Source organism: Castanea sativa, chromosome 8 (genome assembly GCF_040712315.1).
Source record: "Castanea sativa cultivar Marrone di Chiusa Pesio chromosome 8, ASM4071231v1".
Lineage (NCBI taxonomy): Eukaryota > Viridiplantae > Streptophyta > Magnoliopsida > Fagales > Fagaceae > Castanea > Castanea sativa.
The window spans coordinates 29,237,442-29,309,530 of NC_134020.1; the positions used below are offsets into that span (position 1 = coordinate 29,237,442).

Genomic DNA, 72,089 nt, shown 5'->3' on the forward strand with positions numbered 1-72,089 from the left:
CTCGGGGCGAGCCACAATTTTGTACCAATCGGCACTTTAGGAGTGCCGATTAGCACTTTTCATGTGCCGATCAGCACTCCAAGAGTGTCAAATGACCCTCTTGATTGCCGAACCCACGTTTGAATTTTTGTCCAATTTGGACTCCTTTTTTCGAGGATTTTTGAGCTGAGAATTGCACTTAGACTCATTTTTAATCCATATTCTAAAAATTGATTCCCTTTCCTAGATATTCAGGTCTTTAAAGTGATAATAATCTTGTAGGTACGGTTTATCTCAATCCAGGAGTCCTCAGGCCGAGCCACAATTTTGTGCCAATCGACACTTTGGGAGTGTCGATCGGCACCTTTCATGTGTCGACCGGCACTCCAAGAGTGCCAAATGGCCCTCTTGATTGCTGAACCCAAGTTTGAATTTTGGTCCAATTTGGACTCCTTTTTTGAGGTTTTGAGCCAAGAATTGCACTTAGACGCATTTTTAATCTGTATTCTAAAAATTAATCTGTATTCCAATTTGGACTCCTTTGCTGGATATTCAGGTATTTAGAGTGATAATTATCTTGTAGATAAATATTCCAAAAAGTCATGATTATCCACAACTTCTTTTTTATCTGATTATCCACTTTATTCCTATGCAAGCAAGTCTATTTTTAACACTAACTAACAACCAATCAATAAATTATTTAATTAATTTTAATTGTCTAACCAATTAGAATTATTTTAAATTAATCATGCATGGTTGGTTCCACCCAAATAAAATGCATGCAGACTATGCAAACATGATCATGCGATATCTTTCAATCCGATGGTACGATTCGGAAATCAAACACACCGTTACGACCATTAGAACCTTAAGATCATTTTTATGATATGCAATGAATGAATTAATGAATGTAATGTAACTCTAAATTTTGGGTACATGAATGGTCACTCTAGCCATCTTCCTTGATTAAATTATGGGTGCAAAATTAAGTGTCTACAAGTATTAGTGATTTTGAAATATGAACATTCTATTCGAGAATACATATATGTCCACATAAATAGATGTAATTAGTAGGATTTGCAAAACAAATATATTTCAACGGCTCATTGTTTTATGCCATAAATAAAACAATAAAAATTATATGACCCATTGTGAGCGTTTCATTTTATATTCTATCAACAACAATATGTCACTATAATAGTTTTGATACAGCTTTGTACCATACATATTAGGTTTTGATTGCATGAATGATTTCCCTTTGTATGCATAGAACAAGTGCATGGAATCAATTAAGAGATATGTTTAGTATAGCATGCCTCTATCATGGGCCAGTGGGGGAATGTTGGCATTGAGCCATATGATTGCCCCCAAAAGGCGCCCATGTGAGATAGGGGGGAAAAATCCTAACTCTAGGGTTTAGAGCAAATAACTATTTGATTATCTTATCCTAGACAAATAAATAAATAAAAATAGGGTTGAGAAAAAGGGTAACCTCCCTCGTAACCAACCACTCATATAGAAAAAATCTTAACATACTCTCTCTCCCCTTGAAGTGCTCTCCTTATTTTCAAGTTCCATCAAACATTAGGCCTTGATTTGGTCTATGTACAGGGGCAGAGCCACGTACGTTTGCTCATCCAAAAATTTTAAAAAAAAAACCCTCCAGCAATAGGTAAAATTAAAACACACTCAATTTTTTAAAGAGTTGAATACCCTAAAAACAAAGCTTTGCCCCCCCCCCCCCCTCCTCCACCTCCAACACGTCAGCCAAATTTGGCTTATGCAATACATTTTTATCCTTTTTATTCATTCTTCAATATCTCTTTTTTTTTTTCCAAAAAAAAAAAAGATGTATTTTAGTAAATAAAAAAAAGTGTGTAATGTCATTTATAAAGTGAGTTTCTTTTTTACAAAACTTTGCCAAAATCTACCTTCCACACAAATGAATCTCCCTTTATATATATATTCTTTTTTTCCAATAATACTACTATCACACATTTTTATGTACAGTTTGTCACAATTGTCCTACCCCGTAGATTGGGTTGAAAAACAAATGGTGAATTCATGTGATATTAACAGAAACAGTCAATCACAATCTATCACAAAAGAAAATTATGGAAAAATGTGTGATGCGTCATTATTGTTTTTTTTTTTTTTTGAAAATATTCTTTTCCTTTTCTCAACTCTCAATTCATGGTACCATTTCTTCTCTTCTCTAACATTACTTCCCCTTCTCTACTGCATCTTCTTCTTCTTCTCTTTTTTCTCTTTTACAGTGCACTCTCTATAACTCTTGCATCTCATCTTCTTTTTATTTTACTGCCCCTCTAATATTTTCATCCTACTTCTTCTTCTTCTTTTCTTTAGTTTTTTATTTACACTCATCATTTTCCCTCACCATTAGGTCCACCGCTTTTCTCTGGTGTTCACCATCAACTTACCTCGGCCCTCCAAACACAAATTTCTAGCCCCACCCCCTATCTATGTACAATAGTAGGCCCTCAACTATTGTACCTACACATTGACAAGCGAAAGGAGCATGTGGAATAATTCATTGGCGAGACTTTGGAGAACATTGAAAGGAGCCAAGGTTTGTACTCTTTTTGTGTATGGTTCCTCCTTGATTTTTGGCTAAATACCAACTTAATATTCAAAACCTAATTTAATTTGATGCAATATCATGCAAATATTTTTTTTCCTTCAATATGAATGGTGAAAATTAATCTCAGTGAAAAATTCATGAGAGGAAATTTGTAAACATAAAACACAGTGTCAGAAGAATTCCATGTATACAACAACACGCAACATTAAAACAGAGCTCAGAAAGCAACAACACAACAACCAACCCGATGAGAGCCAACAGCTGGAACAAAAACAAAAAGCAAGAGGATAGACCGTGCAATTCAACAAAGTCCCTCACAAATTTTTTTTTTTACTTTTTTTACTTTTCCTCATTTTTTATATTTAATGGTTGAGAAAAGTTATCTTTTACAACTTTAAATTTCAACTATTTTATACCAATTGCACCTGATCTCAATTATTCCAAAGCAAGACGACTGGACCATTATTGATAGTGATTATTACTCGGGGATGAACAAAACCCTTTGAGTCCTAATATAGACATTTCCACATTTTCATAATAAATTTTCATGTTACAGGCTGAGACCATAATACCCAGTTTGTTTGTTTCTCCGGGTGGCACAAACGTTTTGACCATTTTAGGCCTTATCATCTACTGGTGTTCTGCAGATAATAAATGCCACTGCATTACCCATTCCATCGGTTCAAAGAAGTGGATATACATACACTACTTCTACTTATAGGCTTATAGCAAACATTAGTGATAGATTGACGGAGATAAATGGCGGACGCAGAAATTGGAAACAGAGAAAGCAGATGGTCACTTGAAGGAATGACTGCTCTTGTTACTGGTGGCACCAAAGGAATCGGGTTCTTTCTCTGCCTAATACTCTTTTTTTTCTTCCTGCTATTTTTAGCTTGAAATGCATTCCTTCTGAAGATTTCTAAATATAGGTAAATTTGTCGCTAACGAAAAAGGCAAAAAGCTATTGAAAATAAAATTTTAAAAAGAATATTTTACTAATTTTGTTTACATTGCATCTTATTTATGGTAATTTAAATGATTAGTTCATATATAAGCAAGCTTGTTCAGAGTCAAGCTCAATTCCCACCACCAGCATCACTTTTATGGTTTAGGGGTTGGGGGGATCCAGCTCAGATATAATTACACTCTCCAATGTCAAAATCAACTTCATAATATGCAACGCAACTGTTGATCCATACATCCTCATTCCTCAAAAGTGTGTCAAATACAACAGAACTCAAACTATTGCTTTATCATCCACTCATTTTAACTCTTTGAGGCTTGCTTTTCCTTTGCCTTTTGAATCTTTAAAACCTTTTTCACAATCTTTTGCTCTTCAACCAAGAAGGCTCGGATTATCCTACAAAAACAAAGAAATTAACTTAGAACATGTCTATTGAATCTTAAAAAGAATAAAGCCAGCTTGTTATGGCAACATCATTCTCCCTAACAGCACCTCCAAACAGCACACCACCATATGCCCGATTCACAGTCCTACGGTTTCTAGGCAATCTAGACATTTTGTATTCAGCAGGTCTCAAGTGAGGAATTTTCAGAGAGACCAACGTTGAATTAGATTTGACTTAATCACAGGAAAATTTAAATATATATAAAAAATAAAATAAAATAAAAAATAAAAATCCTCAAGAGTTACCTCTCGTCAAGAATATGAGGATCAAGAATTCTTTTAAGTAGAAAAACAGGAAACAATGTTAATAACGACAATCAGTTGCCTTTGAGTAAATCTTGCATGAACATAGGATTAGTGTACTACATGTATACCTTTGAGTAAAAAAAAATTGTAATACATGTAAAGTCAATATACAATACCATTTAATTAAATCTTTACGTTGTGAATGTTGGACCAAAAACTGAACCAAGTTACCAGATTTTTTTTTTATAATAACTATAAAATCCAAACTATTTTGTTAATTAGCAACGTTTCGAAACTATTTAGGAAACTAGTAACTCGAGTCTATTAGACTCGAGTTCCTGTAGCAAATCGAGTTTAAGAGACTCGATTTCTGTGTGCTAGCAGAGCCAGCATGGATTAAAAATCCACGTGGTAATCGACTCTTTAAGACTTGATTTTCATCATCTTCTTCCTCCATTTTGTATTTAAGACCTGGGATCTATCTCTTCCAATAGCCTTTGAGTATCCAAAAAAATAAAAAGCAAAACACACAAAACTTGATTTGCTTCATTTTCTTTGGTTTTCCAAACAAAAGAGTGAATAAAAAAAGGTACCTGGACTTGAGCGTTGTAATTGGAAGGGTTGGACAAGAGCTCCGGAAATAGAAATAGAATCTCCTCCATTATTGAAGCCCAATGATCCATATCAGTGCCACAACTACAAGTGGGTAAAAGAGGGACTAAGGAAGACCCACAACTATGTGTAACACTTGGACTCGGCAACTGAAAAATCATGATTTCGTGTGGGTTTGTGTTTTCAAGGATTTTTTGCTGTGGGTTTGTGTTTTCATTTTTGTGGGTTTGTGTTTTCTAGGATTTTTTGTCGTGGGTAGCGTTTTCAGTTTTGCTGTGGGTTTGTGTTTCCAGATTTCTGGGTTGAGGGAACTCGAATCTTAGAGGCTCAAGTTCCACGTGGATTTTTTTAATCCACCTCAGCTATACACCTCATAGAAGTCGAGTCTTTGAGACTCGATTTGCTACAGTAAAACCGGGTTCCACAGACTCGAATTGTTAGTTTCCTAAATAGTTTGGAAACGTTGCTAATTAATAAAATAGTTTGGCTTTTATAGTTATTTAAAAAAAATCCCAAGTTAACCGTTTTAAGTTCTCTCTCTTATATTTTCTCTATTTATTGTTAATATTGTCATATATTTTAAAAATTATACGAATTGTTAACTAGAAACTTTTTTTTCACATGAAATGTTTTTTTTTTTTTTTTACTTTTGTTTTATGAAATTATGTTATAACTTAGAGCTACATGTTGTGATTAGGTATGCTGTTGTCGAGGAATTAGCAAGTCTAGGGGCTTCCATACACACATGTTCTCGAGATGAGGCCCAGCTCAATGTATGCTTACATGAATGGAAGGCAAAGGGATTTAGAGTCATTGGTTCAGTCTGCGATGTAGCATCATGAGCCCAACGAGAGGAGCTAATCAGCACAGTTACCTCCCTATTTAATGGCAAATTCAACATCCTTGTACGTCCTCTATTCCCTCACCATTTTTGCTTTGCATAGCATTTTATACCATACATAGAAGTTGGTATAGTGTAAAGGATCGATCACCCTATTTTCTAACACCTAACCGTCAAAAGTTTTACTTTAGGAATCTGTATTCTTTTATTCATAAAAAATGTTCTTTTATGTGCTATAACCATTGGCTTCCATATTTAGAAAAGCATGTTCAATTTTTTGAGATCTATGATAAAAACAACTTAATTTGTATTGGAAGAATATTTTTATAGAAAAGAATATGTGCACTTATTTCCTTGATAAGAGGCTATATCGTCATTGCCATATCTGGGATACCCTAATTTAATTTTGGGACCAACTCCCCTCCCATTAAAAAGCCTCCTATTATCTCCTGTTTTTACATTGATGAGAAACATGTGGCTAATAAACTATCGGAAGGTCCAAATCAAACCAACTCAAAATATAATTTCTCACTCTTTCCCAAACCCAAACCCTTCAGTAGCCTCCCTACCAAACCCACCACACATACACCACCACCCTTGGCCATGGACAACAAGGAGCCATAAGAAAAGTGCCGGAGACACCACCAAAGTATGAGAAGTGCTAATGGTGCTGTCAGTCACCCATACACTAACGTTTATTCTGTAACAAATTGCTAAATCACAATACTAGATCTTCTGCTAAAACATTTGAAACTTTGATATTAGAACTAGATGTTATAAGAAAATCTAGATCTAGAATTGAGGGATTTTCTCATCATTATCTATCGAAGTCACTAGGATTTTCTCACTTGGAGAAATTGCTTTAGATACAAAGCTCATGAATTAAAAGTACACAAGTTTCCGCAAAAAGTTCTAATTCTAACATCAAAGTTTTTTTTTATTATTATTTAAAAAAAACCATCTTTTATCTCACGGATCTTCATCTCGTTAGAAAGTTCACTTGGTAATTTTAATTCTTTATTTCTATTCCAAATTCCACACTTTGCATTGTCTGGTCTTTGAGAAAGTGTAAGAAAAGATTGAAAAATTGAAATCTTGAAGCTTTTATTCTTAAATGGAAGTTAATTTTTATCTGGGTAGTTTTTTTTTTTCATGTGTTTACTTAAAACCCAGATGGAGCATCAAATAGGAATAGCCATGTTTTGTAAAATTCATCTACCTAAGTTTTTTCTTTTAAATCTCAAATTTTAAAAACTAAAGCAAGCAAAATATTGGAATTAGATTACATTTTCCTCAGTTTCTCGGTTTCATTCGGTTGCCACTTTGACAACTTCGACACCATTCTGATGGATTCTCGCCGCCTGTTGCCAAGGGTGTTGTTGAATGGGCGGTGATTTTCAAGTTTAGCAAGGACTATGGAGAAGGATTTAGGTTTGAGAAGAAGAGAGAAAAATTATGTTTTGATGTGGCTTCCTTTTGACCCTTAGATTTTTTATTAGCCACGTGTTTCTCATCGGTGTAAAAACAGGAGATAATGGGAGGCTTTTTTATGGAAGGGGAGCCAGTCTCTTTAATTTTAATTATAGTGACACAACTTAACCTAAAAGCTTAAATCGATGAATTTAGATCCAATTGTACTATATTAACTCCTCAAAAAAAAAAAATTTCTGTGAGAATTTCACACACAATTATATATCATTTAGGTAGCATCTAAGCTTTTTAAATAAATTCATTTCATGAAATGAATTATCTTCCTTTTAAATTAAAGGGAGAGGGTTTTTGTTTTTCAAACAGCTAAGAGGTTGCAATTTACTATATTCAATATACTATTTACATTTATTTTTATGGGAAATTCTTAGGTATTCTTGGAACATTGAGAAATTGTGCTCCCTCCCACCATTTATGCTAAACTCCACCATGAATATGAGAGGAATGAGCTCATTCTTCATACTCCAAGATTACTTGAAAAACACTTCATTTTCACGTACAAGCTTTAATTAGTAATTACTATAGCCTTTTTGGGCTGCTGTCCTTATTAATATCTAGTTTCAGATAAAAAACGTGGGAACCAACATGCCAAAACATACCATAGAGTACACAGCTGAAGATTTCTCATTTCTCATGTGTACCAATCTTGAATCTGCTTATCACACGTGCCAACTTGCTTATCCTCTTTTGAAAGCTTCAGGAGTAGGAAGCATTGTTTTCGTTTCTTCAATTGCTGGTGTAGTAGGCCTAACTCTCGGATTATCTATTTATGCTATAGCCAAAGGTAATTCTCTTTTGATATTTGTCTTTTAATTTTATTGCAAGCTTTTAAATGTTAGTTAAATGGTTCGATTAACTTTTGCCAAATATTTATTTGTAGGAGGGCTGAATCAACTAGCAAAAAATTTGGCATGTGACTGGGCAAAGGATAACATAAGAATTAACTCTGTTACACCATGGGTTATTAAAACCCCCCTGACTGAAACTGTAAGATTGCTTTCCTTGTGTATGATAGCACTTGACCACGAAGTTGAACATATTTTTATTTTAGTGGGTCAAAATGAGAAAAACCCAATATAATATATCTGTTTTTATTGAAAGAACAACTAAAAACCCAAAAATTACAATTCGAAAGCAGGATAATTCCCCCTTTCCCTTCGTTCCTAATTCTACCCAATGTGCCCCTAAGCCTGAATAGTTAAAGGCCGGCTCAGTCAGAGAGTTCAAACAAACACTGAAAAAGTAAGCCCCAACAAAAAATATATGTTTGGCAACGTTTTTTTTTTTTTTTTTTGGAAACATGTTTAGTGGCAAAGTTTAACAAAGAGTATTCTTAATTCTACCCAGTGTGCTATCTCCTAAAGCCCAAATAACTTAGGTGTATTTGTTTGAAAGTGAAATAGAGTAGATGAAAAACTTTAGAGAAAAAATGAAAAGGAAAGCTTTTTTGGAGTGTGTTTGGTTGGATGGAAAATAAATAGTGGAACCCAAGTGTTTTCTCTCCGAGCCTACCATAAAGTTTTCTCTCTAAAATTAAGAGGAAACTGAAGAGAAAAAATGGAGCTGCTTAATGAATAAAAATATCCATATATACTTCCACATGGCTTTGTTTGTACATTGCTCTTTTTCATCCTTTATTTATTTATTTTCTGGACGTTTCTTTTCCTTCCTCTTATGTTGCCTCTTTTTTTTTTTTTCTTTTTTTCTTTTTCCCTTTAGACGTTGCCCTTTTTTTTCCTCCCCCTAACGTTGCCTTCTTTCTTTTCTTTCTTTTTTTTTTTTTTCCTTCCTTTGCCTCTTCTTTCCTTTTTTTTTTTTTTTTTTTTTTTTTATGTTGCTCATATTTTTTTTTCTTTTTCTTTCTTTTGTATTTTTTTTGTCACATTTTTTGTTTTAATTGGGCATCATTTTTAACAAGGATACATGAGTAAATTTATACAAATTAACTTTTTTCATCCCTCCACTTTTTCACTTCCAACCAAACAAAAAGAAGGGAAATTAATTTTTCTTTTCTATCCTTCCACTTTCCATCCTTCTACCATTTTTTATCCTCCCACTTTTCTACCCCTCCAACCAAACTGACCCTAAGGCCGATTTGGAAGCAAAGTTTAAGAAAGAGTGTTTGAATCACAATTCCTAGTTTAGAATGTTTAAATACCATATTTTAAAAACACCTCAAGAGGAGTTTTTAGTTTTCAAGTAACAATTTTGAGTAATATTGTTATAATTATTTTGAAAACTATGGGACCTATATGATGTTGAGAACACATAAGACACACATTTTTATTATAAAAAAAAATACATAGTCATACCAAACACTCAATTTTGTTTTTTCACTTTTGAAAATATGCTTTTAAAAACATAATACCAAACACAGTTTTGCATTATATGTACTTTAAACACTTATTTTTACAACATTTTTTAAACCACAGTAATCAACTCAATTTGAAAACCAATACATAAACTCTCTTATCAAACAGGGATTAATGACTCTCTCTTCTTTTCTTATGCTTTCTACCTCCCCCCCTGGGATGAGAAGTGGAGGTATTTATAGGCGCAATTGTCTCGCTCCCAAGAGAACAAAGGATAGTGATAGTGACTTAGTGAGCTCTTGAAAATTCATACATGTCATCATTAGGCTAACAAAGAGCGTATAGGCTAATATCTATGCCCATTTCTATTCAAACAAGTCACTCAACATTCAATGTTGAGTTGTTGTTAGTAAGTGTTAGCATTACTGTGGAGGTGATAGATCTCTTCCCTCTAAAGTTATCTTTTCTTGATTAGTTGGTTCTCTCCTCAGGAAATAGTGATTTATCTTTTCCGGATACTAAGGGCATGTTTAGTACATCAACTTAAACACATGTTTTCAGTTTTTAAACAATATTACATGTATTTCCAAAAAAACTAAAAACTGTTATTTAAACACACGTCAAACAAGCCTAGTACTCGTGTTGAGTTAAGAATTGACCTCGATTAATAAATTCAATTACCCAAGTTGATTAATTAGGTTAAACTACATGCAAATCATAGAGACACAAACAAATCACCAAATAAACAAAAGTGTGCTGAAAATTAAATTTGACACAGTAATTTGTTGAAAAATAGGGAAAACCTCTCACAAGGCAAAAACTCAACCGGGTGATTTTTAAGTCATCACTCTAAAGAATCACTAATCAAGAATCAAGCAGTTACAAGTATAAGGAACTTTACCACTACCCTAAACTATCCCAAAGTACCAACATACAGTTAAACCTTCCTTCCAATCCCCAATTGGACTTGTTCTTATAGAGACTTCTTCCTTTGCACGAATCACAGTACGTGAATAACTTTCTAGCAACCGATGTTTGTTATTAAATATAAAGTTCTTCACTTCCATACACGTCAAAGATTTGGAAGCACTTGGTTAACCCTAAGTCACATAAGAACAAGGTAGCTTCTCTAATTGAGTCTTTGTGTCTTGTGATGACTTTAAAATAAAGATTTTAGTGAACGAAACCCTAGTAATCCAAGTTATCATGGGCCGAAAAACAGATTTGAGAATTCTAGATCTACTAAGCTCGATAGATCGAGAGGAGTCAAGACTAGTATCGAGGTACTTCATTTGTTTTCTATAGATGCTAGTATCGAGACTAGTGTCGAGGTTCACTTTTTCAACTTTTTTCACTTGTTTCGTGATGCAGTCTTCATGTCCTCAATAATAACACTTGTCTCGTTTACTGAACATACTTTATGATATTCTAGAAACCACTTAGAATTACCCAACTATAAGTGTATTTTGTCAAAGGATATGTCAACACATGAAAACTATGACCCTAACAACCCGGATTGAGGGACCCATTGTCTAAAGGCTCTTAAGGACTTTTGACTCAATCTTTAAAATGGCTCGGTCCAAACGAATATCCAAGGGGTTCCAAGGAGGGAACTCGGGCTGGGAAACATGTCCAGCCTAATAAGCAAGATAGTCCATCAAGGTCTGCTAATGGTGGGCCTGTTAGGGAAAATGGGTCCATCCCCCCACATTATAATTGTTAAATATGTTAAGTGATGAGATTTATTGTTACATAAGTTTTGCTAGCCTAAATTTAACACTTAGGAAGAAAGTATACATTTTCAAATACTTTGTAATAAATCTTGTTGGGTTACACGTGTAAGTAAAATCCCACATTGAACAAAAATGAGAAAAATGTGTAGTTAATATAGCATAATTGAGCACATACACATTGGGGGCTAGGCCTTTTGGGTTAAAGTCTCTCTATATGTTATATTAATTACTCAAGTAGTATCTCCAAAGTGTTTATCTCTGCCAACAAGTGGTATCAGAGCCCACGATGGCGTGGGGAAAATTTTGCAAGTTTTTAAGGTTCTTTTCGCAATTGGAGCAGGAACGGGGTATGTGTACTTCATGCCCTTTTTGCAAATGGAGCAGGGCAGGTCCCTTTCACAGTTGGAGCAAGGATGATATATTGCAACAAGCAAGCCCATAAAGCCCACAAAAATGATCTTGGAAAAGGCCCAACAAATGGGTATTATTGCCAATAGTGCTAGACAATGATGAAGTGTGAGGTTCCCATGAAAGATAAAAGACATTCAGGGTTGACATGTAGAGGCCCATGGATGATGCACTAGTAAAGGGAAGAAAAAAAAACTTATGGGGAGCAAGTAGGACTTGTTCATGGCCCACGGAGAGGTCTTGAAGCCTACAAAAAGGTAGAGACTCACATGTAAGGGGGAGATTGTTGGGTTACACGTGTAAGTGAAGTTCCACATTAAATAATGATGAGAAGAATGAGTAGTTAATATAACATAATTGAGCACATACCCATTGGAGATTAGACCTTTTGAATTAAAGTGTCTCTCTATATTTTATATGAATTACTCAAGGAGTCTCCCAAGGCGCATATCTCCCCAACAAATCTCACCACACTGAAGTAGAAAATACAAATAAGTTCTTAATAATAATTTATCCTTATTTGTAACTTTGCTAATTTGTATCCAAATTGGTGAATACCTCATGCAGAATATCTATGTACGTATGTAGTATGTATGATACTTAAATTACTTTCACAAAGCGAAAGGTTTTTTTTATAATAATAATAATAATAATAATAATAATAATAATTTGAATCATATATGTCTTTGTTAAAAACATCAAGAAATGGCCATTGAGAGACAAGGCTCTTGATTTAAAAGAAAAAAAGTTTAATTATTATTATTATTAAATGCCTCTAAACATGCTTTTAAGATGGCAAAATGCGATATTTTGTAGAAAACATATGTGAATGCTCTAAACATGCAAAATGGCAAGTATTTTAATCACTACACTCACATATGTTAATAGGATAGCCATATTTAAATTCTATTAGAATCAAGGAAGTGAATCTCATACCGTACCGGCCGGGACGGCCGAAAAATAGTGTATCGGTCACCAAAACGGTACAGTTAACCCTCCATATCGTACTGGATTTTATTCTGGCCTGTTTCAACATGTACCGGCCTTTTCCGGCTGCTTTTGCTATTTCGGCCGATCAATGTAAACCGGACTGGTACACATCTCACCTCATTTCTTCTCTCTCATCTCTCACTACAGTGTCTTGCTCGTCGACCATGGTTGTTTCTTCTTGGTCGGCCTTTGCTGTGTCTTATTGGTCGACCACCGTTGTTGTTTCTTCGTTAGCTGCAGATTGTCTTCTTCGTGATCTGCAAGTGCTGCTGCTGCTTCTTCTTCTCTTTCTTTTATCAAGCTTTAACTTTTAAACTTTTGTATCCTTTTTTTTTTAAAATAGGAACTTTTGTTTCCTAACCTTGTCTTGGTTCCAGCACCTTTAAATGACATTTCTTACTTTTTTATGTCACTTTGCTTCTTGTGTTTGCTTGTGTCAGCCAGATAAGTAAGTACTAGGTGCGAAGAGGTTTTTTTAGTACAAAATTTTCTTTTAACTCATCTTTTTATGGCTCTAGAGTGTACACCAGTACGTGTAATATTTTATTCTTTAATGCATGTTTAATTTGGTGACTTTTTAAATTATATCCATTATTATGTTTTATTTGTTAGATTAATGGGTCAAATTATACAGTTTTAAAAAAATAAATATGATGAATACAGTATGCAGAAGTAATAATTAAGGATTTATTTACATTAAAAAAAGTAATTAAGGATTTATATTTTTAAAAACTCTTAATAATTATTATGATCTTCTAATTGAATATATATGCTATATAGCGATAATTCCGAAACAAGTACACCGGTATTAATTGGTATCGAAATATATCATTCCTTTAACTAAACCAAAACAGTCTGCGGTACGAAATTGACTCCTTTGGTCAGAATTAGTATGCCTCTTCCATTAATTAACAACACATATACAAGAGATTACAGACTAATGGGCACTAATACATGACATCCTCAGTATACAAATATTTGTAACAAATACTAATTGAAATTTATTCATGTACTAAGAACTGTGAACAATTTACCAGATTTAACCTTAATTAGTACGGTACTCTAGTATCTTGCATATAGTGGTCAATTTTTTGAGTTAGGCATGCCAACAAAAAACTCAAAAAGTATAGGAAAGAAGCAAATAATAATAATAATAATAATAATAATAATTCAAGACTAACCTGACAAAATCATTTTAATGGTTAAAAGATTAAAATTCACTATTTTCTAACAATTAAATATTTTGAGAAAATCAGTAATTTTTCATGAAGTAATGGGAGATCATTAATAATTTTTTATTTGTATATTATCTTCTTTGCAGTTTCTGAGCAATGAAAAGCTTTTGGAGGCTGTTAACTGTCAAACCCCTCTTGGAAGTGCTGGAGAGCCAAAGGAGGTTTCTTCCTTGGTGGCATTCCTATGCCTACCTGCAGCTTCATACATAACTGGTCAGACCATTTGTGTTGATGGAGGGATTACTGTGAATGGCTTCTACTTTCCCTGAGCATACTTTGAAATAGCAAAATCAATGATGGACACACCCCCACTGCAATATGTGAAAATAAATTAATGTAATAATTCATTGTAGAAACAAGCTTTATTCGACCAGAAATTAAAACAGAAAAACGCAAAAGTTATCACATCTGAAAAAAAAATGAATGTCATAAGTGGAATTTTTTAAAAATGGACTTAGCTCAGGCCGCATGTCATCATTGTGTCAGGTCCAATATACTAAAACATAAGTCTAATAAGTATTACAGTTTACTAAAAAAAATAAAAGCATTAGACCAAAGTTTTTCCCTTGAAACACACACACACATATATATAATATTAGAGCAATAAGTGTATTTGTCTCATTCCAAAAATAAATGAATAAAAGGTATTTGTTACACTCTACGCTGTTTCACTTTTTATATTTCGCCAACTGCATTAACATGCCATGCATTTGATTAATTTTTTCTCATTTTAAATTGGTTATTTTATAAAGGAAAAAAAAATGATGTGTGGTATTTTGTGATTGGTAAAGCATAAAATAGAGCAAGCACTCAAAGTGAAACAAATTAAAGGATTTTATTCAAAATAAAACCATTTTCTTATAAAATTTGACACATATGTTGTGAGGACTTTCCAAATTTTGACACATGATATTTAAGACCCACACATGAGAAAGTGTACATGTTAAAATTATGGTTAAATATTTAAACTCACTATTTAATAATTTAAGCTTTTAGAATTAGAATTATCTATAAATTATCGCAAGCATCGAATTCATATATACCACACATTTGTTGATTTGTAACTAAATAATAATAAAATTTTAAGTATTTGAGTATATTTCCTCGGCAAATGTGCATATGTTAGAAGTATTACTTTTTTAATGAAGTTTTTCTTCTATGGATAGAAATACGTGTAGTACTACTCTTCGTTCTTTTTTGTTTGGATTTGATACTCATTCTTGTGTGCTAAATATGTAATTGTGTTGTTCACCTTTTGTGCCACAAGTCTCGACAATAGTTACAAAGGGTCTAAAAGACTCAAAGAATGTGTGAAAATGCTCGAGATCAGAAGAAGAAAAAGAAGCAAATGCAGAAGTAGCAAGTTAAACGATAGAGAAGATAGTTAAACTACAAGCAGTTTAGATAAGTTATTATTTGTTTGTTGTAAATAACACCCATGTATGTGACACGTGCAGTAACTAACACCCTGATATTTTGGTAGTTAATTTTTCTCTTTCTGTTACTGATATATAGATATAGGATCTTGTACAGTCTTAATCAATTCAATACAATCTAGAAGTTTCTCCATCTCTCTCTAGTTTTCTCTCTAGCTTTCAAGCTTTCCTCTCACGTTTACAAATCTTACATTGTATTAGAGCTCGAGCTTCTTTCAATGGCATCCAACACTAAATCAACCTCCTCTGCTCTTCAGCACAAGCTTTCACCAATGGAAGATCCTCAAAGTCCATTTTTTCTGCGTCACGGTGAAACACCTAGTGCGAATTTGGTTTCTCAGCCTTTGACTAGGGATAATTACCCTACTTGGGCTAGGGCTATGAGAATGGCCTTGGACACAAAGAGCAAGCTCGGATTTGTTAATGAAAGCATCAATGCTTCAATGGCAGTCACTCCACTTGAGAAGCAAGCCTGGTTGAAATGCAATTCAATGATTTCCTCTCGGATTTTGAATTCCGCTTCACCTCACATCACTGCTAGTGTGATTTACAGAGACAGCATTTGAGGTGTGGAATGCACTCAAGAATCATTTTTCTCAAGCTAATGGACCAAGACTTTCACAGCTTCAAAAGCAAATTTCCACTGTGATGTAAGGAGATTCAACAGTGACGACATTTTTCACAGGTCTTCAAGCTTCATGGGATCAATTGCTAAATTTTAGGCCTTTACCATGTTGCACCTATGGAAAATGCACTTGTGGTGTGAATGATAAGATCACTAATTTTTAGCATCAAGATTCACTAATGCTATTTCTTAATGAACTTAATGATTCCCATTCACAAGTGAGAACTCTGATTCTCATGATGGACCCTATTCCTTCAATTGATAAGGCTTTCTCAATGGTGATTCAAGAGGAAATGCAGAGATCTTTGGGATTCAATATAACTCCCCCCCCTCCCCCCCCATTATTTTTTCTTATTGGATGTGAAATTTGCCAAATTCACAATTAGATTACATTTTTTTTCTTATATCTCCATATTTGTAAAATTTCAAGAAAATTAAAGATCAATAGCTATTTCATTAATCAAATATTTTAATTTTGAGTTTTTGTATAGTCTAAAATTATACATGAAAAATAAGTTTATAGATTGAATAATAAATAAAAAATTTTTGGAATAAAATTTGACACATGTTTTAAGAACACAAAGAAAATACAATTTAACAATTAGATTTCAAAAATACAGTCGACAACTACGTTTATAACAAAACTTTGTCCTTAAACTTTAGTCCCTTTAAAAATATATTAGGCTCTTACAAACAAAAAGAAAAATCCCAAGAAAAATTTGTTGAACTAAAATTTTGAAAGAGGGGTAGCTTGCAACATTAATAATGAAACTATCATATAACGATTTTAAATTAAGAAAATTCGTAAAAGTAAATTGTAAAACTTTACATATTTGTGTTTTTGTCAATATATAAAGTTTTTTTATTAAATTTTGTATGATTTAAGCTTTTTAATAAGCTAGTAAAAAATTCCAAGAACCACTGCTAATTTCAAGATGGATCTTCAAATGAAAATTCTTTTTTAAGTTAATTGTTGTAAGTCAAAGATTGTAATACAGAAAAGAATGCAGGATATATGCTTTAAAATGCCATGCAATGTACAAGAAATAAATTAAGGACTTAAAATTACAAGGACGTTGAGATTGCCATTGAAGATAGAGGAGACTGTGCTCATTAGCTCCTCTCATTAGGTTCGAGATACTACGTTGCTGACTAAACTAGTGACTCAAAATCCCTTGTTCTTCCACTCAAGTAAACATTCATTGAGTTGGGTCTCATTTCGAGAGCATGTATGTACGGTAGCCCCAAAACTTGCCAATTCCTCGACAATAGCATACCTGGTTGCAAGACATAGCACTAGTAAATAATAGTAGATAAAAAACTTAGAGACTAAAAAAACTGAATAATGTGCATTCTATTGTATTTGTTAAATAACATTATTAGTAGCAATGCAATGTGTTATACCATATTGTATATGCTAGAGTGGATGCGGAAGTGGAAGCATAGAATAGGAACACTAAAACACGAGAATTACATGGTTCAACCTTATCGGCCTACATCTAGGGAGGAATCCCTTAAGGGCTACATCTTTATTGTATAAGAGTGTAGTACAATAACATGTGTTACAATGTACCCTAACATGAGTATATATAAGCGACTAAACCCTAGACTACTAGTACAAGTAGGAGTGGGCTTGAGCCTATTACAATGGGCTAATATGTCTCATATATCTCTAACACCCTTCCTCAAACTCAAGGCAGAAGCTCGATGAAGGCTTGAGGTTGGATAAGCATGAGAAGATCCTTTGAAGAATGCCTTTGAAGAAAGCCTTTTAAGAAACCACAATGAAGAATATTCCAATTGACCAATTTTGGAGTTTCAAATGAAGAAACAGAGTCCAAAATTGGAATCTACGCCAAAAATTGAGCAAGACAGACCCTTTCGGAAATTTTGACTTTTGGTCAACGGTCAATGCAAAAGTCAAAGTCAACTATGGTCAAAGTCAACAGATTAGTGCCACGGGTCAGATTCAGGTGGTCTGGGTCAGGTCGGTCCGGATCAATGGTCAGCTAGGTGACGTGGTGCTGACGAGGCAACACTGTTAACGTGGTGAACTGCGTGGCTGATGACGTAGTTAGGGATTGAGTTGACGTGGCGTGCTTGCGTGGCTGATGACGTGGATAGATGACGTCATCTGGTGACGTCAGATGACATCAGTAGCAGTTTTCGGCGTGTGGCAGGAGCATGCTATTTTTATCGGCGCGTGGAGGAGGAGCCAGAAGCTAGGGAGGCGCGTGTAAGGTCAAACGAGGGCCGGAATCTCAGGTTCTGTATATCAGTGGACGAGGAGGCCTACAGGGCAGCGCGTGTCACTGTGGAAGATCTACTAGTGAGAATTTCGATGTGGCGTGTGGGAGATTCTCCGGAGCTAACTTCGGCACGTGAAGGCGCGTGGCTAGGTTTTGGTTGATCTGGTTTCTGGGTTTTCCTCATGGGAGGTCGAGGAGCACATCTGTGTGGTCTATTTCGATAGGCGAAGGCTTGATGTGCACAGATCTGATAGGAAGAAGCACAGATTGCTTGGGTTGAGGATCTGGACACAGCAGTAAGCCATGGCGGCTGCAAGATGCCGTGGAGTCTAGATCCAGTAGACAAGCATGTGTGACTTCTGATGGTTATGTGCCGTGAGAATCTTCTTTGCTTGCTAGAGATGTTTGTTTGATGCCAAGAACGAAGTTTGGCTCTGATACCATGTTAAATAATATTATTAACAACGCAATATGTTATACCATGTTATATATGCTAGAGTGGATGCGGAAGTGGAAGCATATAATAGGAACACTAAAACACAAGAATTACGTGGTTCAGCCTTGTCGGCCTACATCCACAAAGGAATCCCTTAAGGGCTATATCTTTATTGTACAAGAGTGTAGTACAATAACATGTGTTATAATGAACCCTAACATGAGTATATATAGACGACTAAACCCTAGACTACTAGTACAAGTAAGAGTGAGCTTAGGCCTATTACAATAGACTAATATGTCTAATATATCTCTAACAGTATTGAGAGATTTTTTATTTTATTTTTGCTAAATTATTTAGGGATTAAACTGTACACAAGAATATATATAAGGTAATGATTATCACACACTAGTTATTGCATATTCACCATACACATTCTGCCATATAAGCTTTTTTTTTTTTGAAAATACAATTTTAGTTAATATTGTTAAATTATATTTTCAAAACATAATTTCACAATTTCATTATTTTAATTGAAAATGTGTTTTGAAAATATGAATTCATAGGAGATATATACGAAGTGTGCAATATATATAAAAGGATTGGAGTCATAAAGCAAGTATCACTAAATCTAGGGACTACTAATACAACATATACAATTGTAACACTTTACCCTCCCCCACCCCCCCAAAAAAAAGTAATAGTACAATTGGCCTTAGAGCATCCACAGCAGTGGAGCTAAATAGCTATATTGCTATTTTAGCTCCACTCAAACCCCAAAAACCCACCTGCAGCAGTGGAGGCAAAGCTAAAAAAATTTAGCTTTGCGCTACAGTGCTCATGTATCAATACATGAGCACTGTAGCTGAAAGTTATAAAAAAAAAAAAAAAAATTTATTCGGGCATGATTTAAAAATGATAGATCACTCTCTGAAGCTACTCTCTCCTCTCCATTTTCATTTCACTCTCTCCTCTCCATTTCCATTTCACAATCACACTCTGAAGCTCACCGCCGCCGACGCCGCCTTCAACGTCAGCTGAGACCCACGCCGACGCCGATCAGACCCACGCCGATTCAGCTCCACGCAAGCTCACCGCCGATCAGACCCATGCCGATTCAGCTCCACACAAGCTCACCGCCGATCAGACCAACGCCGATTCAGCTCCACGCAAGCTCACCGCCGATCAGACCCATGCCGATTCAGCTCCATGCAAGCTCACCGCCGATCAGACCCACGCCGATCAACTTCACTCTCAATGCTCACCCAACGCCGATTCACCGCCAATCCGCCAATCAGACCTCTGCCTCAATCCACTTCTCTTCCGCCGATCAGACCCACGCCGACATTGTCCTCCTCACCGAAGCCCAGCTCTATGATTGATGATTTTTATTTTGTTTATAATTGGTGATTTTGTTTGGTCTGGGTTGAGGAAAAAGATTGGAGATTTCGGTTGGTTTTTTTTTTTTTTTTTTTGCTGCTGTGGACTGGTGGTGGTGGTGGTTGTGACTGTGGCTGATGGTAAAGGTGGTTGTGGTTGGTTGTATGAATGTTTTTTGAGTTGTAGGATATATTATTTTATTGTAGGAGATATATTATTTTATTGTGATGTTTATATTATTTTATTGTGATGTTTATATTATTTTATTGTATTGAAAGCTAAAATAGATCCACTGCTGTAGCATATGTGTAGATATGTATAGGTAAAATAGATAAAGTAACCTTTGGTGAAGCTAAAAAGCTAATTTTTTAGCTCCACTGCTGTGGATGCTCTTAGTCCACTTATGGATTTGGGTTGATATAACTCTGATGGCAAAATTTCACATAACAAAAGTTAAAACAGAAACTTCTTTTTAAGTGTAAAATAGAGGAATTAAATTGGATACAAGGTTCTCCCCCTCCCTCCCCCCCCACACACACACAAACTCTGGATACAAATAGGACTGAATGCTATTATGTTGTTAAATTATTGGCCAAACCGAAGGGCTTTTTTTTTTTTTTTTTTTTTCTATATATAAATTTACTAGCAGAGAATGACTACGACAACATGAGTAGAGTTTTAACTTTTAAATGATTTCCTTGTTGTAGATCTAACAAGAGAGTATTTTCATTTTGTTTTGTCACGAGAAAATAAATAATTATTTTTGGGGCCAAAGTCATACCGTAGAGATAAAATATAACAAAGATCCTTCCTAATAACCGGTTGGATATAACGAAGGGGCACAACCCCATCCACCATGGATAGTATAGCCATAAGCCACTATCTTTGATGTCAAAAAATAAATAAATAAACAACCAGGCTTTAATTAGAGCTACAAAACCAAATATAATGAGGTGGCCTTTTTCCTCTCTTGGTTTTTTATCCCATCAACTTTTTTTTTTAATTGTTACTATAAATGTCACTTTAAAGTGACCATTTATCTATGTTTAAAAATATTCAATAAGAATGCAATTTAGAGGGAGGAGAAAAAAAAAAAGTAATAGGCAGAGAAAGAACCCGATTCCTTTGGTTCCACCGGTAACAAGAGCGGTCATTCGTTGAAGAGACCACCTGCTTTCTCTGGTACCCAATTCTTGTCCTGCCATTTATCTCTCTTTGTCGCTACAATGTTTGCTATGTAACTAGTTGTGTTTTCCACTTCTCCGAATGGGTTATATTTATATTGACTGAAGTAGATCAACACCAACAGGTCCAACACCAATGGTCAATTGATGATAAGGCCTATTAAGACTTTATGGGCTGTTTGGAAGTTAAAAAAGGGAGGGGGAGTAGAGTAAAGGGAGGGAGAGTAATTCAATTACCTTGTTTGGAAGTTTTTTAAGGAAAGAGGGAGAGGGATTTGGAGGGGTTTCAACTACCTCTAACCCCTCATTTTTAATTCATCCAAATTGGAGAGATTTGGAGGGAGAGTAGAGTAAATAAATTATTGACCAAATGAATTCTCCAATTTATCCTTTCTAAATTAACAAAATTACAAACCAATTATATAAATAATCTTTGTTTGTTTGTTGAGAAAATTTCACAAATTCCCAAACAAAGCAACCAGCTCAGCTCAATTCAATTCACACAATTCACCAAACCAGACCAAAAATTACCGGATTAGAGCGAGAGGGTTCTAGATATCAATAGTCCCATCAATCAAATCACCGGCAACGAGACCGAGCAAGAACTTTTCTGCACCGGATGAAGAATTGCAAACAAGGCGACGCAGCCGGAAGTTGATCGGAGAGAAATTCACGGTTCAAAATTGTAACCGGAAGTTGATTGGAGCTAAGTTTTTCTCAAAAGGTCACGATGCTTCAGCGAGTGTCGGTGGTCCGATAACGAGCAAAGATACGGTGGTCATAAAGCAGGATAATTCCTCCTTTCCCTTAGTTCCTAATTCTACCCAATGTACCCCTAAGCCCGAACAGCTTAAGCCCGACATAGTGCCCATTTGTTTCAGCTTTTAGAATTGAAAACGCACGTTTTGAAGAAAGTTGGAGTCCAAAGCCCGTTTGGTTTAACATAAAACGCGCAAGCCATTATTGAGCTCTGGAGGTTCATTTTGCCAAAAGCCCGTGCGCGTTCTAATGTATCCGTTGGACAATCTTGGGCAATTAGCAAATTACCATTCAATAAATTTGTCCATTCTTCTTTCTTCGTCTTCTTCAATGCCTCTCATCAAGCTCACTCACGCCTCTCATCTCTTCCCCTGTATTTTTTTTAAAAATTTTATTTATCTAATCTGATCAACACAAAACAACTTAAAATTAACTCAGAACCCATTGGAAAACCCATCCCTAACCCAACTCAAAATCAACCCAAAACAAAATCAACTCAAAATCAAACCCGAAATACACAGGGAAAAAAAAAAAAAACCCAAAATCCTTATGTTTCAATCATCTTCATCTTCTTCATCATCATCATCATCATCTTCTTTGGAGTGTGAAAAAAAAAAAGAATAAAGAAGGAAAGACGAAATAAGGAAATAAAGAATAAAGTCGAAAAAAGAGATGCAGAGACTTCTTCATCATCATCATCTTCATCTTCATCATCATTATTAGCTTTCGAACTGTTAAAAAAAAAAAAAAAAAGAGAGAGAGATGCAGAGACTTTGAGGGATGAAAGAGGGGTTTGAGGTGTGTGGAACATTCTGAAGTGGAGTGTGAAGTGGAAGGGAAAAAGACGAAATAAGGAAATAAAGAAAAAAAAAGGAAGGGCACGTGTGTGGAGGAAGTGGCAAGGAAAAAGAGGAAAGAAGAATATAAAGAAAAAAAAAATTAAGGGGACATGTGGAGGAGAAAAAAAGAGGGAAAAAAAAAAGAAGGAAATATGGATAAAAAAAGAAAATAAAATAAGGGAAACATCAAATAAAGATTAAGAAATTCAAATTGAAAAATACTGTTACAATATTTTCACAATATTTTTACAATAAATCTTAAGTGGTAGGTTATTATTAGTTAATATTAGTGAGAAAAAAATAATTTGTTTAGAAAGAGAAAAAAATAATTGTAATAGTACGTTCAAATTAAAATCAGTATAAATTATCACAATACTTTCACAATAAATCTTAAGTGGTAGGTTATTATTAGCTAATATTGGTGAGAAAAAAATAATTTCACAATATTGATTTAAGTATGAAATAAACTCTCTTATATATACATTGTCATTTTTGGTAATTTATTCCTCAAACTGCAACTTTTATAAATGCTAGCCAAACACTCAGTTTTTTCAAAAAGCACTTTTTAACAACTTTTACTAAACACTCAGCTTTTTGAAAAAACACTTTTTCATTATGCACTTTTTGAAAACTCCACTTTTTCATTATGCACTTTTTTAAAAAGTCCAACCAAATTCACCCTTAGTCAGAGAGTTCAAACAAACACTAAAAAAGTAAGCCCCCCAAAAAAATATATGCTTGGTAGCAAAGTTTAACAAAGAGTGTTCCTGATTATACCTAATGTGCCCCTAAGCCCAAACAGATTAAGGTCAGCTCGGTCAGAGAGTTCAAACAAACAATGAAAACAGTAAGCCCCAAAAAAATGTGTTTGATAGCAAAGTTTAACAAAGAGTGTTTTAATCACAGTTTCCAATTTAGAGTGTTTAAATACCACATTTTAAAAACACCTCAAGAGGAGTTTCCAGTTTTCAAGTTACAATTTTAAGTAATATTGTTATAATTATTTTGAAAACCCTAGGACCTATATGATGTTAACAACACATAAAACACACATTTTTTAAATAAAAAAGAACATAGTCATACCAAACACTCAATTTTGTTTTTTCACTTATGAAAATATGTTTTTAAAAATATAGTACCAAACACATTTTTTGCATTATGAGTACTTTAAACACTTAATTTTTACAACAGTTTTTAAACCATAGTAATCACCTCAATTTGAAAATCAATACATAAACTCTCTTATCAGATAGGGACTAATGACTTTGTCCTTTTCTTATGCTTTCTACCTCCTCTCCTGGGATGAGAAAGAGCAAGATTTAGGTACAGTACTTAGGTACTGTTCCTTAGGTTCCCCTTTTAAGATTCTGCCATGTGGATTTTTTCTCATGGACAGGAAGTGTATTTTTTAATTAAGTAGCAACATGGCTGAATCTTAAAAGAGAAACCTAAGGAACAACACCTAAGGTACTATACCTAAGTTTTGTCCGATGAGAAATGGAGGCATTTGTAAGCGTAATTGTCTCGCTCCCATGAGAACGGAAAATAATGATAGTGACTTAGTGAGCTCTTGACAAATCATACATGTTATCACTAGGCCAGCTAAGAGCGTATAGGCTAGAATCTATCCCCATTTCTATTCAAATAGGTCACTCAACATTCAATGTTGAGTTGTTGTTATAAGTGGTAGCAATACTGTGGAGGCGATAGATCCGTTCCCTCTAAAGTTATCTTTTCTTGATCAGTTGGTTCTCTCCTCGGGAAATAGTGATATATCATTTCCGAATACTAAGTACCTATGTTGGGTTATAAATTAACCTCAGTTAATTGATTCAATTATCCAAGTTGATTAATTAGGTTAAATTACATGCAAATCATGGAGGCACACACAAATCACCAAATAAACTAAAGTGTGCTAGAAATTAAATTTGACACAGTGATTTGTTGAAAAATGGGAAAAACCTCTCATAAGGCAAAAACCCAACTGGGTGATTTTTAGGTCATCACTCTTAAGAATCACTAATCAATAATTAAGCAATTGGAAGTATAAGAAATCTTACCACTACCCTAGACTATCCCAAAGTACCAACATATAGTTAAACCTTCCCTCCAATCTCCAATTGGACTTGATCTTGTAAAGACTTCTTCCCTCCAATCCCAGTACATGAGTAACTTCCCAGAAACTGATGTTTGTTGTTGGATACAAAGTTTTTAACTTTAATACACCTTAAAGATCTGGAAGCACTTGGTTACAAAAACCTAAGGCACATAAGAACGTAGTAGCTTCTCTAACTAAGTCTTTGTGTCTTGTGATGACTTTAAAGTAAAACTTTTATATCCCCTACAAGTTTAGTGAAGGAAACCCTAGTAATCCAAGTTATCATGGGCCAAAAAATAGTTCTAAGAATTCTAGATCTACAAAACTCAATAAATCAAGAGGAGTCGAGACTAATATCAAGGTACTTCATTTATTCTCGATAGATGCTAGTATTGAGACTAGTGTCGAGGTTCACTTTTTCAGCTTTTTTCACTTGTTTCGTGGTGCAGTTTTCATATCTTTAATAATACCACTTGTTTTGTTTACTAAGCATACTTCATGTTATTCTAGAATCCACTTAGAGCTACCCAATTATAAGTAAAGTGTATTTTGTCAAAGGATATGTCAACACATGAAAAATATGACCCTAACAACCTAGATCGAGGGACCCATTATCTAAAGGCTCTCATGGACCTTTGACTTAGTCTTTAAAATGGCTCAATCCAAATGAATATCCTAGGGGTTCCAAGGAGGGAACTCGGGCTGGGAAACATGTCAGGCCTAATAAGCAAAATAGTCCATCAAGGTCTGCTAATGGGGGACCTGTAAAGGAAAATGGGTCCATCCCCCCTGCACCCCCCTACGTTATAATTGCTAAATGTGCTAAGTGATGAGATTTATTGTTTCAAAAGTTTTGTTAGCCTAAATTTTAACACTCAAGAAGAAAGTATATTTTCAAATATTTTGTAATAAATCTTGTTGTGTTACACGTGTGAGTAAAGTCCCACATTGAATAATGATGAAAAGAATGAGTAGTTAATATAACATAATTGAGCACATACCCATTAAGGCTTAGGCCTTTTAGGTTGAAGTGTGTCTCTATATGTTATATTAATTACTCAATGAGTCTTTCCAAGGTGTTTATCTCCCCAACAAGTGGTATTAGAGCCCACAGTGGTGTACGGAAAATGTGGCAAGGTTATCGAGGTTCCTTTCGTAGTTGGAGCGGGAACGGATTATATGTACTTGATGCCCTTTTGTGAATAGAACAGGGCAAGTCCCTTTTGCAGTCGGAGCAAGGACGATATATTGCAACAAGCAAGCTCATAAAGCCCACGCAAACGATCTTGGAAAAGACTCAACAAAGAAGTATTACTGGCAATGGTGCTAGACAATGATCAAGTGCGAGATTCCCATGGAGGATAAAAGACGTGCAGGGTTGACACGTTGTCAACGCCCGGCCTCGAGTCGGCAGCCCAAAAACCGCAGCCGCTATGCCTTCGTCTAACCACCCATTGTAATGACGCTCCCGCGCGTTCGAGGACCCATTGGAAGGCCCTTTTTTTATGATGGTTGTGTGTCTTTGCGCAGAGCTTCGGGTGCTCTCTCTCTCGGTGGAGGAAGGTAGGTCTACCTTTGGCATTTATGGCGGGAATCTAGGCCAAATTTTGAGGTATTACCAAAGGTGAGTAAAGTCGCAACCAATTAGTGGGTTTTTCTAAGGTGTGATTGGTCATCTGTTTCTAGTTGATTTTATTACCATTCCTAGGCTAAGAAAAAGGTCATTTTTCCTAATCTAATGTGGATGGAAAAAAATCTTGATTCTTGAGTCCGAAAGCTTGGTTACGTGTGGTGAAGGTGTTAGGCACCCCACAACGCCTATCCAAGGATGGTCCTTTGTTTTGATATAACCTTAATTTTTGGAGATTGGCAGTAAAAGAACATGATTTTGGCATTGGCTTTCGGGGCTTTGCATGCATAGGGGCTTTGAGGTTTGGCTTTTGAATGGGTGTGGTCCCAATCTATGCCTTCCAAAGGCATTCAGGTGAAATACCAGATTTCCACGTCGAAAAGTCACCTTGCTTTCACTACAGAAATTAGGCATTACATGCCTTAGGTGACATGGACGGTGACAATCACACTGAAAGGGGGCTAGTAGGTGTATATATATATATATATATATATATATATACATACATACATCATGCACAATATAAGTACATACAGTAGGAAAATAAATGCCTACATCCTAAGAGCATGGCCCAAAATATAAGTACAGGAAAATAAACAAGGGTTGTCATACTCTAGAGATGAGGACAAATGGTACACGGCATGATATACCTAATACAAACCATCTAAAAGAGAAAGGGAGGAGGAAGGAAAGGGGGTTTAAAAGAGTACATAACCAAAAGGGATGAACTAGGCCCCTAAACCTACTGAACATAGCCGCTTGGCTCAAATCTACATGCTTGACTCCACGCCCTTTTTGCTTGCGCCTGGGAGGCTATGCCATAGCTCCAAGTGTCCTCGCTCCATGTGCATCCATGCAAAGGCAAAGATAAGAAACCAGTAGACAAGCAATGGAAGGGGAAGATGCAACGAGCATACAAGAGAGGCACAAAGCGATAAGCATGATAGACATAGTAAGCATAGCATGTGGTGGGAGACATGACAGGCAAATGTAAAAAGACAAGCAAGAAAGCGAGAAAGCAAGCAAGCAAACAAACAAACAAGAAAGAAGACAAACAAGCAAAAGCCATACAAAAGATGGTGTCCATGGGGGACATATGTAGGTCTAGATCGGATGTCCATAGCTTCATTGTATTGAAGTATGGACGACACACAAACAAGAGAGACTCATGCATGGACATGTAAGCAAGTGTGTGAAGATGCAAAGAAAGCCAATGGGTGGCGCAAACAAGCATGGCAAGTACATCATCGCATGGAGCGGAAAATGGGAAAGGTATGCACGAAGCAACCCAGCATCTGGAGATGCATCCCAAGTGGTTACATCCAAATAAGGCCTAATGGGCGTCAAGTATGGCAAAGCTTGGAACTAGAGAGGCTAACACAAGCATAAAGCATAAAAGCAAGCAAGCATAAAAATGCAAATGGGATGATCCAAACCCTTTGATATGGGCTAAGGTGTATGGACAAGGACCAAGACCATAGGGTCAAGATCTAAATCCTACATTCCTACCAAATGGTCAAAATGCAAGAAAATACGACAAAATGAAGAAAATGGCTACAGTAGCACATGGCATGACAAACAAGGTCTAGGCCTAAGCACATAACTATGGCATGAAGCGCAGAAGCACATAGATGATGGCATAAAGCATGTTCAGAATAGCGATCTAAGCATGCGAACACCGATCTACACATATAGGCATAGAAAATCACATGCAAACATGTGAATATACATCTAAACATATGGATGTGAGCATAAAAGCATGGAAGAACACCTCCAAGCATACAAGCATGTGAACACATAGATCAAGACATATACGCATGTGAAGACATGGATCTAACCACAGAACGTAGAAACATAGGCATAAACACATAGATCCAAGCAAGGCATAGCCAAACGTCATACATGCATGTGAGCATGTAACCCTAACATCAACATAGAACAAAGAGATGAACAAAGGATGGGAAAACATGGCATAAAGCATAAACATGTAGATCGAGACAACTAGCATGCAAACAAGCATAGAAAGAACATGGATCTAGCCAAACAACACATGGAAAAGATAGATCTAGGCACAACATATAGCACAAAAAATATACCACATAGATCGGGACAAATAACATGTGAACAAGCATAGAAGGGCATGGATCTAAGATAAAAACATGTTACAAACAAGATAAAGCAAGAAACATGTCAAAGAAAGCAATAAAACATATTATTCAAGAAAAAAAGAGCAAGAACATGCTAGGAAAAAGATTTAAAGGTTAGGGGTGTGGATGATAGCTAAAAAGCTACATCCACACCCGTAAACCCAAATCCAAGATGTAGAAGCAAGGAGGAGAAGATTGGGTACAAAAATTAAGCAAGAAACATGTCAAATAAAGCAATAGAACATTTATTCAAGAAAACACGAGCAAGAACATGCTAGGAAAAAGATTTAAAGGTTAGGGGTGTGGATGATAGCTAAAAAGCTACATCCACACCCCTAAACCCAAATCCAAGATGTAGAACCAAGGAGGAGAAGATTGGGTACAAGAACACTACCTTCTATTGTTGGTGAAAATGCAAAAATCAAGAAGTTTTGATGTGTTTTTTGTGTTTGGAAGAGAGAAAAAAAAGCTCAGAATTTGTTCAGGTAGAGGGGAGGGAGCCCAGAAGTCGTCTTCTTTTGGTCTGAGGGGCGCTTGGGGCTATTTATAGCCCTGGGCACATTTTCAAGGCAGCGGCCCTTCAAAGACCGCCAGGCCTCAAACCTCCTCTGATCAAGCTGATCTTGACACCCTTAGATAGATCTTCATTTTCAATTTCTAAAAAGGTATGGAACTCAAAATCCAACGGTCGGATCAAAAGTTATGGCTCTGGGAAGTTAGCAAATGCAGTTTTCACAATTTTCTCTATATCTCAACCGTTTTAACTCCGATCTCTACCCATGAATAGTCTTTGGAATGAGAATTTGAAAATCTTCACAATGGCATTGGTTTCAACCCATTCTAATGGCTGGATCAAAATTAGGGTTTTTAGGGCCCACATAAGGTCAACTCCAAGTCAAACTTAGTCAAAGTTGCTAAAAGTCTTCGAGAAGCTTGGGTTTGATGTAAGATCATGAAAAGTGTTCTTTTGTGAGGATTTTGACCTTCAGTCAGCCCCAGGTTAACCAGGAGCATTTTGGCTGAAAAAGCACTTTGAGTGCTTTGGTGTTCAAACGGATTGCACCACATCATTTTAGATGTTCTCGCGGCCCCATGGAAAGAAAATAATATTTTTGGACTTTTGGGGTCCGGCCTACAAATCAAGGGTGGACAAAATATGGTATCAACACACGTAGAGGCACATGCATGATGCACTAGTAAAGGAAAAAATCCATTAGGCAAAAGGGAGCAAGTAGGACTTGTTCATGGCCCACGAAGAGGTCTTGAAGCCTACAGAGAGGTAAAGACTTACACGTAAAGGGAAGATTGTTGGGTTACACATGTGAGTGAAGTCCCACATTAAATATGATGAGAAGAATGAGTAGTTAATATAATATAATTGAGCACATATCCATTGGAGCTTAGGCCTTTTGTGAGGATTTTGACCTTCAATCAGCACCAGGTTAACCAAGAGCATTTTGGCTGAAAAAGCACTTTGAGTGCTATGGTGTTCAAACGGATTGCACCACATCATTTTAGATGTTCTCGCGGCCCCATGGAAAGAAAATAATATTTTTGGACTTTTGGGGTCCGGCCTACAAATCAAGGGTGGACAAAATATGGTATCAACACACGTAGAGGCACATGCATGATGCACTAGTAAAGGAAAAAATCCATTAGGCAAAAGGGAGCAAGTAGGACTTGTTCATGGCCCACGAAGAGGTCTTGAAGCCTACAGAGAGGTAAAGACTTACACGTAAAGGGAAGATTGTTGGGTTACACATGTGAGTGAAGTCCCACATTAAATATGATGAGAAGAATGAGTAGTTAATATAATATAATTGAGCACATATCCATTGGAGCTTAGGCCTTTTGGGTTAAAGTGTGTCTCTATATCTTATATGAATTACTCAAGAAATCTCCCAAAGTGTTGATCTCCCCAAAAAATCTCACGACACTAAAGTAGAAAATAAAAATGAGTTCTTAATAATAATTTATCCTTATCTGTGACTTTGATAATTTGTATCCAAATTGGCAAATACCTGATGCAACATGTCTAGGTATGTATGTAGTATGTATGATACTTAAATTACTTTCACAAGGAGAAAGGGTTTTTTTTTTTAATAATTATAATATAGATCATAAATGTCTTTGTTGAAAACATCAACAAATGGTCATTGAGCAACAAAGCTCTTGACTCAAAAGAAAGAGAAAATGTTTAATTATTATTATTATACGCACACGTGTGTATATGCCTCTAAACATGCAAAAAGGCTAGTATTAATTAATCACTATACTCACCTATGTTAACAGGATAGCCATATTTAATTTCTGTCAGAATTAGTATACCTCTTCCATTAATTATCAACGCTTGTACAGGAGATTACAGACTAGCTAATGGGCACTAATAATACATGACATCCTTAGTGTAATGCACACTCTCACCTCTCAGGGCAAAAATGGGCAAATGCACCCTTTCCTAAACTAATTAGGGAAATGCCCCTTTTTTAAAACTCGATTTTCTTAAAATCAAGTTAAAAAAAAAATTTTGGAGCCCTATAGCGACATTTTAAGCACCTATAGCGGCGTTTTGTAACTCGAGCTCCATGAGCTCGAGTTCCATGCAAGTTTTTTTTTTTTTTTTTTTTTTACCTATAACTCGATTTCATGAAGCTCGAGTTCTAAAACGCCGCTATAGACTCCTTAAAACGTCACTATAGGGCTTAACTCGATTTTGAGAAAATCGAGTTCTAAAAGAGGAGCATTTCCCTAATTAGTTTGGGAAATGGGGCATAATGCTTTTTTTTTCTTTTTTCTTTTTTGCACAAAAAGGGCATTTACCCATTTTGGCTCACCTCTCAGTATACAAATATTTGTAACAAATACTGATTGAAGTTTATTCATGTACTAAGATCTGTGAACAATTTACCAGATTTAACCTTAATTAGTACAGTACTCTAGTATCTTGCATTTAGTGGTCAATTTTCTGAGTTAGGAATACCAACCAAAAACAGACAAAGTATACGAAAGAAACATAATAATAATAATAACAACAACAACAACAACAATAATAATAATAATAATAATAATAACAATAAAGTTCAAGACTAACCTGACAAAATCATTTTAATGGTTAAAAGATTAAAATTCACTATTTTCTAACCGTTTAATATTTTGAGAAAATCAGTAATTTTTCATGGGCTAGTATTGGGAGATCATTGATAATTTTTTATTTGTATATCATCTTCTTTGCAGTTTCTGAGCAATGAAAAGTTTTTGGAGGTTGCTAACTGGCAAACCCCTCTTGGACGTATTGGAGAGCCAAAGGAGGTTTCTTCCTTGGTGGCATTCCTATGCCTACCTGCAGCTTCTTACATAACCGGTCAAACCATTTGTGTTGATGGAGGGATTACTGTGAATGGCTTCTGCTTTCCCTGAAAGTACTTTGAAACAGCAAAAACAATGATGTTCAGACTTCAAACACACCCCCACTGCAATATATGAAAATAAATGAATGTAATAATTCATTGTAGAAACAAAATATATTTGACCAAAAATTAAATCCGAAAAACTCAAAAGTTATTATATCTGAAAAATAAATGAATGTAATAAGAGAGAATTGTTTTTTTTATATATAAGATAGAAATTCTACTCTATCCTATTTTAAGTGCATTGTGTGTGAAGCTTTCTTCAAAAAATTTCCCTCGAAACATATATATATGGTGCGCAAAGCATGAGACCTACAACACATACATACTAACATACAAAGAATATATATGCATTGAGCAGCAAGGAATAGTAAAGAGAAATATACGAGGAAGAAAAAATAAAAAAGAATTAGATGTCTTTTAGGATGATATGGAATATTTCATTATTTTCTTAAGTTTTTAATACATCATGCTCACTAGGATGTGTTACAAGGTCTAAATAAGTTAAAAAATCACTGACTTAGATGGCTCTTCAAGCCTCTAAGACTTGCGAAGTTTGAATCTCTTTAAATCCAAGTGTATTCTCTAGTGGCTGTTTGAGGATCCCGGACGGTGTTTTTCCTCGTTTTTCTCTCTTTTTGAATTCTCATAGAGTTTTCTCAATGATCTTTTCCTTCTAATTCACTTTTACTGAATTCCTTTCACTATTGGCTGCCCCTCTTTTTATAGTGTCATCCTAGGGTTTCTAGGGTACCATTGATTCCCTCTATTTGTTCCCCTAAGTACTGGAATCAATGTTGTGTCAGCAACATTGGTGACTGGTCCCTTCCCCATTCTTCACTATCTCATTCTTTTGAGGTTCCCTCTTTAAAAGCCCCTAGCTGACTTTCCCATTCTAGGGGGTCCTAAGGAGCTGACCTTTGATCTTTCTTTTTCTAAGGCTTCTAAACTCCACCTTTTCAGACTCACTTTTTGGCTGCTTTCCCTTTTGTCAATTTTCCCAAATGAGCTGATTCCTTTCTATCAGGTTGAAAGATCTCCAGCCACCTTCCTTCATGGCCCACCTTCTTGGGTTCCTCGAGGTACCAGACCCTTATTCATGAATTTTTGGTTCCTAAGTCTTCTGATCCTTTTCTACATCATTGAGGGGCTGATGGGACATATCTGCATTTCTAGACATGCCCCTTTGAACTGTCTCAGTCCCAATCTAGCCTTTCTGGATATCCCAAGGATCCCAGGCTTCAGGAAACAGGTATCCTGGTGCAGTTTTCCCCCTAGGCTCCTCAATGATTTTCTATCTTTGAGAGCTGGGCTGGACTTCTTTCTTCCCTTTGTTTTAGGAGGTCCAAAACTTGTCCATTCATGAGCTTGGGTCCCTTCCTATGGACTCTTAATGGATTTAGGCCTTCCTCTTTTTGAAAGCCCGAATGTTTTCTAGATTTCAAATCTTTGTATTGTTATGGGCTTTGATACAACATTGTGATATTTTGGACCTCAACAATATTTAAATTCACTATTTAATAATTTAAGCTTTTAGAACCATCTATAAATTAAAGTAAGCATTGAATTCATATATACCACACATTTGTTGATTTGTAACTAAATATTAATATAATTTTTAATATTAGAGGATCGTTTCCTCAACAAATCTGCATTTGTTAGATGTATTACTTTTTTTAATGAAGTTTTTCTTCTATGGTAGTGTCATGGAAGCCTGAAGAAAGCACACACAATGCTCTCTGAATGGAACAAAAACTAAACTATTAGTTTCTGGTAAGTAAACCTCGAATCCATGAAGTGTTTCCCAGAATCCACAAGTAGACAAAAACCGGAATTCACTAGAAGAAAATTTGATAAAACGTTATACGTGCAAGTTAGATCTAAGCTTATTTATGAGAGTGAAATAAGTTATCTAACAGTGCATTTACATGAGAAAACTCAATAAGATGCAAGCTTTCACATGATAATTGAAAAAAAAACAACATAGTACGTACATGGAAAACCCTAAAGAAGGGATAAAAAATCATGATTTGAGCAAGAACACAACATTCTTGCTCGACTTAGCTTCTATTGTATCAAAAAGAGATTAGTATACAATGGAATTGCCTTTTTCTTCCTACCAACTCTCTACTTTCATCTCAAAATATCTAGTTGGGTTCTTGCCCTAGAAGTTCAGCTGCATGTTCCTTTTGTACTCTAAGGAACATGGTTGAGTACAAGGACAGGAGTCAAACTATTATAATCTCTCTCTCAAGATCTTTTTACAACTGTGAAGTTATCTGCTGACTAAGGGATAAGAAGGGCGCCAATGTGGCACTAGGACCTATAGGTAGGTAGCTTGGCCACTATATGGGAGACAAGTCTTGGTCATCAAGAGGGACATCAGGAATACTATGATTGGTACATGTGTCTCCAAGGTGACTTACCATGCATTCAACTAAATAAGCGATATCCTCATAGCCTTCAGCTCTGTCCTTTTTTGGTAATGCTTGAGTACCGTGTGTAAATCCCACTTCCTTCCTAAGGCAATCACGCCTTTGGCACTGACCAGGACAAAGCGTCTTAGCCATCAATTACTCTCCCTTATCTCACAGCTGCTCCACGTGTAGAGTCTAGATTCAACAACTTATGCATTATCTCATGCCTTTGTGGTGTTATGCACATCAGCCCCCTAACTATCAATGGCATTTAATGGCAAAGGCCTTTGACAATCACATTGGTTCAGGCATTAGCACTCAATAATCATGCCTCGTGACGTTCAAAACAGACACGCGGCTCGAAAGGGTGCTCCTAGCCATTTTGGCGCCTCTTCGTTTCTTGCATTTTGGCAGACAGACATTACTCCTCATAAATGTCATGTCCCTTCACTTAACTACAGTTAAAGATTTAAATAAGGAATGTTGCTTCTTCAATCTTCATTCCTTTTGGTTTTTTTTTTTTTTTAATCTTTCTTCCAAACTTTAACCTTCACCCAAAAAAAAAAGTCAAAATCCTCCTCCTACAGTTCTAACTCCCCACAACACTCCTCAAGTTCTCTTAGGAGTGTTCAAGCGAACACACTTCTTCCCCACCACCATGTCCCATGCACCCCCCTCTCCCTTTTCCCATTCACCCTCTGCCTCCTCAGGTCTTCATCCCTGAGGAAGTTGCTCCTTTCAACTGGAGTGATGAAGAGAGGGAGGACTTTGAGGACCTTCGGTTGAGAGCTGAAGAGGAAGCTAAAGATGCAGTGACTACTGCATTCTTGGACGCACCTACTCGCCGTAGGAGAAGGCAACGGTTTGGTCGCTCAAGCTTAGAGTCTAGCGCTTCAAGGTTCTCTGGCTCCCAGGAGGCAGACTTTTTTGATAGCTCTTCCAAGGGCTCCTCTAATGACTCCGACTCGAGGAATGGTGAAGGCAAGGAGGAGGAAGAAGAAGATGATGAGGAGGAGGAGGAGGAGGAGATGGAGAACTTGGCTCCAGATTATCCCTAAGAAGACTCTAGAGGTGATACAGATGCTTACGTACCAAGGTCTCCTTGAGTTGTTCGCTATTGAACCTATTACTTTTCTTTTTGTTTATTTATTATCTTTTTTCATTTAAGTTTATTTTGTTTAGCCAGTTATGGCTTAAGTTGTGAGACTTTCTTTTTCTTTTTTTTTATTATAGATTTTTGTGTTCTTTTGTTATGAGAAAAAAGGTAGTAGGCTAACAGGGCCAAATCTTGTAAATCACAAAAATACATAAAAGAAAGAAGGTTATTTACTATATGTTTATTTTTACAATGCATTAAATTCCTACACAACACACAAAAATAAACATATCAGTTAATAAAATGTGAAATGTGATTAATTAAATCATACCTGTTAGCGAAAGGTTGCGCCTTTGCCTTTGGACTATAAAGGCAGTTTTCTTGATTTTAGCACCATCAACTGCCACTTTCTGTCAGAAATTCAATTTCTTCCCCGTGCTAACACTTGCCAATTTTGAAAAGATGTCTCCTATTTTGAACCAATTTCTTTTGGAGGAAAACACTGACTTCTCAAAGTATAAAAGGAAGACAAATATTTCCTTCTTTCTTTTTCTCTTTTTTTTTTTTCCTTATCTTTTCTTCTCCTTCTTCAACTCGAAACCCAAACTCTTCTCACAAATCAAATCATAGGTGTAAAACATGGTCTTCGATCTATCTCGACCAAATTTGCAGAATCTTCTGCCTCAAAAGGTAACAAACCTCTTCATGGAGGAGATGAAAAACCTTCCTTAGAAGAACAGTGGATCATACTTCCCTTCTTTGAAGATTACCTACCTGATAAAAGTCTTGATTGAGACTCAACCCTTTGTTCTAAAGACCCTCCTTACACAGCATATGGGGAACCTGATGATCTTTTAAACATGGACCTAAAATTGAAGCACATTCCAAGGCTTGGTACCTGCAAGGGAGATTTTGCTCTACCATAGATGTGGTCTTCAAATCTCACACTTCAATTTCTAGAGGCTAAAGAAGTTGGCGTCGAAGGGTGTTAGCTCATCCTCTCTTTATAGACATCTTGCAGAGAATAAAGCTTCTAGAAACCATTCTTGTATTCTCCAACTTAGAGATCAGCAAGGACAGTGAAAGCCTACTTTCTCTTCTGTACTGCTGGAACTCTGCCACCCATACATTCTTCATAGGGTGTCAAAAAATTTGTATATCTCTAGAAGAAGTCTGAGATATTAAGACTTCCCCTATTTGGAGATGGTGAGATAGTTAACATTTCTTTATCCCCTGATGAATCCAAGGCTGTGAAGTTCCTTGAAGATGCAGTAAAGAAAACTTTGAAGAAGCCAGTTCTAAAGGCAGCAAGGAATGGGAAAGCCCCTAATAAGGAAGTACCAAAAGATGACAATGTTGGCGAAGACAAAGGCTCCAAAGCCAACTTCTAGGGATGGATCAGATATTTCTAGAGGGAATATGCTGATGGTGTGGATGAGAAAGCCAATAGAGACTCCCTGAAAGAAGGCACCGACTTTGTTGTTGGAGAAGATAACTCTAGTTCCTATGAACTTGAAGCTTTTATTGCCTTTCTGCTTTCCCACCATTTGTTTGAGGGATATCCATATGAAAAGATTCTTAGTAGGAACTTCCCTTGAGCTGTCAAACTGGCTAGAGGACAATCTTTCCCCCTTACCCCATGTTTTCTAGGAAATTTGTACTCTCACCTAGATCATTTCACTATTGACTTGCAACATTCCTAGGGTAGATTTCAAGTTGAAACTTTCGTACCTGTTGCATTTTTACAAATATGGTTATGGGAACACTTTAGGAATTATGCTCCTGTCCTTAGAGTGTTAAGCTCTTATAAAACTAGTTCACCATCACCCCAAGGTTTTCCACGCTCTTAGCGTTGGAATAAAATAGAACTATCTTCCAATAGTTTCCTTAGCAAAGTGTTAGATGACCCAACTGATTGGACAGCTAGACCTTATTTTGCCTTGGAGGGTGTTCTTCCTCCATTGTTTACTTCCTTAGAAAGCATCTTTGTTTCTCATTATAGAGACACCCCTTGCTCTGAGGAGGAACTTTCTTTTGTTGCTTGTGCTTTTCCTTCTCATTTTCAGACTCTTTTTCAAGATAAGTATGAGACTCAAACCTATAACCCCCATAGGTTTGCACATCATCTTGGTTTTGACCAAGGCATCCTAGTACATCTCTCTACCTCAGCTTTACCTACCATGGTAGCTTCTTTAGCCTTTGAAAAGGAAAATATCATCAAGATATGAGTATCAAGCCCTGAAATCCCCTTCACTTCCCCTGCCAGAAATGGACTACCTTCTCCCAAGTTCAAGTCGTGGTGGTTAGACATCAGAGAACGTGTTAGGAATTTTGGGGAGAGTGGTGCCCAACGAGTGGACGTTCCACCTATCTTTTAGGGAGATTTGACTTTGAAGCCCCTTCCAAAAGCCAAACCTTCAAGCACAAAGAGAAAGAAGAATGTGAAAACCCCTTCTAGTAAGAAGCCCAAGGTATATTCTTTTCTCTATGGTGATTGTTTCTTGTAACCTCTTCTTTTATCCCTGAACCCAAGTAGCATTTCTTCTTTTCTCTATTTTTGACCTTTAATAGATTACCAGCTCTGTTCCTCAAGCTCACCCCAAAGCTAAAGCCGCTTCTTCAAACCCAGAGGTTTCTATACAAGAAGTGACCTTTAATGAAGAAACAGAGTCTAACACTAAAAGGGAGGATTCCAATCGAGTGTACACCAAAAATCCTTAAGAGAAAGAAGACTTAACATAAACTACTTCTAAGGAACAAGAGGGTGAAAGCACTCTGACAGCATCTAATCCATTGCTCTTACTAGTTTCTCCCAATCTCAGAGTAATTTGTTCTCTATTACTCTCTAAATATTTTGAAACAACGAGGGATACTAGCAAGTGGACCCTGTCACTTAGAGGCTTTCTCTTACAGCAAATTGGGTCTATCATATCCCAACTACAGTCAAAGGGTAAATAGAAATGTCTAGCCCTCCCCCTTGACAATTTCCTTTCCATACTGAGTGAGACTGAGAGCCTGAGTGTCAATGTCGGCTGGTTAAAGAGCCATGTCACTACATTGAGGGATTTAAACATACTTCCTTTTCCCCACTTCATGATTTAAGAGTTAAAGAAAACTCGTGTATCAACAAAGCAAAGGAAGCAGAATCAGCGTTATAGGTGCATGCTACCTTAATCACTCAGGTCAAGGAATTAATCAACGGACTTCAAGTGCAATTGTAGTCCCAACAAGCAAGTTCTGCCCTTCAAAATCAAATAGGAAGTGTCACTGCAGAACGTAAATCTCTAAGAGAAGAGATTGAAAAGTTGGAAAGCAAGCTAGGAGCTCTGAGCAATCTAGACTTTTCTCTTGAAAATTTTAGTTTTCTCACAAACATTCTCTAATTTTCGAGTTGTAATATTTTTTTTTTTTTTGGTCTTGAAAGGCCATAGGGTTGTACTCTAACTTTACCATGCCTTATTTCGCCATCTATTTAGACTTTGCATGGATATTATGAACATCCTATGAGATAACTACATATAAGTTCTTATTTATAAAAGTGTAGGTTTTTTTGCAAAACACAAAATCATTTTTGACATGATTGCCACACAAAAAAAAAAAAAAAAAAATTACAAAGGTTAAGCATGATATTTCTTAAGATGAGCTTCACTAATGGGGCTATACGCCTTTATACATGCTTGATCCTTTAGCCAATAATGTCCTACTGCGTGTGCCTCCTCCACTATGTATAATCCTTCCCATTTTAGAGAAAACTTATACTTGACAGCTCCAGCAACTCCTCGCACAGGCAGAGCAGCTTTCCAAACAAGTTAGCCCACTTGAAACTTTCTTTCTTTGGCTTAGCCTTCATGCCTAGCCTTCATATTAGCCTAGTAAAAGTAGTTATGAGAGGCAGCATCGTTTGCGCATTTCCTCCATGATTTCCAAAGTGTCTTCTCTAGGTATTCCTGCAATCTCTATCAACTTCACTGCTGGTCTCACTAAATCTATTGGGATAACAACCTCAGTGCCAAAGACTAAAGAAAAGGGTGAAGCTCCTGTAGCTTGTGATTTGGCTATTCAATGAGCCCATAGAGCTGTAAGAAGCTCCTCCTTCCACCCCTTTCCATTCTCCTTAGTCATTTTTCTCAATATCTTCAACAGTCTTTTGTTAAAGGCCTCAGCTTAGCCATTTCTTTTGGGATAATAAGGTGTAGATGTCGTGTGAGAGATGGGGTACCAGTCTATTAAATGGTGCACATCCTTGCTTAGGAATGGTGTCCCATTGTCAGAAATAATTTTGTTAGGTACCCTAAAATGATATACTATATTCTCCCTCAAAAGCTTCTACCCACTTGGTAAATAGCTTAGTGGCTACCAGTATCCATGTACATCCTTCAGAGGGGGGGTTTATAGGTCCTATAAAATCCGGCCCCCAGTCGTGGAATGGATATGGAGCCACAATTGGATGAAGACTCTAATGGCTGGTGTGTATTTCATCTCCCTGCCTTTGGCATTCTTGACACTTCCTTGCAAAGTCTTAAGCATCCCTTTGCATTGTAGGCCAATAATATCCCTGGTGCAAAGCCATTTGCCACAGCTTTCTCCCACCCAGATGTCCTACTGGTTCTCCTTCATGCAGGTCTGAAAGAATGCCATTGACTTCTTTATCAAGAAAACATACCATCCATCTCCCTTGGAAACTTCTTTTGAGTAATTTCCCATTTACTACTTTAAACCTGATTACATATTTTTTCAACTTCTCTCTTTGTACACGATCAGCAAGCAAAATACCTTGTAAAAGGTACCTCAAGTATGGTTCCTGCCAATTTTCTTCCAGCGACTGACCATTAAGCACTTCTACTTGATCTAGAGAGATAACAAAGCAAGTTTTACAACTTCATTGCTCTTTCTTAGCATCATTGGCCATCTCTGGCCAGAAGACCTGTAACCTTTGCAATCTTCTATAAAGGCTGACATGGAGATTTACACCAAAAACATCATAGTGCAATATGTGAAACAATGTTAATCCCTCCTGCCTTGAGACACACTTCATCAACAAACCTTCTGCTCCCCTAAGAAACAAATCATCATTGATTCTAAGGAAATCTTTCACGTTTGCTAGTAGCTCCGACCCAACGCACCTCCCTTGAGCCATTGCCTTTAACAAGGGTTCTCGCCAATCCTAAGGGAAACATAGTTCATCCTGAGCTAAAATAGGCTACTTTTCAATTTGGAATGTCATCTTTTCCTTCTTTAGTATAGACTTGGTGGCCAGAGTAGCTAGCGAATCAGCAAGCTTGTTCTCACCTCTGTTAACCACCTTGTACTCTATGAAAGCAAAGTGTTCCATGACTCTTTGTACTGCACCTCTGTAAGCAGCCAAGCTAGGATTCTTCACTCCATAAATTCCTTCAACTTGCTTTATCACCAACTCTAAATCACCAAATACTTTCAGCCCTTTTATGCCTAATCTTCTGGCAACTTTCAACCCTATCAATAAGGCTTCATATTCCACTTCATTGTTAGAACAAGGGAAATATAATTTATAGGAAAACGTATGCTCTTCCCCTAGTGACTTTAAGACTACTCTTATCCCTCCTCCTTTAACCGTAGATGACCCGTCAAAATACATCAACCACTCTTGTTTCTCTGTCACCATAATTTCCTATTAAGGGGGTGAAAAACCATTTATCCCTGGAAAATTAGCTAGCAAATCAACCATTGCCTGGCCTTTAATGGCAGTTGGTCGTATGCATTCGATATAAAGACATGATGTCAGGATGGCCCACTGTGCCATTCTTCCTGATAACTAAGGTAACGTAAAGAGATAGTTCATAGGATTACTCTTAGTCACCAACTGCACACAATGTCCTAGAAAGTGATGATTGAACTTTGTCACAGCGAAAGCTAAAGACAAACATACTTTCTCAGTAGTTCAATATCTTAACTCTGGTCCCTTCATAAGTCAGATTATATAATACACCAGCTTCTCCACCCCTTTTTGCTCCTGAGCTAACAGTGCTCCCAAGGATTGTTCCATATTTGCTATGTACAATAGTAAAGGTTTTCTTGGTACAGGGGCCACCATAGTGTGGGGATCTACCAATATCATCTGAATCTTCTTGAATGCTTTCTAACATTGATCACACCACACGAAAGTTACTCCCTTCTTTGTATGCTCCATAAGAGGCTTTAAAATCTCAACTAATCCTGGAATAAATCTTCTTAAATAAGAAACTTTTTCCATAAAGCTTCTCAACTCCTTCAGGGTTGTAAGAGGACTAAAAGTAGTTATCGCTTCAGCTTTCATAGGGTCCAAATCAATTCCCCTATAAAGAACAAGAAACCCCAAAAACTTCCCTGAAGATACTCCAAAGGCACACTTGGAAGGATTCATCTTCAAGTTATGCTCCCTGCATCTTTCAAAGACTTGGCTCAGGTGCACCAAATGCTCAAAGGGATTTTTCACTTCTGCTACAAGATCATCTACGTAATCTTCAACCTGCTTATTTAGAATATCTCCAAAGATCAACGTCATGGTTCTCTTTAGTCTTCGAAGCATTTGTTGGGTCCATAAGGATTTGATTATACCTGCTATAACCATCCACAAAAGAGAAACGCTCATGACCAGCTGCTGCATCTACCAAGATGTCAACATTAGGAAGTGGGAATTCATCCTTTGGGCAGGCTTTTTTGAGATCCCAAAAATCCACACAGATTCTTATCTGGCCATTTTTCTTATTTATAGGGACTATATTAGCTAACTAGCTCGGACATTCAATCTCCTCAATGAATCTTGCCTTTAAAAGCTTCTACACCTCAAGCTTTATCTTTTCTTCCACATCCAAACGATACTTCCTCAGTAGCTATTTCACAAGCTTAGCATTAGGATCCACCTTTAGCTTGTGCACTACCAAGTTCAGACTCAAACCTAGCATCTCTTGATAACTCCAAGCAATGACATCTTTGTATTCTTTTAACAAAGATATCAACTTTCCTCTCTTTTTTTCAGAAAATTCATACTAATCTTTACCATTTTCTCACCTTCTTCATCTTCACCTAGATTGTCTTCAACAAGTTCTTCCTGCACATTCTTCACACCATCATTCATGCACTCAGGAGCTTCTTTCACACACTCCTTAGCCATATGAACTTTCTCTGGCTGTTGTATTAGATTAAGGGAATTAGGTTGGCCATCCTCCTCATCCCTTTCCTTTAACCATCAGAATTCATATACCACCCGGCCTTCAGGCCCGGTGATCCTTCTTATCTTGGAAGGCCTTTCTAGTTCTACCACTTCGCCATTATCTTCTTCTTCTTCTTCTTCTTCTTCTTCTTGCAAAGCAATAGGATTGAAAGGAGGAATCTTATTCTCGCCTTCAAGTTCATATTCTTGATACAAAGTTGCTTCAGCAAAATAAAGCTCCACTCTATCCAAAGGCATCTTAGTATCTTCAATGATTACTTGCTTTTTTCTCCAAATGGCCTTCACACATTGATGATATGTGGAAGCCACTGCTTTGTGTGCCCTTAACCATGGACAGCCTAAAATGATGTGGTAGGATGTGTTCCCTTTTATCACGTGCATGAGAGTAGGTGCTCGAATTTGGCCAACCCTAAGGTCCAAGGATACATGCCCAAGGGTATTCTACTATAAAGCTCCTATTCCTGCCATTTGCATTGGCTCTAGAATAATTCTTTCCCTCAAAATTCCCAAGGCATCAAAATTTGGGAGAGGTAGAATATTAGTAGATGCGCTAGTATCTACCAATGCTCTCTTGATTTGAGATGCTCCCACAAAGGCAGTTACATATAAAGGTATGTCGCCATCAACAGCACGGTTGACTGGATCTTTATTAGAAAATGCGACTAAATCTTTTTCTTCTTGATATGCCACTTGCATCAAACTCCCTTCAATAACGGCCACATTATGATTCCTTTCCATCACCCTGGTCAAGGCTTGGGCTACCTCTCTTCTAGCCATTAGTCTAAGGCCTATTTCTTCAAGAAAGGAATATATTTTATCTTCCTGCTAGATTCTCGCTATCATCTTTTCATCTACCAGTGATGGCGATGCTAAACTACTGCTAATCATGTTCTCTGCTTCTTCTTCCATAGGATCCTCACGACCTAGGAAGAAAGTCATGACCACTTCTAGCCTACGCATTCTTGGGTTAGCTCTCTTTCCAGCTTTAATAACCAAATCTCCCTTGGCTATCTTTTCACAGAAGATGCTTCTTAAAGCATAGCAATCCATAGTATGGTGGTCACATCTCCTGTGATACCTACAATAAAGTGGGCTTCACTCTTCCTCTTTTGTAGGCTCATGCTTACATTCAGGCAATGTCACTACACCATCTTTCACCTAAGCTTTTAGGATGCTATATAACTCTTCAGTCAACATAGTAAAAGGATGGGGAATATTGTTTCTGTCCCCCTTCTTTCCTTTGGCTACCTTTTTTGGTTCTTTAGTTATAGCAACCTCCACTTTCTTATTTTCTCTCCTCCATGGTTGTCTAGGAGCATTCACAATTTGTGAAGTTGAACCTTTTGATAGCTTCCTTACAGACATACTTATCCTTCTTGCAGCTTCCACAAGTCTTGTAAAACTAAAGATCTGAAGATTCTCTAAGCAAGGCCGATATTCGTACAACATACTCGCAATACAAACATCCACCAGCCTTTCTTCCTCCATAGGATCATAACACAGCAAAGAGAGATCTTGAAACCTGCGAATATACTCTAACAGGCCCTCAAATACCCTTTGCTTCTCGTGTTGTAAATCTGACAACGTAAGCCTTTCTTCCAAAGCAAAGAACTTTTTCAAGAACTGTGTTGCCAAATCGTTCCAACTTAGAACTAACCCTAGTGCAAGGCTAGTATACCAAGTAAACTCGACCTTCCAAGGACTTAAAGAACTCTCTGAGCCTCAACTCGTGATCTTGAGAGTGAGCTGTCAACGCGTCTGCATACCATCTGATATGCTTTCTAGCATTCCCTGTTATGCCATCATACTTAGGGAATATAGGAAGTGTGTAGTTAGCAGGGTAAGTTTTCCCAGCTATCTCTTTAGGATAAGAAGGTCTGGTATCAACATAAACACCACTCTCCAACTTCTTAGCTTCAAACAGAGTAGCATGTATGTCTTCTCTAGTCAAGTAAGAAGACCCTTGAGGTCCTTGAGGAGCCTAAGGTATGGCTGTCTCCTAACGTAAGGACTGAAATTCTACCTATATAGCAGCTTGAGAACATTAAATTTCTTCAATAGCAGTCATTATCCCCCTGTTCTCACGATGACCAGTTCCACCTAATGATTCTGCACCTTCAAAATGCACGGATATATAGTCTGTGCTTGGTTCTGACCGATGGTTCTCACCCACACCCATTAGTATCCCAGTAACCACCTTCTTTCTCAGAGGCATGAAGAAAGTGACTACAACTAGAGATGTACACAAACACTTTTAAAATGAAAGATAACTAGAGATCCCCAGCAGAGTCGCTAAAAATGTACGTGCAAGTTAGATCTGAGCTTATTTATGAGAGTGAAATAAGTTATTTAACAATACATTTACATGAGAAAGCTCGATAAGATGCAAGCTTTTGCATGATACTCGGATAAAAACAAAGAAAGTGATGATAGGACATGAAAATGACGCATATTTAAAGAATAAGAAGAAGAAGCTAACTACCAAAACAACATAGTACGTAGTGAAAAACCCTAAAAAAGGGATTAAAAAAAAAACCACGATTTGAACAAGAATACAACATTCTTACTCGGCTTAGCTTCTATTATGTATCAAAAAGAGATTAGTTTGCAATAGAGTAGCCTTTTTCTTCCTACCAACTCTCCACTTTCATCTCAAAATATTTAGTTTGGTTCTTGCCCTGGAACTTCAGTGGCATGTTCCTTTTATACTCTAAGGAACATGGCTGAGTACAAGAACAGATGTCAAAATATTATAATCTCTCTCTCAAGATTTTTTTGCAACTATGAAGTTATCTGCTGACTAAAGGATAAGGATGGCGCCAACGTAGCACTGGGACCCATAGGTAGGTAGCTTTGCCACTGCTTGGGAGACAAGTCTTGGTCATCAAGAGGGACATCAGGAATATTGTGATTGGTACACATGTCTCCAAGGTGACTCCCCATGCATTCAACCAATAAGGGATGTCCTCATAGCCTTCAGCTCTGAAAAGTCACTATGTCTCTTTTTGGTAATGCTTAAGCATGGTAGGTGTAAATCTTACTTCCTTCCCAAGGCAATCATGCCTTTGGCTTTGACCAGGACAAAGTCTCTTAGCTATCAACTGCTCTCCCTTATCTCAAGATTGCTCCACGTGTAAAGTCTAGATTCAACCACTTATGCATTCTTCCATGCCTTAGTGGTGTTATGTACAATCGTTTGTGTTTATTGATAATAGTCTAATTTACCTCTAACGGATACAAAACATATAAATACTGAGAGAAATGTCTAAAACCTAATTCGCACTAATTACGCGATTAGGTGACAAAATACCGAAATTTACCAAAAATGGAAAAATTGAGTTAAATGCAAAATCATAAACTACTAACTTTAAGGGTCATCTCAAAACAGACGGGATCTTATTCTGACTTTTAAACTAAAAGTTATTAAGGAAAAACAAATATTACTTTAAATAGTAAAAACACTATTTTCGGGGCCTTAACAAAGGAATTCACCTAAATTTAGGTGACACTTATAACATGAGCCTGGATCAAAGTGCCATTTTCCTTCAACCTGCTAAATTTCATGCAATTTCGACATTGTCGCCCCAATGCCCTCTACTGGCACCCCCCTTTGATCTTGCTTTATGACTTCCGACACCCCTACTGCTCTAGGAAGGCATGTGTTGTCTGTTCTACATCAGTCTCCCCTATTTGAAAAGAACTCAACCCCAAGCTCCCACTATCTGACGCATCAGGAGGATGGTACTCATACAAATCAGCAACATTGAAGGTGGAAGAAATATTCATGTTTGGTGGAAGAGCAACTACATCGACGTTGTTGTTGATCTTATTTGTAATCTGAAATGGCCCATATTTCTTTCCCTTAAACTTGTTGTAGGTACCAACAAGAAACCTCTCATTTCTAAGTTAGACCAGCACTAAATCCCTAACACTGAAAATTTGCTTGTGTCTCTTCTTATCAGCTGCTTCCTTATACTTGGCATTAGTAGCTTCCAAATTTTGTCTCACTTTCTCTTACATTGCCTAAATATGGTTAGCCATATTCTCTACAACTTGACTCACTCTTGGAAGCTCAAGTAAGGGTACCAAGTCCAATGCGTGTTTAGAGGGCACACAATAAACAATGGAAAATGGAGACTTACTAGTGCATCCACTGACCGAGTTGTTGTAAGAAAACTCTTTCTGGTACAATGTAAGATTCCACTGCTTGGGCTTTCTCTCCGAAGATACACCAAATCAGATTCCCTAAAGTGCGATTAACCACTTCTATCTAGCCATCAGTCTGAGGAGGACTGGTGCTACTGTAATTCAAGGAAGTGTCAAAACACTTCCACGAGGTCCGCTAGAAGTGACTAATGAACTTGGTATCAAGGTCAGAGGTGATGGACTTTAGCACTCCATGCAAACGCACAACTTCTTTAAATAATAGATTGGCAACTTGAGTAGCATCTGAACTCTTCTTGATGCTATAAAATGGGACATCTTCGAGTACCTGTCAACCACAACAAAAACAGAATCCATACCTCACTAGGTTAGAGGAAGACCTAGTATAAAGTCCATAGACAGATCCTCTCATGGTGCTTGTGGAATTGGCAAAGACATGTATAAACCAGTATTCTGAGATTGGCCCTTGGTAGTTTGGCAGATTGGACACTTCCTCACATGATTGCCAACATCCCACTTAAGTTGTCGCCAATAATAATTCTCCTCCACCAATGCTATAGTCTGATCTCTGCCTATATGCCCACCTAAACCTCCACCACGCAGCTCCCTAATAATTCGCTCCCTCAATGAACATTTAGGGATGCATAATTGATTACCCTGAAAGAGGAAACCATCTTTGATGTACATACTATTAACAGCAGTATGAGATTTTTGACTCTTACCCCAAATATCACCAAAATCCTCATCATTCTCGTACAACTCCTTAAGGCAATCAAACCCTACAACTTCAGTACATAGGGTGGTCCACAGAGATGCTTACTTGCTGAGCGTATCTGCCACCTTATTAGTCACACCAGACTTGTGCTTCAATGTGAAATGGAAGTATTGTATATAAGCTACCCACCAAACATGCATTGTGTTAATGCTAACTTGACTATTGATGTGCTTCAATGCCTAATGATCTGTATATGGTGCAAACTACCTCTGAATCAAGTAGTGTTCCCAATGCTTAAGAGTCCATACTATAGCAAAGAACTCTAGCTCATAGGCCGACCATTTACTTCGAGCTTCCCAAACTTTATCACTGAAGAATGCTACTAGTTTGTTATCTTGTGAAAGAACGACTATCCTGACCATAAATGCATCACACTCCACCTGAAACACTTTATTGAAGTTGGGCAATGCCAAAACTAGAGCGGTGCTCAACTTCCTTGATCAAGGCAAAGCTTTGTTTTGCCTCCTTTCCCCATAAGAACCTCCCCTTCTTCAGACACTTAGTGATAGGGGCTACTATGCTACTAAAATCTCGAGCAAACCTTTAATAGAAAGCTGCCAACCTATAGAAGCTTCGTACATCACTCATTGTCTTTGGGGTTAGCCCTTCTCTGATTGCATGAACCTTGTCCTCATCAACATGAATCTCATCCACACTGACCACATACCCTAAGAACGGCAACTTATCAGTCAAGAAGCTGCACTTCTTCAAGTTGATATACGACTCATTAGCCTGCAACACCAATACTTCTCACACATGATTATAGTGGGTTGCTTCTATCTTACTGTAAATCAAGATATCGTCAAAATAAACTACCACAAATTTCCCAATAAATGGTTTCAATACCTGATTCATAAGTCTCATGAAAGTGCTGGGAGCATTGGACAATTAGAATGGCATTACCATCCACTCATACAACCCCTCATTTGTTTTGAAAGCTATCTTCCACTCATCTCCAAGTCAAATCTGAATCTAGTGATATTCAATCTTGAGATCTAACTTGGTGTAACATTTGGACCCACTCAGAATATCAAACATGTCATCTAGTCGAGGAATAGGAAATCGATACCTGACTATGATCTTGTTGATGGCTTGACTATCCACACACATACGCCAGCTCCCATCCTTCTTTGGTGTTAATAATGACAGTACTACACATGGACTCATACTCTCCCTGATCTACCCCTTGCTTAGAAGCTCATCCACCTGTCCTTGTAGAATCTACCCCTCTTAACGATTTATCCTGTAATATGGTAGATTTGGTAGACTAGCTCTAAAAGCTAAATCAATGCAATGTTGGATGTCGCGCATTAGGGGTAAACCTGCAAGCAGCTCTTCTAGAAAAAGCTCTTCAAACTCCTTGATCAATGGTTGAATTGCCTCAAGTATCTCAGCAACCTTCTTCAGCTCTCCATCTGTCACCACTATAGCATATTCCTATTTCAACTCATTACACTCCTTGTCAAACTCATCCCCATTGTTGACTATGAGAAATGATGCCTTCCCCTCCACTTTAGAAGCTTTGGGTACACTACCTTCCTTAATAGGACCAAGGATAATTTTTCTGCTATTCTTAAAGAACAAATACACATTATCCTTACACCTATGAGTAGCATCTACATCATACTGCCAAGGTTTACCCAATATTAAATGACATGCATCCATTTCAACAACATTACAAACTATTTCATTTACATAACATTTACCTATAGAAAAAGTAACATGACATTATTGAGTAACAAGAGTTTTTGTACCTTTCTTGATCCAACCTATCTTGTACAGAGGGGGATGCGTTTCTATCTTCAGTCCCAACTTGGTAACCAAAATCTTCGATGCAATGTTCTCTCCACTACCACTGTCAATGATCAAATCACAGACCCTGTTACTGATGGTGCATCGTGCTCAAAAGATTTTATTTCACTGATCAGCGTATTCCACCCTTAGTGTAAGCAACAACCTCTGAATTACCAAAGACCTCCTTAACGGCATGCCTTCCTCATCTTCTTGGACCTTATTGGGATTATAGGCATATGGATCAGCATCATTATACACCTCTTTACCGTCTTATTCACCTTTTTCCTCGCCTTCTTTGGCCACCACCAAATTCACTACGGGTCTCTTCGAGCAAGTACTAGATCGATGTCCTGGTTCTCCGCACTTGTAGCACTTATTCCCAGTTGGCCTAGCATAGGGGTTGACGTTCGCTATCAGTTGGGCTGCAGAACTTGCTACTGCCACTATGGACTAGTTGACACCACTATTCTCCCTAACCACGGGTTGTGATCGTGGTGTAAACATAGGTTGTTTACCTTTGTTGGCAGTGGAACTAGATGACTCCGAACTGCAGTTTGAAAACTTTGAACTTGCCTTGAGATACTGATATTCTATTTTCTTGGATAGGGTTACAACCTCATTTAAAGTATTTAAGCTTTGTAAGGATACCTAATCTCAGATGGAAACTCGCAACTCATGTACAAATCTGGATATCCGTTGATCTTCAGTTTCCTCCAAGTCATTGTGATTAGCCAACCTGTCTAACTCCTCCATGTACTCATTAACTGTCAGAGTACCGTACCTATAATCCTAGTACTATCTAAACAACTCTTGTTGGTAATTTGGTGGTAAGAACCGATCTACCATTAATCTCTTCATCCTTCTCCATAATTGTATCGGAAGCTTTTGTTCACGAATATGGTTTAATTGAACACAATCCCACTAGGTAGATGCTCCTCCCTTCAATTTGTAAGCCACCAAACACACATGTTTGTCATCTACAGTACCCATATAATCAAAAAACATCTCCACCTTATTGACCCAATCCAGATACTCTACAATGGAGACATTACTGTTAAAGGATGGTAACTCTACTTTCATCCGATAGTCCCTCTGCTCTTGATAATCTCGGCCATTAGCCCTCGTAGGACCACAATGATTCCCAAGGACTCTTTCTGCATACTCCTCATCCTAATTGTTCTCTTCGTTGTATTCTTGCTGCCTGTTTTGATTTGGATCGCAATGGGGACGTCCATGCGCTCAATTATCACATCGCTCTTTGTCATCACAAGCAAGGTGGAAAGCGCTTCTTGAATCTAGTCCATAATTTGTTGGGTTGAATCACAAAACATTTGGTTTTCATCACGAAAATCAAGGAACTCAGCCTTAGTGAGGACTGAGTTGTTGACGTCGTCACCGCCGTCATTTTTATGATGGTCACCATCTTGCCGGTTAGTCATCAGACTAGGGTAAATCAAGGCTCTGATACCAATTGATGCCATGAAAGGCTGAAGAAAGCACATACAATGCTCCCTTAATGGAATAGAAACTAAACTATTAGTTTCTAGTTGTATACCTCGAATTCACGAGGGGTTTTCCTGAATCTACAAGGAAATGAAAACTGGAATCCATTAGAAGAAAATTTGATAAATATTTGTGTTTATTGATAATAGTCTAATTTACCTTTGATAACTACAAAACATATAAATACTGAGAAAAACATCTAAAACCCTAATTCGCACTAGTTACACGAATAGATGACAAAATACCGAAATTTACCAAAAATTGAAAATTTGAGTTAAATGCAGAATCATAAACTACTGACCTTAAAATTCGTCCCAAAATAGACGGGGCCTTATTTTGACTTTTAAACTATAAGTTATTAAGAAAAAACAAATATTACTATAAATAACTATTTTAGGGGCCTTAACATAGGAATTCACTTAAATTTAGGCGATACTCATAACATGTTTCTGGTTTAAAATGTTGTTTTCCTTCGCCAAATTTCATGCAATTCCGACACTGTTGCCCCAATGCCCTATACTAGCACCTCCTTTTAATCTTGCGTTATGACTTCCAGCACCCTTGCTGCTCCAGGAAAGCATGTGTTATTAGTTCTACATCATATGGATAGAAATATTGTCACGCCCCGAACCCAACTATAAAGATAGACATGTGACAACTGCCGCATGCTTATAAAGTAAGCACCCTACAAGTGTGCAAGGCCTTCTTAGCAACTAATCCTCAAAAATTAAATCAAATAAATCCAAAATACCTCAAAATTATTTCTTTATGAATAGATCTCCAATAATTTAATAGGAACAAAATCTAATTCTCATGTACATAATGCCAATTGGCCAATAAATATAAAACTATTAGAAGACCATCCAATCCCGAAATCACTAAGCTTCTTTTCCTACTCACAACACAACATCAAAGTTTTCAAAACTTGCTATTCTTCACAATCTGAAACTAGAGGGGAAAAAGGGGTGAGCTGACAACTCAATAAGTAGCCAAAATCCTAATAAGTTCTATCAAGCAATAGATCTGTAAAGTAATAAGATGTAATATGAGTCTTTAGAAGTTATGATATACTATGTGTTTTCAAAAATAAATAAAGAAGTTTCATAGTTTTAAAATAATAAATTGCAAATAGATCACATACTTTAATCTTACAAATATATCATAGATGGTTTAGAAATTAGTCAATTTTCCATATATCAAAAGCTATAACTTACAATAGGTTCCAAAACTACATAAATAGTTCAAATACTCAAACATTTCTAAAATCAAATATGTAGTTTTAAGGACTCAAATTGTTCAAATATACAAATATTTTCAAAATCAAATATGTAGTTTTAAGGACTCAAAATAGTTCAAATATTCAAACGTAATTCATATTCTTAACAATCTTATGACTATGGTCACGCTATATCCCTGTGACTAGGCATTAGAGTACCAATTAATAACCCCCATTGGCTGAGTATCAGAGTACCAATGAATAACTCACATTGGTTTGGGTATCAGAATACCAATAAATAACCTCCATTGGTTGGGTATCAGAGTACCAATGAATAACCCCCATTGGTTTGAGTATCAGAGTACTAATGAATAACCCCTATTGGTTGGGTATCAGAATCAATTCATAATCAAATTGTCCATAATCATATATATGAAACCATAGTTTCTAACAAAAACATATCTTATTCAAGCATGTATATAAAAATCATATACTCAGTATTAAAATATATTTATAATAATCCTTTACTTTAAATCAATAATACAATAGAAATAAAAATTCTAACAATTATAAACAATTTTCAGTAGTTAAAAATACATTAATATAAGCAGTATAAAACCCAATTAGGATAAGGTTATTTACCTCAGCTAACTCACCCCAAAGAACTTTTCCCTAACACTTTCTCTAAGATCCCTAGATATCACCTAAACAATTTTCAAGCACTATACTCAATAATCAAAATAATTCAAGAAAAACTTATAACGGTACCTGGCCAGAAGAGAGACTAAAAAAACACTAATAATTTCTTCATTATTAACTCACACAAAAATCCACATATTCAATATATATCCTTTACTTTATGCCACCTGCCACCCTTAGTTCACTTTGAGATAAGAACAAGACTAGATACGTGACAATATCATCTAAATCAAATCACCTAGGTTTTATCATCTAAATCAAATCAACTAGGCTTTACAGATAAAATTTATTATTATTTTTTTCCTACCACCTGCCACCGTTATCATCTTTTGAGATGATAACTCCAAGTACAGTTAGGCACATGGCCTTACGCGAATAACAACCATTATTTCTTCTTCTTCTTTTTTTCTTTTTTTTTTTCATCAAGTCCCCTACTTCGGCACTGTTACTGAAAGAAAGTCGGTGCAAAACACCTAACCCTTTAAGAAAAATATGCGGCTTCTCTCTACGCTTAACGCACGAATGTATAAAAAAAGATTAAGTTACTGAACATAGAAAAATCTACAGTAATAGAATCTAGTTTACTGGAAAAAAAAAATCCAAACTTTTCTTAGTTTGCATCATTAAAACTCTCAAGTAATTAAGTAATTTCACTACTGGCCAAAATACCCACATAAGAAAATATTCTAATACCATATAAAATCTAAATTTGACAAAAGAACAAGATTTCTTAAGCTCTTACCTCAAGAATATAGTCAATCCTTCTCTACTTCAATCCTTTGGGTAGTCTCCTTTCTCAAAATATCTCTCCATATACGTTGACTTTTAATAAGCTTGTATATAGCTAGGGTTTGACCTTATTTTCTAAAAACTCCCTTATAATTATAAAATATAAAATTGACCCCACAAAAGATTTTCTTAAATACCGTTCCTTTTAATACTTGTAGTACTACTCTTCATTCTTTTGTGTTTGGATTGGATACTCATTCCTGTGTGCTAAATACGTAATTGTGTTGTTCACCTTTTGTGCCACAAGTCTCGACAGTAGTTACAAAGGGTGTGAAAGACTCAAAGAATGGCTCATCCCGATAACAGTAGATGGTCTCTTCAGGGCAAGACTGCTCTTGTTACCGGTGGAAGCAAAGGAATAGGGTCCCTACTTTCTTTCCCTTTTGTGTTCTTTTTGTTGCTATTGTTTTTAACTAGAAAGCTTCATTAATAACTTATTGTTACTACTTTTTCTTGCTAGCATTTTCAATCATAATACTTTCCTGCTAGTAGCTCTCTTTTATGCATGATAGTATGATACGTATCATCAGTTCAATTATATTAAGTGATTCACCTCATAATAGTATATTCATTCAAAAGAAGCTTAAGCAAGGTTCTCAACGCGTTGATTCGCTAAAAAAACTGATGTCCTTCTATTATTTTGTGACTAGGCATGCTATTGTGGAGGAACTAGCAGGTTTTGGAGCAACTGTGCATACATGCTCTCGAAACGAAGTCGACCTTAATGAGTGTTTAAGTGAATGGAGGAAGAAGGGTCTCCAAGTCACTGGTTCTGTGTGCGATGTATCCTCTAGAGCTGAAAGGGAGATTCTAATTAGCACTGCCTCTGATCTCTTTAATGGGAAACTTAACATCCTTGTAAGTCACCCCTTGGTTATGCTTTTTTTTTTTGGTTAATCCTTCCCTTATGCTTAAGGTTGTATTTTAGCACATATTTTTATGTATGTATTTGCATAACTATTTTGAAATAGGGATGCAAATAAGCTTTTTTTTTTAAATCATCCAGAAATTTATATATTATGTCAATTTATTAATAGCATTTTTTATATAGTACGTTTCCTAATTGGTGCTGTTGTTCAATAAATGCATGGATATAGATTAACAATGTTGGGACAAACAAAACAAAACCGACCTTGGAGTATACGGCCCAAGATTTCTCTTTTATCATGGCCACAAATTTTGAATCAGCTTATCACTTGAGCCAACTTGCCCATCCTCTATTGAAAGCTTCGTCAGCAGGAAGCATTGTCTTTGTGTCTTCAGTTTGTGGGGTTGTATCAGTCAGTGTGGGCTCCATATATGGAGCAAGTAAAGGTAACCTAGGCTTGTCTCATCATTTTTTGGATTGTATTATTACTACTTTGAGCTACAATATTGAAGGTCTTTATAAGTATGCAGGGGCAATGAATCAGCTGACAAAAAATTTGGCATGCGAGTGGGCAAAAGACAATATAAGGACCAATTGTGTTGCACCTTGGTACATCAAGACCCCTTTAGCCCAACCTGTAATGACCTTTTCATCACACCCATGTGCTTTAATTTCTTTTTTTTTTAAAGATACGGTAGAATTTTAACCTATTAATGTACCGAAATTAATTACTAGCTTATTAAATTATGTCATAATTATTATTTTCCTTTTTTATTGTAGTATTTGGATGATGAAAACTTTTTCAATGCTGTTATCTCTCGAACACCTATGGGACGCGTTGGAGAGCCCAAAGAGGTGTCTTCCTTGGTAGCATTCCTATGCCTACCAGCAGCCTCGTACATGACCGGGCAAACTATATGCGTCGATGGAGGTATGACAGTGAATGGCTTCACGTTCCCATAAGCATATATGGTTCAGAATTAGCGCAAACAAATGCCAGTTGACATACTTTGTAGTATTGCATAATAAGGCAATTTCAGTTTGATCTCTTTTGCGTGTCCCTAATTAGTTTTGTTACATTATGATGTATGCATGTAATCACCAATAAACTATTATACTATTGCATGCATAGATATGAGTCTTTTGGCAAGTCAAATTGATTTATTTCATGTTTTAGTTTATGTTGAAGGGTGGTTCTTTTTGTGATCAAAACACATATCACTCTGCTACTGGTTGGACCATTCAATTTGGATTCGTGAGAGGGATCTCAAGTTGCGTTTGGGATTTGAGAAAAACTTAGCTGATTTTTTCTTCTAAAGTGGGTCTCATTTCACTATTAAGTGGGTTACATTACTCCAAAAGTTAGCTTTTAGCTTTTTTCTACATACTTCCATCAAAATAAGCGGTTTTCAATTTTCAATTTCAGCAAAATAAATGATTTCCAAACGGACCCTTAATCTTAAATTTCTTCCTTGTCAAGTGCTTCAAGTAGGTTACCATTTTGGTCTCTAATAAAACTATGGTTGGCATTAGTGAACGATTATCATGGTTAAGCAATGTAGGGAAAGTAACATGAAAAACCATTGGTTTTTTCTTTTTGTTAAATATTAGCATTGATACACCATGTTGAATATGCTAGTATGGATGCGAAAACAAAAGCATAAAGTATAAAACACAATAACACATGCGAATTACGTGATTCAGCCTAACGGCCCACATCCACGGAGGAAACCCTAAAAGGCTACATCAATAATATATTAGAGTATAGTACAAATCCTGTGTTACAATGAATCATAACGTGTGTATATATAGTAGACTAAACTCTAGACTAATTGACTTCTAGTACAAGTAGAAGACTTGACTTGCACACAAAATAAATTTAGGCTTGGGCTTTTATTAATGGGCTAATATCTCTAACACTTTTTACACTAAAAGCTAAAGATTACTATTAGCTTTGAGATGGGTATTTGAAGAACAAATCCAATCTTGGGAATTCGTATTTGTCTGGCCCATTTTTCAGTTAGCAGACGACCTCAACTTGGCCTCGAGTATTCGTGTAATTCTAATTTCAAGCTTTACTTTTGGGTGCCAAAACCCATTTCTTCTAACCAAAGTGATTAGGCCTTTGGCAGTTTTTTGGACCCTAATAGGAGAAGTTTATTTTTCTAGGCTTGTTGTGATAAGCTATAAAAAAAAAATTTTAAAAAAAACATATATTTATATTTATATCAGCCTCAAACTATGTACATGACATGTTATTTTAAAATTGAGATGACATATTATTTGAGATACAATTTTAAATTTATAACATTTAATTTAAACCATCAAATTGGTCCATTTCAAATGGAGCGAATTTCTTACAAGAAGCACTTTCACTTCTGCAAGTTAACCATACCCATGTGTTTTTGGTTATTTGTAATTTTGTATATATGATTGGAATAAATGACTCTTTGGTGTCCATCTTTATCCATTTCTCAAAAACACAAATTAAGAAAGAAAGAAAAAAAGTATTTTGACAAATTTTTACTTTACATAGTCAAATTAAAATTAATGTTAAATATATCAAACTTCATACTTTACATTGTATCTTTTTTCTTTTTTCTTAATAGACGTTGTATCCATGTTTTTAACTGTAGAAACTTTCAAAATTAACTTCTTTCACATCACAGTTAAACTTATTTGGAATAGAAAAATTATTATACAATGGAATTTTTAAAAAGTTTTGAAATACAACGTGCATAAAGCTAATTATTTATTCAATTGAAGTGTTTCTTTCTTTCTTAAAGTTTGGGGTTGTTTTCATTTTGACCCTTAATGATTCAAAAAGTTTCATTTTGACCCTTAAGGTTTGTTTCTGTTTTAGAAAAGAGTTCTTTTAGTACAATAAACAAACTCACAACTTTTACTACAACTCTTTTACATAGCATACTATGATTGATTGCATGCCACGTTCACATAGATTCACTATTTTTTCTCTACTGATCATAATCAACTACATGGAGAATTGTGGCAAAAATTGTGCATTTTTTTGCAATACTACATAAGAATTAGAAAATTATGTTTGTGCTTACTCCAAAAACTAAACAACCCATAATTGAAATTCAAGAACCTAACAAACAAAATTCAAAATCAAACAAAATCTATTACTAAGAAGCTCAAAAATAACGTACCCTTAAGTTTGCACAAGGCGTCTCCACTGTTCTGTGGTGCATATAGGTTGGGCTTCTAGGGCGGCCTCCTGAAAACACCCTTTGCTTTCAAATTGTTGATATGGGCCCTATATTTGGAACAATGGGTACAACTCAAAAGGCCTACTAGTGCGAGTGGGGCGATGAGTCCTAGACTCCTAGGACAAGAAGCCGAAGCTATAGAGGTTATGGTCTTGGGAGTTGGGAGAGAAACATGACCCTTTTTTTTTTTTTTCCTGATGTCAAGGTCAGCTATGTCATTCAATGACCCGAGACACTTTAAATTATGTTTTCAATTATAATTTTTGACCATTTCATATATATATATATATATATATATATATATTAACTTACTTACCACAAAGATAAAAAATAAAAATAAAAACTTAGGTAAACACATGACACAAACTTAAAGTGGATAATTATGGTGTGATCCCGCATAAATTTAGACACATGGCATAAAATTTAGAGTTCTCTCTCTTTTATTTTTTCTAGAAAAAAGAAGCAGAAGAAGGAAGATGAAGCCGACTTCAGTATCAAGAACGAAAAAATTCCCCTTCACCCATAAACAACTTCTCCAATGGAGTTCCAGAGCTTCTTCTTCTCTTAGGTCTAGGATTTTTAATTCTTCTCTGTATCTTTCTAGAACTGTCCCTGCTTCTTCTTCCACTCCTCCTCCTGTGTTCAATTACCAAGCTCTCAACTTTTCCTCTGCAGTTCAATCTCTCCGCTACTTTGCCTCCATGGAAGGTACACTCTTTCTTGGCTCTTTTTCTTTTGCTTAAGTCTTGTTTGGTTGCCAAGAACCAAAGAATTTTCTTTGTTTCAACGTTGTTTGGTTGTTGAGAAAATAGGATGAAATAAAAATGGAACTTTTATAATTTTTTTATTTGGGTGATATTTATGCTTTCTTATTTTGGTTAAATTCATGTTTGTTGCCTAGAAAATGGAGAAATGAAAATAGGATGAATATTTTTTTAGTTGAATTGGTGATTTTTTTTTTCTTGTGCAATTCTTGCAGGTGATCTCATTTTGATAGTATTTTGTAATAGTAACAAAGGGTAGGAATTTTTTTTCAAAGAAAAAGCCCATTATAAAAAATAGTTACCTGATTTTAGCTTCTTGCAGGATATTTCTTCGTTTAAAGAGCTTCTGAATCTCCCCTCCTCCCTTCATCTGATGCATTGATCAGATTTTGGGTTTGTATAAAGGTTATATCATAGTAAAGGATGTTTTTGAGTTTCTTTTTAACTATCTTGAATTTTGGCTATTTTACTATTTTTTGGAGGTACTTGAGAAGGTTTGCATTTTTTTAGCAGACTGGCAAATATGTGTCTTTCTTGCAGGTTATACTCTTGATTATTTTGGCAGTCCCTTTTGGCTTAGAAGCAAAATATATATTTTATTGAAGCTTGTGTCTCGAATAACAAGTGTTAGAGTTGCACTTCATCTTCATGTATACAATTTTGATGCTCCAGTCTCAGTTTACGTGTACCACTTTTATTTCCAGACTCTAATTTTAACAATTCTCTGTAATTGTAATTGTAATTAATCATGTTTAATTACATTGTTGTGCATCACCTTCAATAAGTTATGTCTTCTTAATTATATGTTCTTTTGAGCACAAATTGAAAGAAAAAGGTATAACTTTCTTGGTTTTAGTGTTCCTTTGCTTTGGAAAAAACTTAATAGCATTTTATTTTTAAAAAGTGAGAAACCAAGCTAGACCTTAACATATGGTCTTAATCATTTCTGTTAAGGACACATTTTATATAATTGACTAATCTTTTGACAAAACGCACTTTACTTGTAATGGAGTAGATTTAGGATGTGTTTAATACTTCAATGAACAAGGTTTTAAATTCAAGTGTTAAAGTCATGCAAGTTTGTCCAAGAAACAAGTAAAGAAGTGCTGATTCATTCAAGCTCAACAACTCTCGACAAATATCTATCTATCGAGGACTCGACAGTTGTTGACAAATACTGTCTCTATCGAGAATTACGAAATTCAGATTTCTAGATCTAATTTTTGGCCCATGCTGACATGTATATGTAAGGTTTCTTTTCTCACAACCCTAGATATATATAAGGTTTATTTTAAAAGTTGTCACAGAAGAGAATACAAGGAGAACACTTGCAAAAGGTGACTGAGTGCTTCTTGATTTTCATTGTTGATGAAGTGAAGAACTTTACAACTAACATCTTCTTCAAGTTGGTGAGTTAGTCACGTACTAGGATCCATGCAAAATGGTGGCGTTCATATATTGAAGAGTTCAAAGGTTCTAAAGCAGTAGAAAGTTTCTGCTGTAAGTTCATCTACGGGGATTGTAGAGTTTAGGGACAAAGGTTTTGTATTAGATCTGAAACTTCTCTTTACTATAGTGAATTGCTTTTCAGGAAGGTTTCCCCCCAAGTCTTGTACTGTGAATCTAGTTTGTTTCATTGGTTTTCCTAGGTCATCATATCTTGTCTTATCTACTTTTCCGCTACATGATTTTGACATGATATTAATGTTAGTTTGTTTTAACAAAGTTTATTTATAATAAATCTAATTAACAACTTGGGTTTAAAACTTATTAATTTTATCAACCGGGGTCTAAATTTCCCAACAATTTCTAATCTTATTGTTTCTTTGTCAGGCTGAGGGCAAATAATAAATACAAAATGGAAAAGCATACAGCCATAAACACAAGAATACTTTTACAAGCAGTTATGGGAGCCAGTCATATCTGCATCTTGGTGCAAGTTTACTGACCTTGAGAACATGCGTGTCTTAACCCAATTCCTTGAAGTTGACACATTGAGTTGCAAGATTCATCCATAATCAATTATCTTAGAAGCTTTATATCAACTCTGCAATTACTGTCCATTTTCCTGGCCCATGATTCATAGGCAAAATTGGTTGGTCAGTTACTAGATATTGTTGGTTAAAACGTTGAAATTCATTAGTTTTATGCATTTTTGCAATGTGAGAAATGGCGTGGAATTGGAACAGGAAATTAAGGAAGTCAATGTTACAATCTATTCAAGCGGAGTGTAACAAATGAGTGGATATGATTTCTTTGTCAAGAGTATCTTTGTTAGTGTCATTAGTACATAAAATTCATACCTGAGTTTTTTTTTTTTTTTATAAGTCATACTTGAGTAACTTAATCATCCTAATAAGCTAAAAAAGTTAGGATGTGATTTGCTTGTTTGTATTTTTGGCCTATAAAAGAATATTCAATGCTTTGATGTTAGAGTACCAAAAATAAAATTTTGGTTTAACTATTAAATTTTGGTAGATTTTATGAATTTCCACACTATGAGAAAGGATGTGAATTCCAAACAAGAATTCCCTCTTTGAAATTTCATTAGAGTACTTTAATTTTTTAATATTGTTGTCAATTGTAATGTTTCACAGTATTATGGTTGGTGTACTCCACATAATCAGTTTTTGTAATACAAGACTCACATGCATACTATTTTGTAAATTTGCAGAGATGCAAGCAGAGTTGTCTAGAAGAGAGAAAGCAGCCAATATTATGTCTTATCTAGATATTGATTTCTTCATGAAGGTAAGAAAGAAGTTGTTGTGAATGACTTATTCCCTACCTCAGTAACTGATAGATGGTCTAGCTCAAATTGTGTTTTTATCAAAGCCTATGCTCAAAGTAAGATTTAATATATAGACTCACCTTTTCAGGTCTAAAGAAGTCACATTCGTTGCGGTTGACAAGTTATGTGATTTTATTTTGGCTTCTACTATTTTAAGGGAGCATTAACTGAAGGCCAAGAGGCAAGCTAACAACATTATAGATTATTTTCTAAAGGCAACATTAGCATGGAGTGTCAAAGTTCCATAACAGTTTTGCCTGATTTATCATTTATTTGAGTTCACTTCATTACAAGTATTGGGATTTGAAGTGTACACTGCTTAAATAATGTGTTCACATTCTCCATTGAACTCCTGTCATATCACCTCCTTCAACCAACAGTATAAGAGACTTTGATCTTTTTGATGATATTATTATCCCCTCTAATGGCCAGATTGTGAATGAAGGTCCCTGCAAACTCGAGCTTGATTTTTTGAATCCACGGGCTTTAAATGTCTTGCAAGGAAAAGTGTGGCTAACTTCTTTCAAGAAGCAGGTGTGGATATAGGGTTTTCTGTTTAATATGTTCCAATAGAAATGCTTGATCTCTGAAAGGTGAGCATCACATGGAGACTCTCATTAATCCATATGCATAATAAAATGATTATAGGTGACATCACATAAAGACGAAAAGCACTATTGGGCATGTCAAAATGAACCTTACTGTTTTGTTGAATTTGTCGAGGCATTTCAATCATTCCATGTGGGAAGGAGTTTAATTAAATTTGAAAAATAATTAAGGTCAGTAAATAGTTTATGTTTTGCTAAATTGTACACATACATTGCTTAGATTGGCATTTACTTTTGATTTGTGTTTTTTATTTTTTATAAAAATGTGGTTTTTGATGTATTTGTTTTTGGTGTTTAATGATGGTATAGGAATGCAGTGATTCTTAAGTCAGTGACTTACGTGAATAAATTGAGGAAATTGGGTATGCACCTCTTTTCGAGAAAGTAGAGAGTTCATTTCAATGTGGTTTTTGTTATTGTAAGGTATTTTCACTATTTTGTATGGAACGAATGATTCTTGTGGATGTTAAATTTGCATTTGTTAGGTTGCATTTAGGTTTGAGGATTTTAAACAAGGGTTTTAAGAATAGTTGTTTGAATAATTGTTAGGTGATTTTGTCCAACCAAAAACACTTGCGATATTATGAATTTGAAATGATATCTAAAAATCTAATCATTTTATGTAAGGCGACTTAACCCAAAAGGGGGAAGAGAGCGTCATGCTTGAGTATTAGATTTCTTTTGTTCTCAAAAGTGTTTGAAATTGAAAACTTTTTAGATCCAAACATGCCATAAAATTCAATTTGGCAACTATCCCTATTAAAGGATATAATAGTAATGGATATCATTTTGCATTCTTCTCTCCACCATTCTGAACAACAAACAAACTCAAAAAATTAGTTAATTATTGTTCTCCATGCAAAAATATTGTGTTGTTAACTCGTACTTTCATCTACATGTGGTTAAAATGAAAGTCACCATTCATTGAGATTTGTTTTTGTTTTTGTTAAATGTGAAATATATTTTTAAAATTTTGTGCATTACCTTGGCAACATGATTTTACTCTTATAACATGGACTTTTTTTTTCTTTTTGTTAAATTGAAATATATTTTTAAAATCTTGCGAATGTACCTTTGTAACACGATAGTTTACTATCTATGGGGAATTCCAATTTCAAGTGAATAAGTGATGGATTTTTTTGTTGTGTTCAGTGTTGTGTTGTTTCAGGCCCTTCAAAGGATTGAATTTTTGCATATTTGTAGTTTTGAAAGTGTATCTCACAATTTAGAATTGTGTTTCTATTGTACAAATCCTTTTTTTTTTCCTTTGGTGTCTAGATTTGCTACCATCTCTAGCCTGGTGTAGCTTTGTATATGTGCAATTTTGTATTTTCTCTTTTCGCTGTTTTATATTGTTTTGAACTGATTATATATGATTCTTGAGTGATAAATCAACTAATTCATCAAAAGAATGAATTAAAGGCTTAAGGTATCTAATTCAGCTTAGTGTTTGGTTGCTAAGAAGGGTAGTTGGGTTGCTATAATTTAATAAGTAACATGGACATTAATACTCTCTCTCTCTCTCTCTCTCTCTCTCTCTCTCTCTCTCTCTCTCTCTCTCTCTCTCTCTCTCTCTCTCTCTCTCTCTCTCATGTCTTGTATGTTTAATAACCCAAGCTATTAATACCACTACTATTGACCATACACAAATGCTCAATCGAACTTGAAATGTTTAAGTTGGCTAATAAGTTTTTTTAATTCTTTTTTTTTTCATTGTAGCACAACTCAAATAATAAAATGCAATATTTTGTTTTTTTTTTATTCATTGTTTTATCTAATGCCATCCTCCGAGTGATAAACCAAAAAAAAAAAAAAATACCAATAGCATCACTTAAATAATAAAATGCAATTTTTTTTTTCATTGTTTTATCTAATTCCATCCTCCATATGATAACTCAAAAAAAAATACCAATAGCATCACTACAATTAACCATTCCCGTGCGATAGCACGGGTTACATACTAGTATATTTTAATAGGTAAAGCTAAGAGAAAATCCAATTAGGTTTTAAATTGAATTCCAACTATTGTCTAATTTTGCACCATGTGTCCTATTTAAAGTTCTTTTTTAAGGCAAATTAAGGTGGTGCAAAAGACAAACGGTCTAATATAAATAAATCATCAAAAACTCAATAAATAATTTTTTTCTTAAAGTAAACTCATGTGTATATCCAAAAGAAATTAAAATAAAAAAAATAAGAGAGAGAGAGAGAGGGAGTATAATTTGAATCCATATACATGTGTAATTATAATTTTTTTTAATTGTACCGAGCATATGCATGGGTCATACACTAGTATATATTAATAGGTAAAACTTAGAAAAAGTTTCATTAGAATTTGAAAGTAGAATCAAATTTTGCGTCATATGTCTAAATTTATGTGAGAGCCATATTATAATTATCTACTTAAGATTGTGCAATGTGTCTGCTCAAGTTTTTTAATCATTATGTCAAGTGAGTTAATGAGTGCAAAATATTAAGAATCTAATATTAATGAACTATAAAATAAAATAAAATAACAATCACATATACTTAGTAAAAATCACCACACAACAAAGATCACCACACATTCTATTTTATTGAAAATTAGAAGAAGAAAAAATGATCATAAGAAGTATTAAATTTAGGTAAGAATTTTAATATGTAACTAATCATGTTTACTTTTTAAAAAAATTAACTAATTATTTATATTTTTATGATAAAAATTGTGTTTAATTTTAAATGTATCTATATGTATGCATGTGTTACATACTTTTTTTAAAAATAATTTGACTAATTATTTATATTTTAATATTGAAAATTGTGTATAACTTTAAATTCATCCATGCATTTGCATGAGTTACATGCTAGTATATATTAAGAGGTATAAATTAGAGAAAATCTAATTAAAGTCCAATTTTTGCATCATGTGACCTAAATTATTTATTTTTAGAGAGAGTTTTATTTCTTAATTTTAGAGTGAAATGTGAAACTACATCATAAATATCCATCCAAGTGAGTTATTACGCACAAAAATCAAAGAGTTTAAAATTAATGAACATAAAAAATATATAAATATTAAATGAACAATTTATATTTTTCTACCTAATAATATTTTTACAAGACTTTTTAAAGAGTTAAAAAATATATATATATATATAAAATGACTAAAATATATATATAAATGACTGTCAATAATATTTAAATTATATATTTAAGAATTATACAATGCATCTTAATGTATATATTTTAAGTATATCTATGCATATTCATGGGGTTATAAGCTAGTCTAGATATGTATATATATATATATATATATATATAGTAAACTAATGAGCATTTTGTTTTTCAATATTGTTTCTATTTAGATATTTTGAATGCAAAGATCTTAAACCAAAAAAATTGTAATTGAGCTGAACGATCCCATCCACCTATCCCTATTCAATTTAGGAGATACTACTGGACCAATCTATTCTTAATACTAGCATGTAACTCCATGAAAACACATAGTTGCATTTAAAATTAAACAAAAGTTTTATTATAAAAATATAAATAATTAGTCAAATTAATTTTTTTTTTTAAGCATGTAACACATGCATTCATGCATACATATAGATAATTATAAAAGTTTTACAATTTTTATCATAAAATATAGATAATTAGTCAATTTTTTTTAAGTAAACGTAATTAGTCACATATTAAAATTATTATCTAAATTTAATACTACTTATGATCATTTTTTCTAATTTTTAATAAGAAAGAATGTGTGAAGATTTTTGTTATGTGGTGATTTTTATTGAGTATATGTGATTTTTTTTAATTTTATAGTTTATTAATATTAGATTCTTAGTATTTTGCACTCATTAACTTACATGACACAAAGATTAAAAAACTTAAGTAGACACATAGCACAAGCATAAGTGGATAATTATGGTGTAGTTTCCACATAAATTTAGACACCTTGCGCAAAATTAGATTATAATTTCAAATTCTAATTCAATTTTCTCTAAATTTTACCTATTAATTATATATATATATATATAGATGACTTATACATTTTGAATTTTTTTTAGTTATAAGATTATGTTTTTTATGATTTATTATATTGGACTCATCGTTTTCTATACTAAATTAATTAATTTTACACAAAATTTTAAAAATTTAGATTAGATAGGACACATGGCGCAAAATTAAATTCTAATTAAAATTCAATTTTTACATTAAATTAATTCACTTGGCACAAAATTCTAAAATTTAGATTAGATGAGACATATGACGCAAAATTATACTCTAATTAAATTTCAATTTAAAACTTAATTAGATATTCTCTCTGCTTTACCTATCATCATCATTATTATTATTATTATTATTATTATTATTATTATTATTATTATTATTATTATATATAGATTTTGAATTGTATTTAGTAGAATTTCAAGTACAATGGTTGTGAATTGATATTGTATATATAGTATCCAATAGTGATTTTCAAAATTATATATATAATAGCAATGTAATAAGAAATTTAGCGTAACTAATACCATAAAAATTACAAGAAAAAACCATTTTAATACCTCTAAAGCTAACATCAATAGCACCACTTCAATTTTTCATTCTCATGCGTAAGCATGGGTTATATACTAGTGTATGTAAGTGCACAATTGCACCTGGACCCAAAGGTAAACATGGGCTCAGGCCCAATGAGCCTTAAACAATTAAATTTGTAGAGTGTGGATTTGAAATCTAATTCAGGGATGTTGGAAGTTTTATAAGCAGACTAAGTGCTACAATATTTGCAAATAATAAACAAAAGTGACAAAGGAAACTCATCGGACGTAAGCCGAGGATGATCTATGTATTATTTCTCTTTTTTCTCCAAAGATTACAGATCTAGTTCCACTTTTTTCTAAAAGAAAAGACCTCCCCTTTTTCTTTACTCTCTCCCCTCTTTAAATACTTCTCCGTTCCCTTTTGTCCATGTGTCACCTAAACCTTCTCTCCCTTCTTCCACCACCTTCCTAAAGTCCTTAAATGACAACAGCAAGGGGGAATTCCACTGTTCAGGGGTCATTTTCTCATTAATGCGGCCAGGGAGGTAGGTGCAGGATCTTTAATGTGGAGGTAGCAGCCTTTTCCTAAGATATTTCTCTCACACCGTTGTGTCTAGAGGATACTTGGATCCCCCTTTTTACCAATGGTTTTTCCAGAACTCTACCTTGATCTTTTTGGTGAATCCCAGGGTCATCACGGGTCGGTCCGAGGAGAAATTAGTCCTCGGACATATCCTCGGACCTTCAACCTATAAGCCGACCTGAAGCCACAAAGGCTTTTAGCCAAGAAACGAACTAGTGCCCATTAATAAAGCCCAAGGCCCAAATACTCGCTTAAGTCCTTTCACTCCCCACAATATATATATATATATAGGCAAAACTTAGAGAGAGTTTAATTAGAATTTGAAATTAAAATCCAATTTTGCGTTATTTGTCTAAATTTATGTGGGGACCACACTATAATTATCCACTTAAGTTTTTAGCATGGGTTACATACTAGTGTGTGTGTGTGTGTGTATATATATATATATATAAGCAAAACTTAGAGAAAGTTTAACTAGAATTTGAAATTTGAATCCAATTTTGCATCATTTGTCTAAATTTATGTGAAGGCCACACTATAATTATCCACTTAATTTTTTGCCATGTGTCCACTTAAGTTTTTTAATCTGTGCCAAATAAGTTAATGAGTGCAAAATACTAAGAATCTATTATTAATGAACTAAAAAAAAAAATTAAACCAATACCATATACTCAATAAAAATCACCACACAAAGATCACCACACGTTCTATCTTATTAAAAATTAGAAGAAAAAAAATAACATAAGTAATATTAAATTTATGTAAGAATTTTAATACATTAATTATGTTTACTTTTTAAAAAATTATTTAACTAATTATTTATATTTTTATGATAAAAATTGTGTTTAATTTTAAATGTATCTATACGTATGCATGTGTTACATGCTATTTTTTTTAATAATTTGACTAATGATTTACTCCATCCATCCTAGTTTGTTTGTCCTCTATTTCATTTTGGAATGTCCCAAAATATTGTCTTATTTCTAAAAATAAAAGTTATTAGTTTACTAATGTTCCTACTATACTCCTACTTTACTTTTAAAACTACTTAAAAAGAAAACTAACAAATATTTTTTTTAAATCAATGTAATTAGGGCACCTTTTCAGTGGTCTTATTAAGAATAACTCTTTAAAAAAAATGTTGATTAATTTATTTAAGGGTAATTTTGTAAACTTATACATTTTTATAGGACAGACAAGACAATAAATTATGTTCCCTTAAAAAGTTTGACTTTTCAAACAGGACAAAAAAAATTAGGACGAAGGGAGTACATTTTTATAATAAAAATTGTAATTAATTTTAAATGTATTCATGCGTTTGCATGGGTTACATGCTTGTAATTATAATGTACGACCTAAGTAAATCAGTGTGTGCAATAATAATTAGCATTTTGAATTTGAGTAATGTCACGCTCATAATATTTTCACAATAATTTCACAAAACAATTTGTGTAGCAAGTTGTTACTAGTTCTAATCAGAGCTCACAACTGAAATTACTTTTTTGCCTATTAATTACAAATAGTAAATAACAACTTATCATTAAAGATTTATTGTGAAAATATTGTAAAAATATTGTAAATATTATTTCTCTTTGGATTTAAGTGATTTTCTTTTTATACAAGTATAGGGATGAGGTAGTGTGCCTTTGTGTTGGAACCCTTTTCCCTCTCCCTTATGTGTGTGTGTGTGTCTGTTTCTCAAAAAAAAAAAAAAAATATATGAATGAGGTGACACCGTGATATGTGGCATAAAATGGTGATGTGCGGAGGCCTATCCAAACTTTAATGGTGAGACTACTGCCAAATATGGACGAGCACGACCCTTTTGAGAAACAGAAGCAAAACATTAGCAAGTGATAAAATGAAACTTGATGATGTATAAATCGGCAGTCAAGTTAGTTCGTCCAGATGGTGCTGAATTCTCATTACTCTTCCTGCAAACATAGAACAAAGGCTCTCCTAAAGTGGTCACCGATGTGGTGCCTGCCACAATGTCTCCGATGCCAAAGTTAGTGTATAGAAGTTTTTTGAGAGAAATAAAAAAGCACTAAATATCAGAGATACCTGTGTAAGAGTATTTTTTGGGTGAAAATTATGTCCCTACTTTGCTTCTGATGAGTGTGTGTATATGTAGTTTTGTGGTTTTTAGCCGTTGGAGCCTAAATTGTGGTTTTAATGCTCTTCTAGTAACACTTTAGAGCTTATTAGTGCGGATCTTAATGATGCTCTAACGGTTTGACAGCTAGCTAGTAACTGCCCGAGATATTGAATCTTCTTATTAATGACTTGTCTACCTTCGTCCATACCGTGTCGAGGTGGACAAAGGTATTTCATGAAGTCGTCTAAGAAAAGAGGTCTCGTTAGTCCTATCAAAACTTTGAAACATGAAGGGCGAAAAGTGTATTTTAATATATTTTTAATTATTAGGATAATTATGGCTTAACTTTTGTTGATGATCAAAAGACTAATTGAATAAATTATTCTGTTCTTCTAGAGGACCATTTCAACGATGCCTAATGCTGCCCACGTATCTAATAATATGATCTTGTCGACTCATGTGTTCTACAAGATTGGACCCCAGCCTAAAATTTTGACGCCCAGATGGATATTGTTGGTCCAAGATTCACTTTGGTAAATTGGTACGAATTCTACTCACTTTTACTTAGGCTGCGTTTGTTTTGACGGTAAACGGTTTCAGGAAATGGTTTTCCGCGTTTTCGGGTGTTTGGCAGGTGCTAAAAATATGGTCAAACGGAAAATAAGATCAGTTGACTGTAAAACTTAGGCCTCTGACCCGAAAATTCGTTTCCATTTGTATTTTACCTTCAAATTGGAATTTTCCAGAAAATTGAGGGACAGAGCACGAAGAGAGAGAGAGAGAGAGAGAGCACGAAGAGAGAGTAGAGAGAGCGAGTCACGCCCCAACCCGCGCCGGCGAGTCGCGCCCCAACCCGCGCCGGCGAGTCGTGCCCCAACCCGCGCCGGCGAGTCGCGCCCCAACCCGCGCCGTCGCTTCTCTCTTCGTCGAACCCAGTCCCGGTGAGATCGAGGCGCGATCTCGCGCGGTCGAGCTCGCGCCGGGTGAGATCAACGTGCGATCTCGCGTCGTCAAGCTCGCGCCGGGCGAGATCGAGGCGCGATCTCGCGCCGTCGAGCTCGCGCCGGGCGGGATCGAGGCGCGATGCGCGAGATCGACGGCGCGATCTCGCCCAGATCGCGCGTCGATCTCGCCCTGTGCGAGCTCGACGGCGCGAGATCGCGCCGTCGAGCTCGCGCCGGGCAAGATCGACGAGCGTGATCGCGCCGGCGAGACACCCTCCCCACCGATCTCACTCTTCCTCCTCCCTGTCTCACCTCCCTCTCTCAGTTTAATTTGATTTGGCCGGTGATTTGATTTTTGTTTGTGTAGAAGTTGATAGATTTTAACGTTTTATTATAAAATTTGTTTGGAATGTGAGAAAATGGTTGAGAAAATGTGAAAAATCAGTAAAAAATTTGCATTTTCAGAATGCTACCAAACACTTGAAAATATTTTCCAAAGTTTTTTTTAAAATGCCACCAAACATCTAAAAATATTTTCCTTTCCCGAAAATATTCTCTTTTCCTGAAAATATTTTCCAGAATTACTTTACTGTCGAAACAAACGCACCCTTGGTTAAACAATCACTGAAATGGGGACCCACAAGTGTGCTGTATGCTACTTAATTTGGTAGTGACATTGGGACCCGGTAAGGCATTTTGGTCTACGGATCTACCAAGGGAACGGGCTAGCTTGGACTTTTTTTTTTGTTTTTTGTTAGGCTGTTTCGCGGCTACCTTGGACTAATGACATTGAAAATTGAAATAGACGAGAAACTAAAGAAAGTGATTATTTTTACTATAGTAAATAAAACTGATTTTTTTTAAGCTAAACATAATGAAAATGATTTATAGTAAGTCTCATAACTAAAATAATTTTTGGGTAAAATTTAAAAACATTCCTGAACTTTAGGTTAAAATTAAATTGTCATTGTGAGCTTCTAATTTAAAATTAGAAATCCTTGAACTTTGAGAAATACTCAAATTGATCATTTTGTCTTTCTCTATCTGCGAAACAGCATAACAAAAATAAGTGTTTCAAGTAAATTCTAGTTTAAACAGGTTTTTTGTTAAAACCTTTTCCCTATATGTAATTAGGGGAAAAAATTATGAATAATTTCATTCAAAAATATCAAATATGAACCAAATCAAAATATTAACTAACTTAATATATCAAGTTTATGTTTTGTCTAAATTGTCATTGTTGGAGGGGTAAGATCCGAGTACAAAACAGTGGCGGCTCTAGGAATTTTTCTCAGGTTATTCCTTAAGAAGCATAAATAAAGTATTGGTTAATTGTTAATTATTAATTGTTGTTTAGCCTAACATAATTTTTTTATATATAATGTATTGGTTAATTAAATTATTAATTATTGTTTATTAGTTGCTTCATTATTTTTCTTTACTAATTATTAGCACACGCCCCACTGTGCACTAGACCACACCCCATGTGCATTATCCACAGCCAACCCACTACCTGCCTAGTGCCTAAGTCCTAACATAATTTAATTTTGTCTTTTGTTGGTAAGTTATTGCCTCTAGCTCTTGATGCCTTTACTTCCTCCAATTCAAATATCCCACACCCACCTCGTACCTCCCTCCACCCCTCACTCAACAGACAAGCCCCATGGCCCCCAATCACAAGAGCCAATCAGGTAAATTCACAATTCACAATACACTAAAAGACAAACTCAGTAACTCACCAACACTAACACCAACGAATAAAGTCAAAATAGCAGGGGCAAATATTAATAAAGTTATAAAGACTAAAGTAAAGCTAACCAATTACAGTTCAAACATCAAAGAGAAAGAGAGGGAATCAAATAAAGAAAGACAGAGAGAGAGTCTCATTTCATTAATTCATTTTCAGTCTTTAGATAAAGAGAGAGAGACAAAGAGAGACACAGAGAATCTCAGAGACTCAGACCACAGCAAAAGCAAAGTGAGCAAAC

General features: G+C 35.5%; 1 protein-coding gene and 2 pseudogenes across 2 annotated transcripts; 2 read left to right on the forward strand and 1 right to left on the reverse strand.

Annotated features, from left to right (window-relative positions):
- The first annotated feature begins 2,299 nt into the window (after positions 1-2,299).
- LOC142607449 (tropinone reductase homolog) lies at positions 2,300-14,230 on the forward strand (annotated as a pseudogene).
- A 1,329-nt stretch (positions 14,231-15,559) lies between these two features.
- On the reverse strand, positions 15,560-24,139 carry LOC142606151 (tropinone reductase homolog At2g29170-like; annotated as a pseudogene).
- Positions 24,140-53,825: 29,686 nt separating this feature from the next.
- LOC142607448 (tropinone reductase homolog At5g06060-like) lies at positions 53,826-55,713 on the forward strand. 2 transcript variants are annotated; one of them, XM_075778954.1, is made up of 5 exons: positions 53,829-54,052; positions 54,340-54,547; positions 54,787-55,003; positions 55,088-55,194; positions 55,338-55,713. In XM_075778954.1, the coding sequence occupies exons 1-5, from the start codon at positions 53,976-53,978 to the stop codon at positions 55,518-55,520; spliced, it is 792 nt and encodes a 263-aa protein (XP_075635069.1). In that variant the 5' UTR covers positions 53,829-53,975; the 3' UTR covers positions 55,521-55,713. The 2 variants fall into 2 exon arrangements, with proteins under 2 accessions (XP_075635068.1, XP_075635069.1); XM_075778953.1 differs by having other exon boundaries at positions 53,826-54,052; positions 54,787-55,194.
- Positions 55,714-72,089: the final 16,376 nt, after the last annotated feature.

Excerpts from the sequence above, each read along its gene's own strand:
- LOC142607448 (XM_075778953.1), top strand. The coding sequence starts at position 53,976 with ATGGCTCATCCCGATAACAGTAGATGGTCTCTTCAGGGCAAGACTGCT. Across the intron at positions 54,053-54,339 it reads GGTGGAAGCAAAGGAATAGG|GCATGCTATTGTGGAGGAAC; the intron begins GTCCCTACTTTC and ends TTTTGTGACTAG. Across the intron at positions 55,195-55,337 it reads AGACCCCTTTAGCCCAACCT|TATTTGGATGATGAAAACTT; the intron begins GTAATGACCTTT and ends TTTTTATTGTAG.